We start from the raw sequence: 72089 nt of genomic DNA on the forward strand, positions 1-72089 counted from the left end.
AACAACGCATAAAATTGGATGATAAGGCTGTCAAATGCATTTTTGTTGGTTACAGTGCTGAAAGCAAGGGTTACAGATTGTATCATCCACAGTCAAAGCGTATCTTGATTAGTCGAGATGTTTTTGTGGAAGATGCTGTGCAGCCTTTGTTATCATGTACCAAAGAGACAGGTGTGAGCTCACGGAATGTATTTGATACATTGTTGCCTCTGTTTACATGTGGGAATTCAAATGTAAGTCCTAATGAGGCAAATATTCAGCCTATGCAAATTTTAAACAACATCATAGATCAGCCTGTTTCTGATGCAAATTTACAGGATGTAATTTCTGAGGATAGGGCTGAAAATGAGCAGGCTAGAAATATGCCTAAATGGCTGGTGCAAACCTTGCATGATAGTAAAATTGATGCACCTATATCTAGTCGTACTCGTTCAGGTTTTCAGCATGCCTCTTATGCATCAGATTGTTATGCTTTGGCTGTGTCTAGTATGTGTGAAGAGGAAGAACCTCTTTCATTTGATGAGGCACAAAAATCAAAAAATTGGTTGGCTGCAATGCAAAGTGAATATGATGCTATAATGAAGAATGGTACATGGTCTTTATGTCATTTGCCTATTGGTAAAAAGGCCATTGGATGTAAGTGGGTTTTTAAGTTGAAACGAAAGCCAAATGGCAGTGTTGATCGCTATAAGGCTAGACTTGTTGCAAAGGGTTATGCTCAAGAAAAGGGCATTGATTTTGATGAGACCTTTGCTCCCACTTGTCGTATGACTACCATTCGTAGCATGTGGCTTGAGGATTTCTATGTCTTTTTTCCTCTCTTGAGCGGAATGCGTGTTTGTTTTGATTTCGAAAACCAAAGAGGATTTGGAAGCTCTTGAAGCTTCTTGGAATCAATGTGATTAGGAGTTATGATTAGGAAGAAGTAAGAGAGATAAGAGTGGGTATGTAGCATTGCTATTAGTAATACCAAGTTCTACAGGAAGAGATAGGCATAGCTAGAAAGAACGCCTAGATTTAGTAATTCATGTTCAAAGAGCTGGGAGTCATAGTATAGGTCCATTGAGGAGCACCAAAATCCCAATCTGGATGTTGCCAAAATTGGTAAGTTTTCAAAAGAAGGAACAATGCAAAATGGAATAGGTATGGTGATGATTAAGGTATGCTGGAAAAAGGAAGAGCCAAATGTCAGACTTGCAATGCCAGTAATAGGGAAAGAAAGGGCCCCATGTAGAATTTATCGGATGGCAAGGAAGGAAATAGCAGTATTAAATGCTTATCCCTATCCACTCATTATTTCCATAACTTTTTGTGCTATTTATATAGACGAGAAAAGCAAAGATCGTGGGCTATCATAAAGATCTTGATGTTGAGAGTGTGTCCATGCATGGTCCAATGGTCAGCACCACCAAGGGACCTCTTAGTTTGGGTGAACAACCCCATCCCCCTTATTGTAACACTGTGCTTGCTCACTACCTCCACTCTCTTCAACCTTCATTCTCTATGCTTTCTAACTACCTCCACTCTCTACAACCTTGCCTACTACACACCTTGGTCACTTTCACCGCTCAACGCCCCATGTGCAATAACAACCGTGGAGTTCGAGCACCTCTGCCCAACCCTACCATAGGAAATAGAAAGGCACGAGAAGTGGTTGGAGAAAGTAGGCCTGAAGGAGTTCACAAAACTGGCATGGGGAGAGCTACAAATCAACCTCCATGTGGATGAATAGCAAGAGAGGCTATAGAAGAGGAAATTATCAAGCTACCATCCGTCCTGTTTACAACCATATATGTGGCTAAAGTATTCAAGTTGCTTATAAAAGGTATGACAGACATACCCTTAAAAGAGGTGTTATGGCTCACCAAACTCCCATCAAAACACATCCAACAAGAAGATTACCTGGAACAGCAACTATCGTAGTAGGGATCTTTTCAATGGCTGAGCTTGTAACCCTTGAGGTCTCCAACCTCCACAACCCCTTGAGAAGCAACTCTACCGTGCCTCCCGTGAGCGTTGTCACACTACCGTGTTGCACTAGGTGTACTCATCCCTCCTCTCACCTCACTTTACTCACACACACTCACTGGCATGGATTATGAGCCATACTCTATTGCACAATGGGAAAATTCTTTGTATTATGAGATATTTTTACTTATATACATGACCATAAGTGTTCACACTCACTTAAACTGTGGTGGCTGGCCAGACGCTTTAGGCTCATAAGAGGCCTAATGCTATTACAATGACTACTCTCATAAAATATCCATGAAGTACATCACTTGGGACTTCATCCTAACTTACTACCACATGCTCTTGAAGCAAAAATCACCATAATTATTCCATCGGACCATTATGGGCGCCCATCCAAGTTGTAGATTTGGACACCATTGCTTCATATCTTGAATGTATGATCTTTTGGTGTATCTACCTTGACTCCTTGATGTAAGATAATGGCAATAACTCTTGTTAACCCTAGAAATGGGTTAACATTCTTCCCTTCCTAATGCCAATTGTGTCCTCGTGATCGTGTTAAAGACCTTTATGTGGGGAGAATCGACAAGCTTTGTTCATGGCTTTTGATGTTGAGTAATGGGGTGGGGTGGTGGGGGTTTTTGCGAGTGACTACATATTTATATTTTTTGTGAGTGTTTTTTTGTGGGTTATATTTTTTGCTCACTTTGTTTTTAGCAATCACAACAAGCACAGCTATGTGTTATTGGAGTTAGTTAGGGAACCTAAGAGATGTTAATAATGGGGAAGAAGAGAAGGAGGGATCCGGAGGAACGTAGACAAAATCATCTAAACAAGATTGTGATTCTCGGTTCCTCATTTGATTCATTGAAATGACATTCATCACTTGAAGAATTTGTCCTTCGATGATGTCCCTTTGTGTGGCAGGATTCTTGTCAAATGTTGTTGAGTAGGACTTGTTCTTGCATGCTTCTTCCCATGTGCTTTCTTATGGTTTTATGTATATTTAAGTACTGTATGAAGCAGATAAACATGAAGTACATTAAATGAGTCAAAAAGACTCTTATTTAGCTGCTACTTGTTGAGGTAGCCACTTGTTGGTGAGGCATGAAAGAATTACGTCGACTTACAAGGCTAATATAGACATCTTCACTAAGGAATAGAGATCAATGTGTTGTGAAGACTCTAGCTTCGTTTGAAGATGTACCTGGAAAGTTGCTGATGGTGAGGCTCTGGTCGTGCAAATGTTCTCTAGTGTATGTGTATGGATATGTACTCATAGAGCAGCTACTACATTAACTTAGCCAAAAGAATAGTGAGCTATAGGCTTAACAAAAATGTAATGGCTATTAAAGATCATTGGGAATTTCTTATAATATTCTACCATTTTTAGGTAGGAGGTTTTTTTGACTCCCTTATGTTTTTCTCTTTTTCTTTTCTCTTTGGTTACCACCTTGGGAGCAACAGGTTCTTGTGGCTACTCTCCTTTTTGAGAGAATAGGTCCTTATGTCTGCCATATAGCTTCTGCACTCATGCTTCTCATCCAAAGGTGTTACATTCCCGTAACGCCGCTATGGGCATTCCACAAGAGGGGACGGCCTCTGGCTCACCACCCAGCCATAGAGGAAGAATGAGGATTGCCCCTCATCCCCCAAGCTATATAGTGTGTGACCTGCCGTCCACACTAGCCTGGCCGCCCATGACTCCGCACGGGCGTCCTCTCCCACTGAACCCCGGACATGGCCATCCGGTCTGCCGTCGGTCACAGGCATTACAGCCTACGTGACATTACCCCCCCCTTAAGAAGAGTTTTCGTCCTCGAAAACAAACTGGGGAAACCTTTTGGAAATTGCACTACGGCGTTCCCAGGTTGCTACTCCTCATCCCTATCTGTCTATTTAACAAGTACCTCCTGGTACACTTTATGTCGGGTTTGTCTGTCACGATACTATAGAATCTTTTCAGATTCATGTGGTATCTTTGGTGGCTCTATCAAGTCCACCAAAATCTCTGGAGAAACTGCATTCTCTAACCCGTGAACTGATATCTTCAGTTTACTGACATGGAAGACAGGATGAACTTGAGAACTCTCCGGTAACTCAAGTTTGTAGGCTACGTCCCCAATATCTTAAGGACCTTGAAAGGACCGCAATATCTAGGAGAAAGTTTATCACACTTTCCCGTTTTCATGGTTGCTGACTACGCAGGAACCTTTAAAAATACAAAGTCACCTTCTGCAAAGGTCACTTGTCTGCGTCCTTTATAGGCAAATGTTTTAGCGCGATCCTGTGCGCTACGAATGCTCTCGCGTACAGCTTTGAGCATATCATTCATATCTTCAAGGAAATCCTTGACAGATTGAATCTTCTCCTTTTCTAGGCCTACAGCCATTGGAGATCTCGGCTGGAATCCATACATTAACATGAATGGTGTAAATCCAGTCGTCGCTGAATGCTTGGAGTTGTTATAAGCAAACTCCAATATGGGCAAATATTCTTCCCAATTTGATTGCTTCTTACTTACATAAGAACGCAACATATCCTCGAGTATTTGGTTAACTTTTTCAGTTTGACCATCAGACTCCGGATGATCTACCATACTCATACTCAGAGTAGTATCCAATTTTTTGAAGACTTCCCTCCAAAAATGACTGTTGAACTTTCTATCTCTATCCGACACTATATCTGCGGGCAGGCCATATAGCTTGTAGAGATGTTCAATAAAGAGTTTTGCCAACTCTGGCGTTTTTACAGTTTTCTTCGTGGTAATAAACTTTGCCAGTTTAGTTGTCCACTACTACCCACACCGAGTCATTCCCTCGACTCGTCTTGGGTAAACCGGTAATGAAATCCATGGAAATGCTTTCCCATTTCCCTTGAGGAATCTCCAGCGGATGGAGTAGTCCTCCAACTTTAAGACGTTCATGTTTATTGACCTGGCACTTACTGCATTTCAGCACACAAGTTTGGACGTTCTCAAACAAACTAGGCCAATAAAATTGTCTTTTTACTAGTGCATAGGTATTCTGAATCCCAGGATGACCCGCACTTGGACTATTAAAACTATACCCCGAAGACTCGGCTAGCCTCTCCGGACTAACTCTCGCCTCGTTACCCGTCGCACCTACGGCCAGTCTCTCCGGACTAGCATTATGTGCCGGCGAGGAAGGTGGGCGAGGTTGTGACAAAGTGCGTACGCGTACAGCACGCCAGACCTCTGTAAAGACAGGATCATGCTCACACAAGCCGTGATATGGTATTTCAACCAAAACCCCAAGGCAAATTTCATGCCTTGATTTTGCATCATGTCATTAGCATAGAAGCTAATGTACTGGAGAGCACTCTAGTAGCGCAAGTTCTTAGACTATGCTACTAGATATTTGTAGACTACGCTACCATGTTGCATCACCAACTTTTTAAAACTTCTCCTTGGAAAGCTCTACGGCCAATCTAGTCATGCATCACAAGGATTAGTTCCAAAGTTGAGCGATACTTCTTCTCAGAGTAACATCTTTGCACAAGCATATGCTCTAGAATCTTGTTGAGTTTCTAACTACCATCAATCTACGGATGGTTAAACTCCACTCCAACTTAGAGTAAATGTAAGTTTTGAAAAAAATTTTCAAATATAACAATCAAACTTCCTATCTCTTATGCCATACTATATATGCGGGTAGACCGTATAGTATGTGGAGATGTTTGATAAAGATTCTTGCACCACTACGGGTGTCTGGAGTTACATCCAATCACTTACAACTCTGTGTTGCTATTACCAGACACATCCCTTCCAGTATTGTTTGGACTCACACAACTATTCCAGTTTATGTGATATTTGAGGATATCCCTCCTTTCCCTCAAGAAAGGTTTTTGTCCTCAAAAACTCTACTCTCAAGCGGACTACGTGCTAGTGTCATAGGTCCAAGAATAAATCTAGACCGTGTTTAATATCATATGTTATATTCTTGAGTCCTTCCAAGAAACTTTTAAACATCTTGCAACGAAGATGTGGTATAGTGTCTACGCACATATGGTGGTACTATTGATAAACTGCTTTGCAACAGATCAGTGGTTTCACACTTGTAACAAAGTGCTTCATTGTTGCATATTATTACCCTTCATAAGTGGTTACACACTTATGAATTACATGGGTGTGTTGTACCATCTATCAAGAAAAATTCCAAACTACTAATAACCACATTATCAATCCACAGATAATGACTGAGCTTGCTGCGAAGCCATAGGTTGCTAGATAATTGATGGTAATTACACAATTCAATGTCTCATTACATCATACATTCAATATAAATGCAAATATCACAGTACTTCGTGATGATAAACTTAGGAATTTCATCCTATCCCTGTTTGGTGTTGGTATGAAGTATAACTATGAGAACATTATTTGCTGCCTCCTCATCATAGCGGCAAAGCTACCTACCCATCACAGGTGGCAATCTCTACCAAGCTATAACCAATGACAAGCAAATAAACGAGTACTTTTGTAAGAACTTCATAACCATATGTCACACCAAACTCATAATCACTACGGATTAAATGCCAGGCTTGCAAAATTGAATGTTATCTGATAGGTAGAGGGGATCATCAAACTACGGATGACCTCGACAACTCACTAGGACTAGTGATGTGTAACTTTTAAGTTACTCCAGTCTCCTTGCTTATTCCATACCATCGAACAAATCGGTCCCTCGATTTGAGCAATGTCAACATATTTATGAGTACCTCGATACTCATGGATTGTGGTTCGGTAATTTAAAATGTTGATCTAGAGTATCTTTCACTCGAGGATCTTAATTTTATAGTAGTTATGTATTAGTAGTGAGTAACTACGTACCCACTATCATCACACTAGTAGCTCCATACTAGTCTGTGAGTAACTCCGTACCCAATGGTGTACCTCCCCCGAGTGGGAGTACCATATACAGCCATCTATAACAAGATGCTTAAGTCACTTGCTGCTAAGAAGTGACTACACAAATTGACCCCTCCATTGCACATTGCAGTACAATCTTTGGTATTACAACACGAATTTATGGAAGGTCAACTTAAAAACTAGTGCATAGGTCTTGTGGAGTCTCGGCTGACCTAACCACACCACTGGTGACTTCCTACAAAAAATGTGGCGCCAAAGTCACCACCTATGTACTTTAACTCCGTAAAGTACATGGTCTTCATCTATCATCTATGGAAAGTTGTAAAACATTCCAGCGAGATGGATTTTTATCACCCTAAAATTATTGTGCACTATTTTAGTGTGAAGAGCTTTTTTCCTGGGTACCATGGTTCACCCCAAGCTCATCTTTTGCTAAATTCTCCGATTTAACAAAAGATATGTCTGCCTCCGAACACTCCGGTTCAGCCCCAGACTTTGAGTTTACTTCTTAACACTCTGGTTAAGATAAAACTCACCAGATACAGTAGGATTTACCACTAAGCTCTCCGGCTTAGCCTCCTATCCTAACTCAGCCCGAGTTTATGTACACTTCATATGTCGGATCCGATACTAACAACAACCAGGCTCATCTGGAGTGAGATACTACTCACTATTGCCATGTAAAACCTTATTAAATCCTAGAAATGCTCCACTCATTTCTCAGGGGTCATACGACTTATAGGGTTTACACGCACATGAACTTGTAAGCAAAATAACCAGTCATGCAATATTACAATTGCTTATGTAGGAAAGTAATATATTTTCCAAATTCATATGGTAGCAACTAAAATGTGCTCACAATCGCACACTTATGTTGAACATAGGCAAGACTACACTTGCAAAATGCTATAGGGCGTCCCCCATGCATGAAATTGTCCAACCAACTAGTCTTACTGCTAACCTCTAGATTTAGATCACTCCGGAACTAAATCACTCTGTTAGCACTAGCACACCATCATGGTCTTGCTACCTAGAGCTTCTCCGAACTCTGTAAAACTGGGTTTTATCCCAACTTATGGCTATATTTGGTAATTGTCAAAGTTCAAATTTTATCTTGCACACTTTATCACTACGGACAAGTGTACATACAACCTGCCAAAGAGTCAAGTTACATGCACAAGCCTTGGCGTCCCATTCCACCAAGACTACAATCGATTCCGTGAGAATTTGATGTCCCATACCATCAAATTACCGCCAAACCAATTGATGTGACATAACAAAAGGCTCTTTCCCCCCTCGAAAGATCACCACAAACTCTCGAGCAGTGGGATGTCGACGCATGGCAATAAAAAGAAATGAAAACCATGCTTAGTAAGTTTAAGAACAGTTCTCTTCGATCAATTTTATAAGGGCATTGAGCATTACATCTCAAGATTATACCCCTTCAGATTTGTTTGTCACTACAAAACAAACACAAATTGAAATCTGGCAAGGCTACGCTCCCAGAGTCTAACACTAGTCATGTCTAGAGAGTACGTTGCTAATGGGGTCATGTGATCAAGGCTACTAGCAGGTAATCGACAAACGCGACCTCAATCCCAGCTATCTTAAATGCCATTGACCATGGCAAGACTGCGCTTGCAAAAGTGTCTCTACGGACTACATTTGTTCGTCACAATGGACCACATCCAAGTAGACATTTTTCATTGGGTCTAAGCACATTGGAGCCACGAACTTCTTCTTGTGGACTTTCAACAAGAACAATGTGTCTGATCTGCTCTCATATTACTTTGTGGTAAACCACATGGTTAAACCACTAACAGAGAGAATTTATATCATGTATTTATGTATTGTCAACGAATACTTCTCGAACTACGCGAGAACATTACCATCGATTTCCCTCTTGCCACCTTAAAAAAAATTCTAGTGCACTACGGCACAATGTGGGTATGAGTGCACTTACGACGTGACACCAACATGTGCACGCCATGACATGACGTGTGTGCAAGACTGTCAATGGTTCAGCAGACATTGGCATGCTACGGCACCCTTAGACGTACGTGCACCGCACGAGCAAGTGCGTTATGCCACAAATGGCCAGGGTGCACTACGGCACGACTGGGTTGGACTCTACCAATGCGTCCACAACTGGTACCAAACATTGGAGGATGCAGGCATTGCACATATTCTCGCGGGCTACGGTCATAGACGTGTTCACTAGGCACAACGGCCATAGAACGGCTTTGTCTCGAAGGACTCGATAAACGGCCGTGGGATTTCTCTCTCTTAGCACGCGACGCTACGGCCGTGTGCGGTGGGTCTCTCTCGTTGAAAACAGGCACTACGGCCACACGGCACGACGGCCGTGTGGGTTGGTTTCGTGGGGTGTGCCGTTGTTTTGGGTGTTATTTTTATTTTTTTAAAAATGAAAAAAATAAAATAAAAAATAATAAAAAATAACGGCCCGGGCCGGCCCTCGCCGCTTCGGGCGTGGCCGCCCGCCCGTGGGGAGTGTTCACAACATGCCCTATTCTGGCCGGTCGTCCGTGCCAACTCGCTGGGCATGCCCATATGTGGTATCAAGGGTTGGCCGCCTATATTTTCATTATTCATAAAAATGAATAATTAAAAATATATTTAAAAAAATAAATGGTTTTTTTTAACCCTTTTTTTTTCTTTTTTTCTGCTGCTGTCGCTGGTTTGCCGCTTGCTGGGCTGGCCGCCCGTTTCATTTTTAATTTAAAAAAAAATAAACAATTATTATATATATATATATATATATATATATATATATATATTCTCGTGCGCCGTTGGTGGCCGCCTGGCCGCCGCTGGCTGGGTGGCTGGCCGGCGTTGGCTGGCCGCCGCCGCCGCCGCCCCCCGCCGCTTGGTTGGCTGGCTGGTCGGCCTGGCAGCACAGGCAGAGGCGCCCACCCAAACGGCGCATTACAGCCGCCGTGGGACTTTTTCAGCCAGTTTGTTCACGCATTTCGCTGGTAGCGCAGGTCAACACTCCACTCAACGCAGCTTGTTTAACGTAAATCGTGAGGAGTCTGTTCGGCCATTCACCGCGCAGCTTGTGTTCGCTGGGCTGCTCTTCGCCCCTTCGCACTGGTCGTTCTACCCTCTACGCAAAGAGTTTTTACACAGCCGGGGGCGCACAATCGTGCTCTTCGCCCCACGTCTCCCACACCCCTCGTGTGTTTCAACCCATCGGGTCTGCGCCCCTGGACGTGACAATGGGGCTGGTTTCGCCCCCCACTCCCACACACGGTGTGGTCTACGCCATTGCTGACAACGGGGCTGGGTCTGCGCCCCCCCCTTCCACACAGCTTCAACGATTTCAATTCGCAAGCATTCACAGGAGACGTTTTCGCAGCATTCGTAGCCATTCAACGCGAAAACAAAAAGAAAGCAAACAAAAATTGAGCTTACCTGCGATGCTCCTTCGTGTGTGTGACGGGGAGAGAGAGAGAGAGAGAGTTCTTCCCCTCCATTCTTCCATGGCTGCCTCCTTCCACACCCTCCATTCGAGATAAGGATAAGGAGACGAATGGTCGAAAACCATCGAGTGGGCTCCGATCCCTCGGTCACGCGCGGGCTCTCACAATCCCATCGAACCACGCTCTGATACCAGTGTTACATTCCCGTAACGCCACTACGGGCATTCCACAAGAGGGGACGGCCTCTGGCTCACCACCCAGCCATAGAGGAAGAATGAGGATTGCCCCTCATCCCCCAAGCTATATAGTGTGTGACCTGCCGTCCACACTAGCCTGGCCGCCCATGACTCCGCACGGGCGTCCTCTCCCACTGAACCCCGGACATGGCCATCCGGTCTGCCGTCGGTCACAGGCATTACAGCCTACGTGACAAAAGGGGTGAAAAGAGCATTGTGAATTTATCCTTGATGTGCTCATAAGTCTCCATTTACACACCTGGGGATTGATTCTTGAATCTGTGGCTCAAGTGTTATCGAGGTGGTAGGTACAGCTTCTAGTTGGTTGCCATTGGTGTTAACTCAACATGCAAGCTCTTATGTATGTGTTATATGCATGAGAGAGGCTAAGTGGCTTGCTTGGTATTGCTTGGGCCTCCATTGTTGTCAAACTTTAGGTGTTCTTGGAATTGAAGTCGGTGGTAAGGCTTTCTTCACTTTGTTTGATCTTAGCAACCATATGATAGGATTTCCATCACAATATCCTTGTTCTTATAGCACATGCACAGGCACCCATCTTTGATGAACATTATGAATTGGTGTGGCTGATGCGCTTTTGGTATTGAGGTTTCTTTCTTTGTGTAGGCTTAGGTGACTTCTTGATGCGCTTGGGAATCCCCTTTGTAGTACCCTTGAGATTGCAATAATCTTTTTGGTACCCACACTGGAGTTCTTTAAGGAACTCCCATAGGCTTTTGTGGATGACATTGTGGAGTACTTTTATTCTTCCTTGGCCTTTTAGTTTTGCATTGAGGAAGAGGCTTTGATTTGGATTGGCACCTTCATACTAGCCTACAAGTAGCTGCTTTGTTATGACTCACCCAAACCCCCTTGAAACACATCCAATAAGAGATTACCTGGTGAACCGCAACTGTTGTAAGGATTTCCAATGGCCGCACTTGTAATCCTTGAGGTCTCCAAGCTCTACAACTCCTTGAGAAGCAATTCCTCCACACCTCCCACCGTGAACGATGTCGCATCGCTACGTTGCACTACATGTACTCGTCCCTCCTCTCACCTCACTTCACTCACACACACTCATTAGCATAAATTAGAGAGAGGTTAACAAGAGGATTAGCAAGAGCAAGACTCTATTGCACAATGGGATAGTTCTTTATATTATGAAAGATATTCACTTATATACATGACCATAAGTGTTCACACTCACTTAAACTGTACACTCATAAGAGACCTAATGCCATTACAATGACTACTCTCATAATATATACATGAAGTACATTACTTGGGACTTCATCCTAACTTACTACCACACACTCTTGAAGCAGGAATCACCATAAGTATTCCGTCAAACCATTACGAGTACCCGTCCAAGTTATAGATTTGGACACCATTGCTTCATATCTTGAATGTATGACCTTTTGGTGTATCTACCTTGACTTCTTAATATAAGATAATGGTACCAGCTCTTATTAACCCTAGGAATGGATTAGCATTCTCCCCTTCCTGATGTCGATCGTGTCTTTGTGATGATTACATTGAAGACCTTTGTGTAGAGAGACTTGGGAGGCTTTATTGATGTCTTTTGATGTTGAGTGACGTTCAATGGTCTTTGTTCCTCGGAAGGAATAAGAAAGGCTAGTTAGTAAATGAAAAGATTAGTTAGTGATTAGCGAGAATTCCTAACGGGTGGGAGTTTTTTACGAGTGATTGCATTTTTATACTTTGTAAGCATGTTTTTATGTGGGTTATATTTTTTGCCCACTTTGTTTTTGGCAATTTTTAAGCTTAAATCTAAACTATGAATTTAAATCATAATTTCAACCATAATCATACACTTAATTATGATTATCCTACTAGATTAAGCTAATTTCATTATTCCTCTTTTTCAAATTTGATACGGTAATCTATTTCTCATTGAGAATCAATTAAAGTAGCTTTTAACTACTTATAAATAATCTAAAAGAATTAATCATTATTTTATTAACACAAAATCATGAAAATATCATTTTTCTTAATCTCTAGCTTATCAAGCCTAGAGTTTGGTTTTGAATTAAGAAATTATCAAAAGAGAGAAGCATTCTTTTGTTAAAGAATTAGCCATAGAAATGACTATTCTTTTTGAGAGAGATATATACATAAGAAAGCATTTTAAGCAGCATAAAGATTAACTTTTTCTTGATTAGACATTAAGATTCTTAGGGAAAGCTTGATTTGAATTAAAACAACCATTTAGAAAACTTCTCAAGCTTGAGAGGAGTTGAGAAGAGAAGTCATTTGAGGGAATTAACAAAAAACCATAAAATTCATTCTTATCTCAAGGATTAGCTTGTTTCTTTTCCTAGAAGTGAATCCCCCAAGCAATCAATTGGTTTAGCAAGTGGAGAAGAGAGCTCCAAGAGTTGTTGAAGAGAGAGAGAAGCTCCAAGCTCCCCAAGTAGAGGAAAAATTAAGGGATAATAGAAAATATGATTATTTTAATGTAATACTAGCATGGTATAGCTCACATATGAGAATACAAAAGAATGAGAGTCTTTTTATAGCTAAGGGAGGCCATTGACTGAGTCCAACTGGGTTCTAAAATTTTTCAGCTTCAGCTTGACTCAATTTGGACAAGATTTAGATCAGTTTGGCTCCTCTTTTGATCTAGTTTGATCCAGGAGAGAGGAGATAAAAATATTACAATTTTTTTTTAATTAAAAAACCCTTCCACACATGTGAAAGAGGCGCCTACCTCAAAGATCCCCCTCTCCTACCAAGGTGTAAAAAATTCATGATTTTTCTAAAATATCTCATTTTTTTAGTAATATCTCTTATTTTGTACTCAGTCAACTCTTCATCTTATGTGAGAATTTACTCATTTTTGGGTATTTTCTTTATTTAAACAAGCCTTGCCTTGTAGTGGTTCAACACTACTACCATCAACTTTATCCTTAGGCTTATAAACCCACTTTGTAGTAATGGCCTTTTTACTATAGGGAAATTTGCCGAATACCAAGTGTTATTTTTCAGGATTGAGTCATATTGAGAGTCGTATTCATCCTGCATAGCTTGCCAATTCCTATGCTTTCTCAAGGGAAATAGGTTCCTCTCTCATTGCATTATATGTCATTCCAAAGATGATAAAAGCTAGAACTTTGCAGCAATCAACATTGGTCCAAGTACTCATTGAATCAAAATCCCTCAATAAGAGCATGATCCACAAAAAAATAAGATGCATGCAAAGAACTAGCTAATTTACTATCTTGTAATGCCTGCACTTTGGCATACACTTGGATACCTATATGGCTATCCTTTCCTCACCTCCACTGTATTGTTTATAATTGCATCATTAAATATTGGACACCTATATGGCTACCCTTTCCTCACCTCCACTATAGTGTTTATTATTAAATCTTGGACATCTATATGGCTGCCCTTTCCTCATCATTAAATCTTGGAAGCCTATATGGCTACCCTTCCTCGCCTCCACTACAGTGTTTATAATAGATTGATATGTGAGCTAAAATTCAAGTTGATTTTCAATTGGTATGGGCTGATTTGCAACATTTTTGTTAAGCATTCATTTGCTCCACATATGGGTGTTTGGTATTGTACGAAGGTAGGAGTATATTAAAGATGCAACCTATTTCATTGTTGCTCAGGCACAAGAAAGATACCCTCTTCTTTCTGAGTTGTATCGCACAAAATTGTATTTTATCACCTTGTCGTCCAACCTATTACATTGTTTCTCAGGCACAAGAGTGCAAGAAAGATAACCAAAAACATAAAAAATGAGCCATAGAGGGATTCCTACCATTCCAAGCTTTGTAAGGAGTAATTTTCTCTACATGCCTTGTTGGGGCATTTGTTTAGCACATAAGTGGCACACAAAACTGCCTTCAACTAAAAAACATGAGGCAAGGCAAATCCTAGCCTTTAACCATACAACATGCCATCTCCATGAAAGATATGTTCTTTATAACACCATATTGGGGAATATGGGAATTTCCCACAAGTTTGGGACACGTGGTCAAAAGTTTGGATTAACCATAACTTGAACACCACTAATCCAAAATGAGCGCTTTATAGCTCTTTAGATTCCATTTTTGAAGCGCTTTCCAACGATAGGTCATATGATAGGGTTTTGAGAAACTTACAAACATGTTATCCATGTCCCCTTTTTGAAGTATTCAAAAATGGGAATTGGAAAATTTCCAAATTTACTAATATGGTGTTTTATCTTAACCATACCATTTTGCTGAGGTGTGTAAGGCACTGCGCAATGATGGTATGCATTGATGTTTTATGCCTCTTTTAGCCATATATACATGAAACTCCTTTGACATGCACTCCCCCTCTCGATATGTACAAAGGGTGACAATTTTGTATGTAGAAACATTTTTAGCCATAGAAACAAAGTGTCTAAAGCATGTAAAGCCTATGACTTTGCTTTTAATAGATACACCCAAGTGTGCCTGGAGGAGCCATCAATAAAAGTCACAAAGTAGAGACATCCATCAATCATCAATGGTGTCCTACGCACATTTCTATGTATAAAGGTGCAATTTATGGGTAGCCCTTACTAGTTCACCATCTTTCAAGAATGATGCCCGTTGCATCTTTCCCAAAATGCACCCCTCGTATACATTTTTAGCAGAGGCCTCAAGCTTTGGTAACCTTGACAATATCTCTTACCTTTTAAGGTGCAACAAAATACCGAAATTCAAGTGACGAAAGCGGGCATGTCATATCTGTGTCACTTATAGCATGTGTGGTAGTAACTGAACAAGAATTATATGCAATATCCAACATGTAAATTTAGCCCCCCATGGCTTGGAGTAGCTAAATACCACAGTGATGTCTCTATCACTCCAGTCATGAATTGTACCTCTCATAAACAAATCTGGCCACTAGGCCTATCCTAGCAATGGTAGAGAAACTAACAACAAGTTCTTTTTAATGCATGGCACAAGACTTCCAAGAGAGTGCTTGTCCCACCATTTGTAGTAGTGTGAGTATAACCTTACCAACTCCTTTCACTCTATATGTTAACCACTCCGGTTAACATGACCTTTTGCATGGCTACACCCCTTGTACTTTATCTTTTTGTAACCGCGCAATGCGTTGATTGTATATAACACATGGGATGACCAAGCTTACGGCTTGTGTAACACCAGTCATGAGGAATAGATGTACATAGAGCTAGAGAACTAGGAAGAGTAGTTTTGGGCCCCCACTAGTAAATGGGCGGCTAGACAAATATATGAGCTCATGTATATAAGACATTTTATGGAATATGAAAAGGAACAATCCCATTGGACTTGAGCTTGCCTTCTCTCTCTCTTTCTCATTTGAGCTTGTGGTTGCATGTTAGCTTGTGTTCTTGCTTGCTTGCATGTTAGATTGTTGGTGTATGTAAGTAGGGATGGTAATGCTCTCCTTTCTCTTCTTTTCTACCTTCTTGCTTGCTTGCATGTTAGCTTGTGTTCTTGCTTGCATGTTAGATTGTTGGTGTATGTAAGTAGGGATGGTAATGCTCTCCTTTCTCTTCTTTTCTACCTTCTTGCTTGCATGTTAGCTTGTGTTCTTGCTTGCATGTTAGATTGTTGGTGTATGTAAGTAGGGATGGTAATGCTCTCCTTTCTCTTCTTTTCTACCTTCTCTTTGCTATCTACCATGTCCTTTTTGCATGCTAGTTACATGAAGTAGAGATTGAACTCTCCATAGCTCCCTCCTTCTTGCTCTCTACCTAGAATTTGGATCTCTTCTCGAGTGACACCGAAAGAGGTGGAGTGATCCCCTAGCGGCTTCACATCAAGGAGTTAACCCTCATAGGGTTGGCCAAATGCAACTCTCTAGACTCAACTCTTGTATGCATCTTTCTCTCTTGTGTGCAATCTAGCATGTTATCCTTAACAGTATATGAGGAGTTGTTTTCACATGTGATTATGCCTCCTTGAGGAGCAATGCAACTTACTTCTCCTTAGATTTCCTTTGGGCACTTAGCTCTTCAAGTTGCTTTTTGAAAGTTTCTTGTAGTTTACTTATCTTAGGAGTTAGCAAATGTTGATTTCTCTCCATTACTATGGCAGCTAAAGTTATGAGATCTACGATTATCTAGTATTGCAGCCAAAGTTGTGAGATCTTGAATTGCATCTTCTGTGCTCCCATTTGCTAAGTAGCTTTACAAACTCATGTATTTGTTAGAGATGTAGTTCTCCAATCCTTGCTTTAACCTTTTCATACTTTTTCTCTACATTACTGCATGTCATGGAACTAGTGGATGAGTGGTAGGTATGGTTCATTATCAAACTCCTATGTATTCTCCAAGCATGGACACTTAGGTAGGAGCTCCTCTGCCTCGTTTATCTCCATTATTTCATGCTTGTGATGAGAGGTTGTGGGTTGTCCCTTCATGGGCAGGGGCATGGTCAATTATTGTTGTGCTTATTGTTATACTTCCTCAATCAAGTGCATCGTCATCACATCACATGTTACTAGAGCTATTTGTACATTGAGATATGCTTTCATTACTAGCTCTCTAGTCTTGGAGAGATAGGAATTCCCCTTAACACATCCATCTCTTCTAGTGCTCATTGGATGCTAGGAGTGAATAAATTCCTATATATGCACTCTCCAATTGTAATTCTACTAAGGATGTTAAAGGCAGTAATAAGGTATCAAGGTAGCGTATAGGGTTTCATGTAGATATCTAAAGAAACACAAGTCAACTTTGAGAAAGAGACTAGAGATAGAGATTGAAAGTATTTTTTAATATATGTAGTAGAGAATATTATACTTTTATGTGGGCATCTAGACACGTACATGTCGCTTTTGTGGGTGTGTGTGTGTGTGTGTGTGTGTGTGTGAGAGAGAGAGAGAGAGAGAGAGAGAGAGAGAGAGAGAGAGAGGGAGAGAGAGATTTGGAGCATAAGTGAAACACAAGAGAAATCCTCCATAAGGAACAAAGACGGACTTTCACGAGTACAAATTAAAAGAATGAGTGTAGTAAAATATTTACCCAAACAAAATAAGTATTTAAATTTTATCTTAAGTGAAACACAAGAGAAATCCATAAGGAACAAAGACATACTTTCACGAGTGCAAACTAAAGAATAGAGTGTAGTTAAATAATTATCCAAAAAAGTAACTAAATTATAGCTTAAGTGAAACAGAAGAGAAATCCATAGGGCACAAAGACTTACTTTCATGAAAGCAAATTAAAGGATGGAGTGTAGTGTAATAATTGTCTTAAAAATAAGTATACAAAATTTTGCTTAAGTGAAACACGAAAGAAATCTATAAGGCACAAAGACGTGCTTTCTTGAGTGCAAATTAAAGGGTGGAGTATAGTTAGATACCTATCTCTAAAAAACAAGTATAGTTATACATTTATTTCTAAATAATAAGTATACAATTTTTTACTTAAGTGATGTTGGAAATTATTTCATCCCGAGATGGACTTTCCCATGCATATTCATGCTTGTATCTGGCTCCATATGAAGCCCTGCATTGGTATATCTTAGCAGAGATTATTCATCATTTTTTATACCATTTTTTGGTATTTTTGAGGCATTTTATAGCATTTTTTTTGCTACAATCATGCTGTCAGCCTGCTACTACAGCTGGCTGACCAGCATACTAAGGTAGTATGAAAGGGCTGGCACCCTTTTTCCCTCAGATCATCTCTCTTTTCAGCTTCTACAGTGATAGGCAACATCTACGGGACCTCGCTCATGCTGCTCCATGTGATGTACTACTTTTTTTGGTGATATTCAACAGTGATCTTCTTTTCTCCTTTATGCTTGCTATCCATATACAGTGTTGTACAGTTCTTGCAGCATTTCTTTATGGGTATCACAACATAGTGCCCATTCTTTCGTGTGTCAAAGGAAGATAGAAAGTGGTGGATGGCCAAGCACCTAAAGATAGAAAGTGGCAGATGGACAAGCACCTAAAGAAAGAAGCCAAGGGAGGACAATGTCCTTGATATCAATGTCCACCACTACTTGTACTCTTGTAGATCGTCTTTCTAAGTATTAATTTCATTGATTGTTGCCATGCACAAATAAGAAGGCTTTGGAAAATTCAATGCAATGACAAAGTGATATTTTCAGGGTGAATACCAAGCTGGGCAACGTGACATCCTAGAATGGAAGATGGACACAAATACTTTTAAGGAAAAATGATGAATAAAATTTTACGAGGTTGATCACAAAGAGGAGAACGAGAGCAAGAGGGTTGTGTGTGTGTGTGTGTGTGTGTGTGTGTGTGTGTGCGTGTGCGCAAAACCCTCTTTGAACAGATCTTTGAACAGACAGTGGAATCTCCCACGGATCTTATAATACCCTGGGCATCTATAAACGTAGAGAGAGAGAGAGAGAGAGAGAGAGAGAGAGAGAGAGAGAGAGAGAGAGAGAGAGAGAGAGAGAGAGAGAGAGAGAGAGAGAGAGAGAGAGATGATTGAAGGGTTGGGTGGCTCAGCGAGGGCTAGGACGGGATGGGTTGGGAGGAGGAGGGGAGGAGTGAGGAGAAGGAAAGAATAGTGAGAAGAAGTAGGAGGATATGGGTATAGAGAGAGAGTGGTTATCAAAATAAGCTCACTTCAAAAATCCCACTCCAAACACACACTCTTGGATGTAGTGCCATTTTGCGATGTGCCAACATATGCAGGAGGGGTGTGAAGGGAGCTCTCCATGAGGATTCAGCTCTTGAGCTCGAAGCTTGGTTGGACTAGCCAAGGCCCCCCATGCCATAAGTTCGAGTAGCAAGGAGGACGAAGGAGCTCTTAATGACATTGGGTCCTCGTTGCTTAGGCCATATGTCTTTTCATGATTCTTTCAATTTCTCAATATCATGACTTCATGATTGTTACAGTTTGTCAGTATCATGTTTTGGCCACATGACTTTCTTAGCTCACATGCATTGTTAACCTCAAACAATATTGCAATATCTACTCTCATCACTTGTAAAAGATGACCTATGTAACTCTCATATATTTGTTAGCCTCAAACAACATTGCTATATCTACTCTCATCACTTGTAAAAGATGGCCTACGTAACTTAAGTCAAATCTCTTTCTCCTTAAGTAGCTTGCATGAGTCTTATGAAATTCATCCCCATGGTGATTCTTCCTAACAATCTTGAACATATTTGGTCCTCCAATCATGAATAATTTTCATTCATTTAATTACTTAGTGGCCATTCCACCATCCTTACTGTATAATTTAGGTGTGTAACCAGGCGATGAGTGCTTGTGAATCCATGTATGTGTTTACCAAAATAGACAACAAATTTGCATAAACATCATCTTGATCCTCCACTAATGATCACCTTGATTTGTGGGTATAGTGTATATGACGTGTGGCGAAGGACACTTCATGGTGGCTATAAATGTTTTACACAAACTATAAAAATGATATTTTCAAATGCATCCTTTATCTTATAATTATTGAAATGAGTTAAGTCTAACTCTTTATGTGAACACATACTTCAATGTGTAAAAGAGTAAAAGAGATTTTCTTTTGTATAGATTTGCGCAAAGAGAAGTTTGTTCCTTTATGATCAGAAGTAAAGGAAATAAGAGAAAGGGAGGGTGAAAAAGAAGAAACTAGGTACAACATTAAGAGCAAGGAGGAAAAGAAGAAATTGATATTTCTTTATTGTATGGCCTTTTTGCTAGATATTTGATTACTTTCTCATGTTATGATGCATATAAGAAAAGAAATGGAAGGAAGGAAAAAGGAGCTATGAAAGAGAAAGGAAATAAACTAGATTGTTAAAAAATTCTTCTTTTTACAACAAAAATGAACTTGCCATTCAAAAGCAAAATTAGACACTCTACCAATGGTGGTAGTTTTCTATTCTCTTCAACATGAGTTTTGAATGCCTATCCAATAGTGAATCATGGATCTCATGGCCCTGATGATTTAGGTGGGGGTTTTTTTGTAAAGAACCTTTTTGTACACATTTAGTAGAAGCTCCAAAATACCAAAAGACAATGCAAGACAATGTAACTACCGCCCCAATCTTCTGTCATACTAATTGTTCAATGAACATGAATTTTGTCCCCAAGTTAGTAGCATATAAGGATTTCCCAAATTTCCAAAAGCGGTGTCTATGTATCTTGTTTTTTGCTCATCCTTTTGGTAGATCTAACATTCATTTAAAGCAAAACTCTATAAGAGACATGTAAAGCTTAAGAAGATGGCAATGCAAGAAGTTTTTACAAAAAACATGGAAGAACTTGGGAGCTTGTTTTAATAGGTGAAGTTGAGTTCTAAGGCCTAGGCAACAAAATTTACAATTCTATTATCAATAGAATACACATACCTCGTGAAATAGCTTTTAAATTTTTGCTTGAATGCCATTCTAGGGCTTAGGCAACAAAATTAAATTTCTACAGCTTTTTAGATTTTCACTTGAGTGCCATCACCACTTAACATTTGAAAAATTAAAAGTAGTAGCATTAAAAAACCACCACGATGTGTGATCTATTGACTTAGAGCTAACACATGGCACTAATAAGTACATACAATAAATTGGATCCACTTAGAGCTAACACGTGGCACTAATAAGTACATACAATAAATTGGATCCACTTAAAAATGAATAATACATTTGAAGCATTACTAAATTATATTTCCAAAAAATATGATAGTACATATAATAAGTTAGAAGTCTTTGAGTGGAAAACCAATAACAAAACTTTCCTACAGATAAACCTAGCATGTTAGAGGGTTGGGTGGGTGGACATTGGCTTTTTATTAGGGTTGTTTGCTATGTTGTTCTTAGTGTTGCTACTTAGAAGTTATCACAGCCTCTTATCGTTTTAAAGTAGGTTATTGATGGCAAGGAGCAAAGCAATCTCATCGGACATCTTCTACCATTTCATTATGCGTCTAGCTTAAGATGTTGGACACAAATAACCAACCCTTGTGTGAGTTGGCACCCCAACTCAACCCCTTCTATGCTTTGTTTAAATGGCCTCATGCACATGGTAGCACACCTGTACTTGGAACCTTTCATATGTGAGGGTGTGGACCTAACTTAAGAGCAAAAACCCATCTTGATACAGGTAAAGGCAGTCCATCTCACTCCTTAGTACCTTAGAGTTGAAGAGTGACCTTAAAATATTATTAGATTCCACTCTTCATATGAGAGGAAAGCATCCAACAACATGGCTATTCTTTATGTGCAGGTAAAGTATCTTTTCATGAAGGTCATCTTACTCTTTAACTTCCCCATACGTTCTATGTCTCACATTCATCATAAAGATTAAATATGATTTCTTTCAACACACATGATGTGTTCTACCTACTACCACATACGACTTTTTCGATGGCTTAAGTTGTCGAGGTTGTGTCCTTTGAGGGGATCGCTATACTATAGAGAGTTTTTGGATAGTGCTTGTACGAGGATTATAATGCCATAGAGAGCCTTTGATGGTGTTCTTAAGAGGGAGTGATGTAGGATGAAGGATGTAGCCACATCTAAGGATGTAGGATGTAGCCACATCTAAGGGGCCACATGCACAAAGTGAAATATAGCCTACCTATAAGGTAGCTCTCTCTTTATCATGGACTATGTGAAGGAAAAGCCAAAGGTTTATGTCGGTAATGATGTGTGGGGTCCAAATCTAGGCTAAGGTTCTTAATCCACTTAATATATATTTAGATTAGCAAGGGACGAAATATTAATTGACGATTAATTAATGAAAAAGAGGATGATGAGTCACTACTAAGAGAGACACGTGGCATGTGCAACAAGCCAATAATTGTGCCAGAATTCCACTTAGTAAAAGTTTCTTGGAAAAAATAAACTAAAAATAAAAAGAAGGGTCTTTTAAAAAGACACGTGGCAAAGGGCGGGAAAAGATGAGAAATAAAAGGAAATATATGGAAGGGAATTTCTGGCAATTTTTTTCCCGAGAAAGAAATGGGATTATTATTTTTGATATTTTCAAACCTGGGTTTTTTTTTGTTTTTATTAATTTTCAACCTTTGCTCCGTTTGAAAGCTAAACATCTGTGTGCTAAAAAGTCTTTGTTTTGGGAGGCCATTTTCTCCATCATCACCATCATCGGGTGTGTTCTTTGTTTTGTCTTTAGCTCGTCTTCTTCTCGTGGCTTCTCCTCCACCTTCATCTCTCTCTCTCTCTCTCTCTCTCTCTCTCTCTCTCTCTCTCTGTGTGTGCTTGCTTGTCTGCTTTCCCTCTCCCTGCCATCCCCTCCTCCATATCCGCGGTTTCCTCAGCTCAATCTTGCCCTCCCCCCCTTTAGTCGAAGCAATAATACGCACGGCGATATCGTTTATAGCTTCTTCTTCTTCTCCTGTCTTCACTCTGCTTCTGTCTATGGACCTCCCTCTCCACCCTCACTTCCATTCTCTCTTCCCCCCCCTCTCCTACCCTCACCGCAACAGTTAAAACGGCCGCAGTATCTCCCAACGGAAAGATCTGTTTTCTGCCCTTTCTGTGCAGATATCTCCCCACCATGTTCGATCTGAATGAAATCCCCGAGCAGCTGCAGGCCCAATTAGAAGCAGAAGATCGCGAAACGGCTCCTGCCTCCGTCGATGCGGTTACCAAGATTGAGATTTTTGGCAATGTTAGCCGTCCGTCCGCGGATGCTGACCACGTTAAGGGCCAAGCTTACGGCGGAGGGGAAGGAGTAGCAGCGACATCTCTGGAGTTGCTTGCTCCGAAACGCTCGTTGTCGTCGTCTCTAACCTTCGAACCGTTGGCGCCGAAATGTCAGAACGGCAGCGATTCCAGAGCTTCTGTTGTACGGCAGCTGTCTTCTTCTTACGGAGAAGATGAGGATGAACAAGAGGAAGCAGGGGCAGCGGGGGTTTTTACATCAAATTCGCTGCAGAGGCAGCAGCAGCAGCGGGTGCGTGCCTCCCCCTCTGATGGTATCCAAGAAACGGATCTGCTCAGCAGCACGCGTGCTTATCGGTTTATCGGCGGTAGTTCAGACGCGAGCACTTCACGCAAACATGAAGATTCGCTCGACGAACCTCCAGTTGATGACCAAGATGATCGTCGGACGCCGACAATTTTGTCGTTAACGAGAACGCCGGAACTGCGAATGCATCAGCTGAAGGATGCCGGAGGGCAAGCTTCTGCAGAAGGCTCTGCGTTTGGCTTGTCTTTGGGAGGCAGTTTTCACAGATCTCGGCCTCACCGAACGCACGATCTGAATCGTTGTAGCTCAAAGAGACCAGATTTGTTCGGCCTTGCCCTCGGTAGAGCTGAAGAAGGCCCCCTAGCCTCTAGAAAAAGCTCAGATCTGTCCCCCTTCTGGCGTGGCAAGTTGCGCACAGATGCTCCCCTCCTCACCCCCGTTGTCGCCTACTGCCTCGGCATCATGAAGCCTGACTCGAGGCTCAAGAAGCTGCCCACCATTTTGAGCTCGCAGAAATTCGTGAAGCTGGAGGAGTACGTTCCTTCCGGCCTTTGCTGTTGGAACTGACGTGTAGGGGAAAAAGTGCTTATCTTTCTTTGTGCTGCAAGTGCTTGATTTTAGTTGTACGCCTCTTGCATGTCGCAGGTTTCAGAAGATTTTGCGCAACGGAGTGGCCGAGCCGCTCACACAGTTCAAGCCCTCCTTGGAAGCTTCCATGGAGGAGGTCAAACGGTTTAACTTAATGGTAAACATATTACTATTTTTCACTATGTAATGTCATATTCAAGCGAGCAGAACAGAATGATCGTCATGACTGTGTGGAAGGGAGGGGGAAAGGACCTGAAACCAAGATATGTTACTCAGGAGTTTGATGTCTTAAATCTGTGCAAACATATAGGACATGACAAATCCAGTCTTGCCAACGCTGCATCAGTTTTTTCTCTCTACTGGATTGAAAGCTACAATTAAGATGCTTGCTTTGCTCTCTAGTTGGCTCCAATTTGGGTCTCTTGAGTTCTATGCAATGAGGGAGAGATGTATTGTTGTAGCCAAACTAACACAACATATATGATTGCCATGACTGTGGGGGATAGGACTTGTCTTAGGGGTTTGATGTCTAAAACATGTGCAAACATGTAGCACATGATAATTCCATTCTTACGAAGTGGTTGTGCTCCATTGGGGTTTTCAAATTCTGGTTGGCCTACCCCCATGTGTGTTCTGAGGTAGCATATCTACGAATGTTACTCTAGGTTGATGCTACATGGGAAGAAGCTGTGGACATGCTTTCTAGTACAATCTCTCTAATCAGGATACATGTAGCTCTTGTGAGGGTGGCCTATGATTTGCTACATTTAAAACATGTGCTGAAAATTCTCACCTACGTGGTGCTACACTGATTTCTCAACCAGGTCAATCTAGTAAACTGATATGTATTGCCACTACAGGAGAGCTGCCAAGTTCACTGCCGATTTTAGCTCCACAAGGGAGCACCCCGAAGCCCAAGGCTAGAACAAGATTGAGCAATGCTGTTTGCCCAAACTTTGATGTTTGTATCACCAAAGTACTGTATGGCTCAGGCCTGATTCAGGGCCTAGTCCCTTGGGAGTCAAGCCACGAAACCCCCAATATTTAGCTCGTAACTGTGACACACTACACTGTGTGGACAAGGCTGGGCACCAGCAGCCAGCGTGGCCAGTGTTGTGGGTGGGACTGGCTGGACAGGATGGGGCTGTTGGCTGACAAGGCAGGGGCAGACAGGCCGAACAGGGCTGGTTGGGTAGCCCATGAGGAGGGGGCAGCAAATTGTGGAGCTGCTGATCCAGAAAAGGGGGCATATAGTGCCCTATGAATAGCATTGCCCCCCTCCCTCATCAATCAATCAAACATTCAGATAGGGGAGATTGTGTTCAGGGACAAGCAGTGATTTCGATCAAACTGATTGTCGATATTTTTGTTACTTCCAGACAGCCATTTGTACTACTATCTCTTGTATATTTGGGCGTGGGCTCGCAGAGTTGATACAAGTTCGAGTCTTCCATTGTAACAGGCCACAGCAGCTGAATGGCCATAAGTTAGAATTGAAAGATCACACGGGATTCTGCCGTAGCCCCCAATTTTAAGAATCAATCAATCAATTTGATCTCGTTTTCATCAATTGAGCGGCCAGCCAGCGTTGGAAGTAGGAGACAACAGGTGCAGCTAGGGTTTGGGAAAAAGTAGGGATTCTGTCAACTTGGGCCACTTGTGTGATTGGTCATCTTCGGATGAACTAGCAATATATTTACAGACAGTTCTATGTAAGTCTATACATTCAGATATAATAAAGGTTAATTGTAGATTATTAGTATGCGCTTGTGTCTGTGATAATACTTCCGTTGCATTATCATCATTCTTGAAAGTCGAGGAATTTAAGTCCGCTGTTGTGAAGAGGGAAGAAAGGTTGGTTCAAAGCTCCCTCATAGTTTTTGATGTGAAAGTGCGGGCCTTCAAGGGCTTTACCAAACTAGTATCGTAGTTGCCTTCATACTAAGGGTCTCTCTCCTTTATATAGATGATGCTGTTTACAGTGAACATTATCAAACTCTCCTGGTAGTATATGCACAATTTTGCAAAGCTGCAGTCATAGCCTCAAGCAGTTTCTGCTTCTTCATAAGCACGTTTGAAAGTTTTATAATCTAGTTTTCTCAGGATTGGAGTTAATTTATTGCATAAGTTGGTAAGGAGATTTGCTTGAAGGTCTTGATGATCCTTGATTTGGCATGCCAATGAACCATTTTTTCCAAGAATTACTAGGGCATGAATTAAATAAACAAGATTTTTTTAAAAATTAATAAGAATTATAAAAGGCTGTAATTAACTTATTATCTTATAACATAGCATTGCCTTCATGTTTTTTGGCCTTCCTTTATGAAGATTGTTATCACGCAGCACATTCTGAGGTTCTTATGGGAGAAGAGAATTGTTGTCTCCAGTTTTCTTAAACAAGAGTAGTGTCAATTGTGCATGATTTGAGAAGTTATGATATCAACAGGCGGGTGCTTGTAATACTACTAGAAGTGTTGGCTTTGCAAGGAGGATTTACTAGTTCAAAGCAGTACATTTTCGAGGGCAATGGTTTTTCGGTATTCTATCGTGGCCCTGTTGCATTTTGTCAATGCTTCTGTATTTCTATTTCGTCAAAGTCACCTAAGACTTTGCACTCAGCCCCATTCATATTGCATATGGTTTGGTTTCAGCTGGGAGAAATAGGCAGCCATCTTTCTTGTTAGGCAAGGAGTTTTTGTTTCCCGAGGGTGCCGGTGTTGGGATTGAACTTGTGCCCTTGGGCTGCAAGCATCAGTGCCGTACTGCTAGACCACCTCACTGGGGTCAAAACAGTACTAAACTTAAAAGAAGAACTCGTTTATGATTAAGAGTTTCTAAATAGCTCACAAGTCAATTTGATGCTAAATCGTGTATGGATATTTGCATATAATTTTTGAAACTTGGGGCCCATTTTCATTTTTTAACGCTCATCATAAGCTTGACTTTGGACTCTTATTCTATTTGCATAAGGTAAGAGAACCCACCAACTTTCGGGGACCAATGGAGGAATACATACTTGCTAGGGATAACATGTCTTGTTCTCCCCTTTTAGAGGATCACTACCTTGGGTTAACTCTGAATCAGAGTCTTAATTTTAGCATCTAATTTTACTAGTATGCTCGCTGGTTTTTTCTAGATTGTATAATGTACTTGCAATAATTCTGCACGACTTATGCTTTACTACCAGTTGCTGGAGATCTGCAACTAATTGCTGGAGCTAGAGAATAAGCTTTACCCTGTGGTTACAGAAGTTATTAGGGTGCAAAACTCAAGGAAGAACATCTTCACTGTTGTTCCACGAAGCAATGATTTTCAAACCCAGAATTTCTCAACTTGGAAAATGCTAAAGGAGATTAGTTTCCATAAAAGTACAAGCTGCGAGTTGTTTGAAGCCATTTGTTGGGCCCTTTACTACTTCGCCCAAGTTTGTGTGAAAGGATAGTTAGCTGTAGTTATGGTCTCAGGGCTTGAATCGGGAAAGTAAGATTGTTGCTAATGTGATTCCCTCTCTGTGGTGGCAATGCGTGCCCTCCAGGGTCCTTTAATACATGAACAAATTCATTGGAATTTAGTTGGGCTACTTGCTTGTCGCGTGCATCCCGCACTTGGATGCCACGTAGACATTTTTGTACCGAAGGCGCCGGACCTGGGATGGTAACTTGGTCCCATGTGAGCCCAGCCTGGGACGAGTCAGCCAGGGATCCATCTCAGTCATACGAGGTCAAGTGTGCACTGTCCTGCACATGAAACAGTGCCAGTCCGCGTTGTGAGTCTCCCTCTAGAATGATGTTAGTGATTCTGTGTATCTGGTATGGTACCGGATGCCAGATCATTGAGTAGTTAGTGTTTATAACAAGGGGCCAGCCCATAGGGCTACCCCGGATCTTAGTGTGGGCATGGGAATGGTGTGGAACCACCCCCATGAGGGCCAGGAAGGCCCAGGCTGAACCCACCAGCCATGGAGGGGCTGTACGACAGCCGTAAGGCAAGAATAAGGCAGATTCCAGGAGTTTACAGCTTTTACATGGCTGTGGGGCAAGTATGGGGCAGCCCATACAGGCTGCCCAGCCCTTGGAATGTGGGCAAAGGCTGTGCCCAGCACTCTGGAAGTAGGCGCTTCACCTCCCAGCCAGTTAGGAATAAAACGCAGCATTTTATGGATTTAATTCAGCATTTATTGTTGTATTTTCAGCAGTTGTGGGACATTTAAGGCTGGCTGCTTGGGTTTATGCTGGCCGACTGCTCATGAGGAGTAGTATAAATAGCCTAGCCCACAATCCCTTTCATTCATCTCATTATTCACCAAGAGCTCAAGCAAAACAAGGGCTAGACAAGCCAAGGAAGTGGCTAAGCAAAGGGGTGGAGTACTGCAGGTCAAGGGCAGGGAATTCCCAGCCAAGAAAGGTCCAAGATTGTTGTATTTTCTTTCAGATTCACATCATTCTAATAAAGCAAATACACCATCTGTGGTGGGGGCCCTACAGAGGGTAATTGGGACCCAATACTGTGTCCTCTCTCTCTCTCTCTCTCTCTCTCTCTCTCTCTCTCTCTATTTTTTGCACATCTCCTTTCAGTTTGTGCGTTAATTTCCGTCGCGAAAAGAGTGCTGAATTTTGAGTATTGAAGTTATCGATTCTTCTCCGAAGCTTCCGCATATTACAGTGGTATCAGAGCCTACTTCAAGTACAAAGATTCAGCAAAGAAACCAGTGGGCTCATGCCCACACCAGAGTAGGTATGGCAGCTTATGTGTGGGACGAGTTTGTCCGCGACCTTAAGCAACTGTTTCTACCGCCCCACTACCTTGAGCGACTCGAAGACGAGTTCAGGGGAGCGCGTCAGAACGTGCAACCAGTCCTTCAGTTTGCCAATAGAATTTCGACTTTATGTTTGCAATTAGGCTTATCTGATACGGACAAGAAAGGGCAATTTTTGTATGGCCTTGATACGCAAATCCAATGGGAGGTGCGTATGTTTAGGCCAACCACTTTTGAAGACGCACTCTCGCTTGCGCAGAGTGCAGAAATGAAACACAATGGTGGCAAGCCCAAGACTTCCCAGCCGGCTTCTCCTAGGGCTACCGCCTGGGGGGGGCAAAAGCCAGAACCAGACGGGGTCTTCCCCATGTCAGAGCTCGGGAGCCTCTGGCTCCTAGAACTTGAACAATGCGTCTAAGCCTACTCTAGACCAGAAAGTGAAGGCAGGCAAGACAGGTGGCAAGTTGAGTGCTGAGGAGCTGTCTCAGTACAAGGAGGAGGGTAGATGTTTCTTTTGTCATACAAAAGGACATACTTCTCGGGATTGTCTGAAGAAGCCTCCAAAGCCCGCCGCCGCCGCCTCCACAGCTTCCCTAGTGAGCTCACCTCCCACACAGACCCCAGCGGCTACCCCTAGTTCTTCAAACCCCAGTGCTTCAGTTGGAGCAATTATTAATCGGGAGCTCGAAGATAAGCAGAAGGGTGCCCATGACCAGGAGTATGAGCGCAACGAATTGCTCAAGTCCTTTGGCTACATAGGTGGCCAGAGAGTCGTTGTCTTGTTTGACAGCGGCAGCACAGAGGATGTGGTCACGGAACAGGCCGCTAGGCGTGCCCGTTTCGATCTGACTTCGGTGGACAAACAGGTTGAGGGTTTTAGCATAGGCATGATAACGAGCGTCAAGTATGAAGCTCTAGGTGCTAAGTTAGTGATTCATGGCATAGAGTTTGTGCGTGATTTTATGGTTGCCTCTCTTGTAGAAGCAGACATAATTTTGGATATTCAGTGGTTTCACAAGTTCCTTCTTGATGTCAAGTGGGACAAGCACACGTTCCAGATCAATCGGAATGTGTCAAACGCCCCAGTGACCATGAAGTGTGAGCCAGGAATTTCGAACTTTCCGCTCATAAGCCACTTACAGGCTAAGCGAGTAGTCAGGAAAGGTGCACAGTGTGCGATGATTTACATCCAGACAGCCCAGACGGTGGCCAGTGCTTCCGAGAAGTACTCGGTTCTCCATGAAAAGTTCTAAAAGATTTTTATTCGGGACAACCTCCCTTCCCAGCTCTCCTCGTCCAGACCAGAGGACCACAAGATAGACCTCCTCCTAGGCTCGGAATCCCGAGCAAGTTTTCGTATTGCCTTTCCAAGGCAATGGAATCGAAGTTGGACCGCCAACTCCAAGAATTGTTGCAATCTGGCTTCATCCGCCCCAGCTTGTCGCCATTTGCAGCACCGATCTTATTTGTCAAGAAGAAAGATGGGTCTTCCCGTTTGTGTGTCGATTATCGTGCACTCAACAAGCTAACTATCAAGAGCAGATCCCCGATGCCTCGAATTGACTATATTCTCGAGAGCCTGAATGGAGCAAAGGTGTTCTCGAAACTTGATTTAAAGAGTGGGTACCACTAGGTGCGGATTGTGGAGGGGGACATCCCCAAGACAGTCTTCTGCACAGAATGGGTCCACTATGAATTTGTAGTCATGCCATTTGGCTTGATGAACGTCCCAGCTACATTTAACCGCATGATGATGCGTGTTTTCCGAGATTTGATTGGAAAGTGTGTTCATATTTATGGACGACATACTAGTATTTTCAACTACAGTTGAGCAGCATGACGTTGATGTCGAGAAAGTCCTTAAGTTGCTGGAAAGCAATGAGCTCTACGTCAATGAAAAGAAGTCGGAATTTTATCTGTTTTAGGTGCACTACTTGGGATATATAATTAGTGTTGAAGGCATTCGACTTGATTTGGCTAAAGTGGCCGAGATTGTCAACTGGGAAGTACCTCAGATAGCCTATGACATTAGATCTTTTGTGGGTATATGCCAGGCATACGCCACTCACATCGACAAGTTTTCTGATCTCTCGGTAGATCTCACCGATCTGCTAAAGGGAGTGAAGACAAGAAGGCAAAAGATTCGAATGACTCCACGAGCGTTGGAGGCATTCCAGAACCTCAAGGTGGCTTTGTCAGAAGCTCCTTGTTTAGCACTTGTCTCGTGGGACGACCCATTTCAGGTGATCACCGATGCGAGTAACATCGCTATTGGAGGTGTATTGCAACAGAATGGTCATCCAGTAGCTTACATGTCTCGTAAGTTACTGCCCGTCGCTCGCGAGAAGAACTACTCAGTCTATGATCGTGAACTCCTAGTAGTTATACAGGCCTTGAAACATTGGAAACATTTTTTGTATGGCTGTGACTTCGAGGTTCGCACTGACCATCAGGCATTACACTGGATTCAGACGATGCCAAGTGCACAGTGGAGTGATCGACAACACTGCTGGAGTCAGATATTCCAGCAATTCGGTGGTATGATTGAGTACCTTCCAGGAAAGGCCAATCCAGTGGCCGACGCTTTGAGCAGGAAGGGACAAGTCATAGTCAGAGGGGACGGAAGGGACGGACTGTTGGAACGGAGGGACGCCGAGTCGGGACGGTTCAGGAACGGGGACGGCAGGGGACGGTCGGACGTCCCCCTGGAGGCGTCTCTCACAAGGGACGGTGAAGGGGACGGCAATAGGAACGGGGACGACTGTGGGAGACGGCAGTAGGAATGGGGACGGTAGGGAGCCATTCTAGTCATGGGCCTTTAGCCTTGGCCCATAGGCCTTGAGCCTTTGAGGCTTTGGGCCTTGGCCTCTCTCTTGCCTCCCTGAGCCCTTCCTATAAGAAGACACACACACACACTCCCTCTCACACTTCAAGCTTTATCTTCACACACACACACACACACTCTCTCTCCCTCAAGCGGCAAGCCTCAAGGGCCAAGGTCTCAAGTTTCAAGCTCTCACACAAGCAAGCTGTAGTCTCTCAAGACACACACTCTCCCTCACACACACTCTCTCTCAAGCTTCACACACACACACACACACACACACACACGCACGCACACAGTGCACACACCCCCACCCATCCTCACACTCAAGTTCTCCCTCAACTTTCAAGGCTCAAGCCTCACTCACTCTCTCCCTCTCTGTCTCTCTCTCAAGCTATCAAGTGACAAGGAGGCATCCATCATCCATGGCATCCTCCTCGTGGCAGTGGCTCTTCAAGTTACAACTACGAGTAGAAGGACGACGGGATGGACATGGTGGGATGAGGTCAATCACACCCCATCCCCTCATGGAGGTGGTACACAGCCATGGACATGCAAGCTTTGTCCGTATAGGCGAGTGGGTGATACTGACAAAGTAATTTTTAAGTGCCGTTCCTACTCCCGTTCCCATTCCCTACATATGGCCGTCCCCCGTCCTGTCCTCGTCCCCGTTCCCCGTTACCGTCCCCCGTCCCTTGTGACTATGGGACAAGTGTCTATGATTCAGACCACTAGATTTGACCTTGTTGGTACAGGACTAGAGGACATGAAGCACACGTACGCGGATTCCGAGGAATTCGGAACTCAGTGGGAACAGGCATTGGATGCCACAGGACCATGCCACTTTCTAATACGCGATGGTTGGCTTTGCTACAAAGGCCGTCTATGTGTCATGAAGTCGTTCAGGGCAGCTCTTCTCCATGATGCCCATGACGCCATTACAGGTGGTTATAGGGGCATGAATTCGACTATGGAGAAATTAGAACGGCAATACTATTGGCCAAATATGAGGCGCGATGTGTTTACATATGTACAACGCTGTGATCTTTGTCAAAAGGTGAAAGCGCCTCGTGGAAAGAAGATAGGGTTGTTACAGTCCTTGCCAATTCTTGAGGGTCCTTTCAGGACATTTCGATGGACTTTGTCACAAATCTGCCTCCCAGTCCGAGTAAGCGTAATACGCAGTGCTTAACTATTGTTGATAGGTTTAGCAAATTTGTTATGCTTATTCCTTGCAGGGCCAATGTGACCGCCGAGGATATTGCCCAGTTGTTCATTCGACATTGGTACCCGATTGGCGGGATTCCTAGAACCATAGAGTCAGACCGAGATGCCAAGTTTACTGCATTGTTTGAAAATTTTGATACTAAGTTGAATTTTTCTAGTGCATTCCACCCACAGACAGACGGCTAGACAGAGATATACAACCAGTTGGCCTTTGATGTGTTGAAGTTTTGTGTCCACGATCAGCAAGGTAAGTGGGAATCATATTTGCCTTTAGTTCAAGCTGTTTTGAATGATTCCTTTTCTTCAGCTATTGGCAGGACTCCATATGAGGCAGCGTTTGGAAGACCTTTCCAGTAGTTGTTGACCAGGACTTCGTCTTCAGTACCGGAGGCGAACAGAGTGACGGAGTCTTACCAGGAGATTTTAGAGTCAGTAAAAGACAAATATGAGGGCCAGGAAGGCCTAGGCTGAACCCACCAGCCATGGACGGGTTGTAGGACAGCCCTAGGGCAAGAATAAGGTAGATTGCAGGAGTTTACAGTTTTTACATGGTTGTAGGGTAAGTATGGGGCAGCCCATACAGGCTGCCCAGCCCTTGGAATGTGGGCAAAGGCTGTGCCTAGCACTTTGGAAGTAGGCGCTTCACCTCCCAGCCAGTTAGGAATAAAACGCAGCATTTTATGGATTTAATTCAGCATTTATTGCTGTATTTTCAGCAGTCGTGGGACATTTAAGGCTGGCCGCCTGGGTTTATGCTGGCCGACTGCTCATGAGGAGTAGTATAAATAGCCTAGCCCACAATCCCTTTCATTCATCTCATTATTCACCAAGAGCTCAAGCAAAACAAGGGCTAGACAAGCCAAGGAAGTTGCTAAGCAAAGGGGTGGAGTACTGCAGGTCAAGGGCAGGGAATTCCCAGCCAAGAAAGGTCCAAGCTTGCTGTATTTTCTTTCAGATTCACATCATTCTAATAAAGCAAATACACCATCCGTGGTGGGGGCCCTACAGAGGGTAATTGGGACCCAATACTGTGTCCTCTCCATCTCTCCCTCTCTCCCTCTCTATTTTCTGCACATCTCCTTTCAGTTTGTGCGTTAATTTCCGTCGCGAAAAGAGTGCTGAATTTTGAGTATTGAAGTTACCGATTGTTCTCCGAAGCTTCCGCGTATTACATTGCTCACAATACTGTTTTTTTTTTTCTACTAGGGAGTGAGTGAAAATTAGTGGAGTGTGCTTTCCCATCCGTATCAAGATTGTGAGACGTCCTTTCTAATCTCTCTCCAAAGCACTTTTTTACGGAGCAACAAACTTACTTTTAAGTCTATATTTCCAGGCTGTTGGAAGAGCATCCTGGATTTTGAAGCTACCTGTGCTTAAAAAAGCTTTCATAGGACGTAAAAGCTCTTTCAGCTGTGATTTCCAGCAAGACTAATCTCATATTGTCCTACTCTTGCTGTAATGAGCTCCCTATACACCTCTTATAAGCAGTTTCTACACCTCTTTTTTCTTTTAGAGATCCGTGGTTATCGGTCATGGTTGGGAGGTGAGCTAGCCTGCTACTCTCATGATTTGGTTTCAGGCTACTCTCATGATTTGGTTTAGTATTAACCAGTGTTTAGGGCAGTTAATTTTCGGATGCTGACGCTATAGCATTTGGGTCATGGGAGCCAGTTGTTGCACCCAAAAAAAAAACAGTTTGGGGTCCAGTAGCAAGGCAGGTGCTAGAAACCTTGCCGTAGTCCTCCCCCTTTTGAGCACGGCACAGCTTCAACGGTATTCCTCCTCAGTTTTGGTAATTGTCCGAATTGGGCAACACGTGGAATCAAGTTTTGCTTGGAATGTGAGGTGAATTTTGGAAACTTCTTACCTAGAAAGGCATTTTTCCAGTTGGCTATCCTTCTTTTGTATGTGTGTGCATGTGTGCAAGCAAAATGTAGGTTTATGCTGAATGAGGAAAAATGAATCAGAGAAAATTTGAAGACAGGTGGAATATATTCATGCATAAACCAGTGCCGAACGGCGATGTGATAACATGTAGTAGTTTATTTGTGTGATAAGTTGATGGTTTGAAGCTTTGCATGGAGACGATACATTTTGCTGCAACAATGTAAGACATAGTTTACAACAGCACTCTCTTTGGTCGGTGAGAACAGATACTCATGTCATCTTTTGGCCATTGTCCACAGGGGTCTAAGAACAGTTATACTTTTTCTACTTATAACCGTTTGGTTCTGCAAAGGGCCTAACTGACCAGTAATGTGGAAGTGATATCCATTGTTCTGTTCACTAATCCTAGAGCTGTGGCATACTGAGTTCCTTGTGCAGCCAGGTGCTCCTGGTTACGAAACTTTAGGACAGGTCTTAACCATTCTTGAGTTCTCGTTGATCTACGCTATGCTTATCTCTGCCTTCTAGATTTGCAAACCTGGAAACAAATAGTGTGTTGTGTCTTGGTGATAAACTTTAATTTCATTTAAGAGTAAATGAGCTGACTTGTTTGTCAGTTCTTCAATGAGCAAGAAGCAGGTGTGCTATAGAATGAGGGGTTTGTGCCTCATTCCACAGAAAGTACGGGCCCAAACTATAGTTTTTTGCGAGGGTTCCCAGATAGTTTACTTTGAAGTTTGGAGTCTAGTTTTTTGTTGCACGTATCATACTTTTGTTGGGCTATGTGTAATTCTAGCTGGAAGTAGTGCACTTCAGGAATCAGCATATCTCAGAAGTTTTCATTGCGTTGAGACCTTCTGATGTGTATTGTGGAACAATCTTGTATTGGAAAGTAGTAGCACATCATTGATAAAATGTCAATTTGTTTGACTTGATTTATGAATTTGGCAGGTTGAAGCATTATCACATGGGTCAGGGCTGATGCAGTCTCCCTCTATGCTAGGCCTAGAACTGGGTCATCAAAGTCTGTCCGCTGATGCCACATTTCCATATTCTGCAGCTTTGATTTCATGGGAAGAAGATGGAGATTACAGCTTAGATGCAAAGCTATATTTAATTTCTTCCCCAAGCTTCCAAATAGTGCTCAAAAACTGTCAGTCAAATATGTTCCTTGGTGCTTTAGAGGAGATGGATGTGCTTGATCCTGAATCACTTTATGGGATCTTCTGTCGCAGCTCTTCCAGTACTGTGACTGACAATCTGGATCCTTTCCAGACAGGTGATCAGGATGCAGGGAGAAGCATAGCTGTGTCTACTAATGAAGGGTCTGACACAAGTCCTAGCGCGACTGCTGCTCTTCCTGAAAGAAGAAAAGACACAGGGGCAACTAATAGTACTGCAGTGCCCATGGCAAGCCCTTCTTGCAGCAAGCATCATGTAGCCCGCTCAGAAGTTTTGACCAAAAGTGTATCTATGGAACCAATTCGGGTTTCCAGTAGAGATGCTAACTTTAGGTTTGACTTCGAAGAAGCGGGGAGAGGGTCAAAGAAACGCTACCAGAGACAGTTATCCTCTATTGACACGATACACGAAGGAGGTGTTAAGCACCACTCCAGATCTAATAGTGGCACCAATGATCTGTATGAGGAGGGAATTGGAATGCTTAGTTATCAACAAGTACAATCCAAGCAGAGAGAGAAGTTCAACTGGAATTATGGAAGGCATTCTCAAAGGCAAGAGTGGCGCAGTGACAGATCGAAGGACACAACTCGGTGGAGCAAGGAGGACAGAGATTCAGGCAAGAATAGAGTTAAAGAGCATCAAAGGCATTCCCATCACGAAGGTGAGAGGGGATGGAAGTCAAAGGCAATGGAAGGAGAACTACACCGGAATCAGGACAAGGCCTGGCACAAGGAGAAGGAGAAATCTTCAAAAGAAAACATTTTAGAAGATTCGAAAGTCAAGTCTGTCTTAGAAAAAAGCTTAGCTGGCTCCAAAAATAATTTGTCTTTCTTGCACAGGGCCAGTCCTGACCATGAAGCTGGAAATGTACACAAAAAGAGAGACAGAGAAGATGAGAAGGAACACATTGTCCATATGAAACGCTTGCGAGAGTCGGAAGTTACTGCTTTACTGGAGTCTGATCAGCTTGTGAGAGACACAAGTTATGATTTAAAGTGTAAGTCAGAAGTTGAACAAGTGAATGAGGACTGTCCACCACAGAAAGAGCCTGGACCGCTTGAAAAACCAGCTTTTACTGAACCAAGCATAGAATCTCATCACTTGGATGAGGGAATGGCCAAGCCGCTGTCAAGTCATGGGAGGTTTGATGGCATATCGGGAGTAAAAGAGATAGAATCTCATCAAATGGATGAGGAAATAGCCAAGCCTCTGCTAAGTCATGGGAGTTTTGATGGCGTTTTGGGAGTAAAAAACGAAGCCCACGGAGCCTCTGTCTCTGAAACAGGAGGTGTAACTGAGATGGACACAGGCTTTAATCTGCTGATGAAGATGTCAGCAGAGGGAATGGGGATGGTGGAAGATGGGGTTCCTTCAAAATGGGATGAGACATTGGGTGATTCCGTATTGGGTAAAGTCGAAAAAGAAGAAGAGAAAGAGGAAACGAGCTTGGAGTTTCCTTTGGATGTGTTTGACAAGGAAACTCGGACTTGGCTTGTGTCAAAGCAGAATGCTCTTTATCTGCAAGAAGAATATGGTGGGTAAAATTAAGCACTTCTAAGCATTTTTCATCAATTTTTCCTTGTTTGCAGCAGTAGTAGTTGACTAGTCCAGCCAGTCTGTAAAATTGTCGCGCTTTTTCTTTTTTGACAGGTGTTAGTGCCACCATAAATCCAGATTTTTCTAACTTAAACTCTGGTTCAAAGACAGATACACAGAACGGTGAGGTCCTATCATACACAGTACCAGTAATTCATCGATACCTTTAAGGTGCTTTGCTTTACCTATGTTTTCCTTTCCTGTTTGCAGGTCCTCTGCATGTGAAGATTTCTATGGCAATATCGGAGTCTTGTGATGCAGCAGAAGCCAAATGGTTTGTTGATCAAGCTGCTGGCATGGTAAAATCTATCGCTTTACGGGGAGTATTTATCAAATGTCTGTGGTACGAGGGCCCAGTTCAGATACATCCAGGAGATGGGGCACCTTCTGTTCCTCATATTGTCAAGAAAATCAAGGGTGAGGATGGGAAAAACCTAGAGAGAATGCAGGATGTGACTGGTGTCATGATTGGTGTTGTCTTGCGGAAGGGTGGCGTTGCAGCTCCGCATGAGGCTGAGCCTATGTCTCGGCCTCGTTTTATAGGCTTGCGCTTGAAGTGCATGAGGAGAAAGGGCTTGCTGGAGGCATCCAAGAAGGCAGAGGCTCTTCTTGAATGTGTTGCAAAACACTTCTCCAAAGAACTGGAAACCCACTTTGCACCCCACATTGTGGACTTGCAGGAATCAGCATTGCATCATAGTGAATCAGTTTCAAACCAGGACTCTCCTTCAAACCATGCAATATCTACAAAAGAACTTCTTCCAAACTCACCAGTCAAGGCTGAGGGTCAAATGGATCATGATTCTCCAGGTTCTCCCAAGCTAGATGAGGCTGCATTTGCTGCTTCTTTGGATGAAGCTAATGCCAAAGTGTCCAACAAACCTGCCCTTTCCAAAGAAGAGCCCGAGGTCAGTCTGCCCTCAGAGTCGAAGGAGGTAGCCTCTAGACCATTGTATGTGAGCAATTTACCAGAACACATCACGCCAATCAAGATTCGAAATATTTTTGAGAATGTTTTAAAAGAGAAGCTTGAGCCTTCTGGTGGAGTTGAAAGTGTCTCTGAGTTGGTGGCGGATGTGAGGTACATACCAGATAAATTTTGTGCTTTCGTTGAGTTGGCAAATGATGAACTTCTCAATGCCTCACTGAAACTGTATGCAGAAGATAAAACCGTGTTTCAGGGCTTAAGTGTTGAGCTAGGCCTCTCAGCAAACACTAAAACAGAGAGGCAAAGCTCTTTTTCCAGGGGTGCAGCTAGAAACAGGGGCTCCAGCAGTGGAGAGCATGCAAGAACTTCATTCTTGGCTAGAAATAAGGGAGATAATTATGGAAGAAGACAGTATGGAGCAATTGACAATGAAAGTGATTCTGATTATTCACATGATCTGTGGTATGCTGAGAATGTGGCCACTAGAACTGACCATTTTCTTGACAAACCCAGGCCTCTTTTTCTGAGTGAGTTAATGAGGAATGCATCTGCTCAAACTATCAAGCAGCTTTTTGAGGATATAATCACAACCTACATAGGCCCGTCTTTGGTGAGTTCAAGTGGAAGACAGCTGGTTTTGGATGTGAGATACGTTCCATCCAGAGGCTGTGCATTTGTCGATCTAGCTACTCCTGAGCTGGTTGAGTTCATGCTTGATTTGCATTCTCGAAGACCAGATGTTTTCTTAAACATGAAGATGGAGCTTGGAAGGAGACCAGTTCCCTACTCAGTAGAAGACGAAGCAGATAGGAGGTTAAACATGCGTAGTCGTGATGCAATGCATGGGAAATCTCAGTATGGCTCTCAATCATATGGATACCGCCTCACCTCCTCAGCCTCTCGAAAGAAGACAGAAAAGCGATCCAATGGGAGCTACAATGACTACCCAGAGGATTCTGACAAGGGTGATGATTTCTCAAGGCAAAGTGCACGGATGAAAAAGCAGCGGTCAGATCCTGAGAAGACGATCTATGCTGACAGGCTGCCGGAGAGTGCTTCGGAGGGCATGATAAGGAAGATTTTTGAGCGTGTCCTTTTGCAGAATCTGACTCGAGAAGAATTGGATGTGTTTGGTGAGCACATGATAACCGAAGTGAGGCATGTTCCCACAAAATATTGCGCCTTTGTTGTGTTTGCTACTGAAGATCTCACCAGAATGGTGCTACATCTGTATAATCAGGATGAAGATGCTTTTAATTGCATGCGTCTGAAACCTCACTTCCACTCACGGATGGAGGACCTCTACAAAGAGGATCTACAAGATATAGATGAGATGGTTCATCCCTCTGTTTCCTTCAGAGAAAGGGTGGCGAACCTTGACATTGATGAGTTTGTAAGGCCCCCACGGCAAATTGAGCTCTATGATTCCCGTAGCAGATCAGCAGCTCAGCGTGCTGTTACTGCCTCTGCATTTAAAGAGGTGGACAGGAGGAGGTCCGTTTATGTTGACAGAATTCCTGAGGATCTCTCTGAATTCACAATGACAGAGATGTTCGAGAAGGTCTTCCGGCAGAAAAAGCATGGCTTTGATCACATGGTTTCACAAGTAGCTTACTTCAGGGACAAGTTTGATCCCAGTAAGCTTTGTGCTTTTGTGGAAGTCAAGACTGAAGATGGTACACAAGACCTGGTCGATTTCTACAATGCTAATCAAGATGCATTTCAGGGGATGCGTGTCAGGCCTGGTTTCAAATACAGCAACTGAATGCAAAGTCTTCCGTGTCTGGTGTCTGCATGCAATATCATGTCAGCTCCACTTTAAGTGCGGAGATTTTTTGCTTGAGTCTTGTCATGGTTCAACTGTGCATATCTATGTTGAGATTCCCTCTTGAAGTCCCTAAGGTGCATGTAGATGCACCTTTTATAATCCTAAATAGCTGCTTTCCAGGACTCTGGAACGCATGTCAGGTTGTTACTCAGCTTTTTACTGATTTGTAATCAATATGTTGGTGTTAGAAACCTGTTAAATTTAAGTTTGATCCAAACATTCTGTTGTATAATTGTAAGAAGGCAAACGATCTCTTAATTGAATGCTTTGCTAACATGCAGTATAACTACGCTCTGTTTTCAGCGCTTAAGCAGATGCACATGCTGATGCTAACATTACCTCTTCTAGGTGTTGAGTTTTTCAAAGTTTTAAGAAGACACACAAGGCGCGTGCTAAGTAGATTAACGTATGAAGGGCTTTTCGTAGAAGGCCGGATGGCCCAAGTGTAAAGGGACGAACTTCGTTACTTGTGGAGGGAGGGGTTGGTGGTGATCGATGCAAGGAAGAAGAGCTTGTAAAAGCAAAAGGAGCTGATAAGGCTTGCTTGCACTGGGAGGCTGGGAGGGCAGGTCACTCAAGCGAATGGATAGATCCTAGTTGATTGGACAGTGGACTTGATCATGAAGCCTACGAGCTCAACAAAGAGCTTGGACGTTGGGTTAGGCCTGGTGAAGGGGAGGATGCCAAAGCCGGCTAGAGGGATCAATAAGGTGAGGATTGATGCGATGCGCACATGCAGTTGGATAGAGCTCTTCGGTGAAGATTCCTCTGCTCTCCGTAGGTTTCGGTTGGATCTTCACCAGATCCACCGGCTGGCTGGACTGGAACGCTTCCGCCAGTTCACATCTTATGGGTCGGCAGATTGGGCCAGTGGCGAATCAAATTTTTTGTTTCCCTTGCTCGTGTGAGCAGAATACTCTCAAAATCTTACTTGCCCGCACAGCTCCTGGCGGGAAGCAAACTTGTCGGAACTATTCCAGTTGCATTTGCGGATGGAGTAGGGAAAGGCCATTGAGCCTGGTCGCATGGGACTGCGAACCAGTTACACAGTCGGGCAGGGTGGGCAAGGAAAAAAGCAAGGCTGAGTGCTGGTGGTTGCATGGACAACGCTTTTTAAAAAAATAAATAATGAATAAAAAAACGAAAGAGAGAGCCAAAAACAGACACACTCTGCACCTGCTTCTTGACAGAGTCCACAACCCATTAAATTTGTAACGTTTTGATTGGCTATTTCCTTAAAACAGGTTCTTGCTCTTTTCATAAGCATCCATTTCACTTTCATCACAAAGGCAGGAGCCTGCCTCGAAAAGCAAGATGGGGATGCAGAATGCGACCTGCTGCCTACCTGCCTTTTAACGGCACTCTGCTCTCAAGGCTGGTTTGCTGTTCCCATGCGACCAGGCTCATTGAGAGGTCTTTCCCAGCCCGTCATGGTCATGGGAGTGGAATATTTTACAAAGATGTTGACAGGGAGACCATTGAGAGGTCTTTCCCAGTCGTCATGGTCATGGGAGTGGAATATTTTACAAAGATGTTGACAGGGAGACCAATGGAATTATTCCCCATTGACAGGCTGGAAATCATTCTGCATAGATGTTGACAGCCAAGCAAAATGACGGCTATGGGAGTGGAATATTTTACAAAGATGTTGACGGCCAGACCGATGGAATTATCCCCCATCAACATCATTCTGCATAGATATTGCCAAGCAAATCATGTTATTCCACATCAGCAAGGAATATTTTACAAAGATGTTGACAGCCAGACCGATGGAATTATCCCCCATCAACAGGCTGGAAATCATTCTGCATAGATGTTGCTAAGCAAATCATTGTATTCCACATCAGCAAGCTTTGATGTTGACAGTTAAGTGTAAGAGATTTGGATTCCTGTCCTGATTTAGTGCTCCTTTTCGACCAGAAGGGTCGCGGGTACCGATCGTCCAGTTTGCCACTGTCAGGTATATGCGTTCTACATGAGGGGGTTTGGTCACGCAGCCAGTGAAGTTGCAACAGGCATGCACCAAAGAGCCCAAAGAGGCCAACACGTGCGAGTTGAAAATGGATAGGCTGACACGCGTGGGTTGTCTCATTTTAGGCAGTGCCACTTTTCAACGGGTTGCAATGTTTTTTTTAGTGGAACTAATTTTGTTCTGGCAAAAAAAACACCATCTTTCCAGTTTTCCGTTTTCCGTTTTCGCAGTTGTTGATGTGCTGTCTGACGTTCTCTGCGTTTCGTCTGAAGCAGCTTCCATACCGTGCTGATCACCATTAGACAGAAGGACCCGGCTCATCCCTTCCGCTTGCTTTCTTGCTCTGTGGTGCTCGGTGGAACCAGACCCTCACCCGACGATCACTTCTCTGTTTCGTGGCCTGTGGGGACTGCAGCACTTCTCCACATCTTTGCCGGCTGAGCCAAGCGCCAGAACCTCGAAAAGAAAAGCTCAAGGAAGAAGCTGATGCAGCTGGCTGTGGGGAATACCCTTCCTCTCTTCCCGCTTTCTCTAGAGGATCTTTTTTCTGCCGTCTTCCCCCTGCGGAGGCAGCAATTTGTCGCGAGAACTGCTCATCTCTTTGTTAGACAGATGTCTGCCTGTATTGAAGAATCAAGTTATTCCTGGCGACATGTCCACCTGAGAAATCAATCTTCAGCGTCTTCTTCGTTCCCTTGATCTTTTAAGGTCGGGTGTGCTGTTACATACCTGATGCTAACCATAGGGTTAGTTGGTCCAATATGGGGTTATCCCATAAGTTGCTTTTATGGGGGATTGCTATATAAGGGGGATGAGTGGATCTATTGTGGATATGTTATTGTCTTGAGAACAAGATGTGTGGATCTATTGTGTATATGTTATTGTCTTCAGAACAAGATGTGTCTTTACCTAGACCTGAGGATTGATCCATTCATGGATCTGTCCATGCAGATAGCTTGCCAAGGGCCTTGGCTAGGCAAGCCTTGGTGGTATGGGACTCCAGGGTTGACACACATGGATCCGTGATGATGGACAAGAACCTTAACCCTATTCTTGGGGGGTGATCCTATTGGCGGGATCTATGGTTGGGTGGTGAGCTTGAGCCTCCTGGTTACAGTTGGTATCAAAGCACACCCTAAACTGGCGGCTGGCACAAAGGTGAAGCAATGAGCAAGATTTCTGTAAGGTTCTTCATCGCTTTTATTCGGGTTTTGTGTGAAAAGCAGCTATGGGTGAACTAGGCTTGCTTTTCGCGTTTGGATGTGAGGGTATCAACACATGTGCCTGTGTGAATGATGTTGGCTGCACAACTCTCTCATCATTAGATGTACAGATTTTGTACGGATGTATGACAATGGTCGTACAGGTTTCGAGACCCTAGGTCGAGTTTGTCCAGCCAGAAGATGAGTTTGACGTCATTGCCAACTTCACATAATTAGAGATGAAGAACATGACAAATGACCCTATGTGGAAAAATTTAGAACTAGATGCAGATGCTTGTGCCACACACATGGATTTTCACACTTTGTGTGTGTTTTTTGTGTGAGGCTTGGGTCTAGATTAAAAAATGGAAGTTAGGCAGAATCATCGCAAGACCTTGGAGAAAGCTATCCAATTTGCATATTTATTCGATGACATGATGATCAGTTCCAATCTGAGCAATTTGAAGAGCACCACTACCAGAACCCAAAGACCGATCCGTCGAAGCCTCTGCCAAAGGAATTGAAGAACATTTGTGAGGGCATGTGCTTCAATTGTAATCAGAAGGGTATCTTGGAAAGTTTTGTTCTCAGAAAGGTCTGATGAGACGGAGGGTAAAGTCACATGCGTGATAGAAACTACTAGTTAATTTGTTTCCTAATCTTAGTTTTATCTTTCTTAGGGTTTTTTGATTGTCACCTAGATCATCTTTGGCCCATGATCTTATCTTTGTTGGAGATGGATCATGGAGAAGATTTACATGTTCTCATTGATATATTGCATATTTTTTCTTTTTCCCAAGGTGTGTATTATTGGCATTCTTGAATGTGATTTCCTCTTTTTTGTTGGATTGATAATAACTTGTTACATGAAAGCAGAGCTTAATCTCCTTGGGATGCAATATGTTGCTTTATGGTAAGGTTACTATAGGATTGAGGTTGGGATTTACTATTCCTTTGTGGGAATTACTAAGACACTATTCTTGTGTTTTTTGGGACATCAAACGTGGATTGTTGGTACGTGTGATTGATGCGAAGCTCACCTAAAAGGTTGGACCAAGTTATCTAAGAACAAAGTGGGTGTTGGATCAAGATCGGGTCATGAGGGGGGATTGGACATTTTGCCTCTAACACCAAATCTAAAGGATGTTCTATATGGAGCATATCTTGGTGGTATGGAACAATAGGATCTAGGATTCTCGATATATCTATTTTTTGACTTTAGGTCCTAGGATAATCTTATAAAATATCTTGAAACATTTTTTGGTGTGATGAAACACAATTTGGGCATTTTCTTGTTTTGAATAGCTTTAAACTGCAAGAAGGCAAGGATAACCTTGATTTCTTTGTGTAGAGGTTTCATTACGCAAGGAGAAAGTAAGAAAAAAGCAAGGGCAAAAGCTTTAAATTGACATCATTTATGGGGACTTAATGCTTTTATGGGAAATTACTATATAAGTGGGATAAGTGGATATGTTGTGTATATGTTATCGCCTTGAGGACAAGATGGGTGTGTACCTAGACCCGAGGATTGATCTACTCATGAATCTTTCCATCCAAGATGCATATAGCTTGTCGAGGACCTTGGCTAGGCAAACCTTGGTGGTATGAGACACCAGGGTTGATAGGCGTGGATATGTGATGGATGGGAGCCTTAGCCCTATGCTCAGGGCCACATGGCTAGCAACATTATGGGTAAACTCAACCATTGGGATATACCTCTCTTGTTTGATGGTCTCTTGGAGACTTATGTATGAAGTATATCCTCCAAAACTTGAGATTCACCCTCTCCGTTTGCCCATTGGACTGAGGATGATTAGAGAAACTCAAACTTAGCTTGGTCTCAGACTAGCGTCAAAAGTGTCCAGTAAACTTAGAGTGCCTATCACTTACTATGTCAAGAGGTAAAGTTTAAACCATATAACCTGAAAAGCTCCTCAACAAACTGTTGTGCCAATTTAGGAGTTGTTATTGTTTTCCTTATGGGTAAAAGTCTTGCCATCTTTGTCAATATGTCTACCACCACCCAAATGGCATCATGCGCTTTGTGAGGACGTGGTAAACTAGTGATAACATCTCCCATTTACTATAAGGGATCTTCAGAGGATATAAAAATCCCCTAGCCCCAAGGAACTCAGTCTTATTCACTTGACATTGATGACAACAATTTATCACATAGTCTTGGACTTCCGCCCTCATCTTGGGACATTAAAACATTCATTTTACCAAATCATAGGTTCCTCGTATCCCATATGACTTGCTTTAGAAGCATCGCGTGACAGTTATAAAGGATCCTCTTAATCTCAGTGCTATACGGCATGCAAACCTTATCATTTCGGAACAACAATCCGTTCTGAATAAGAGACTGACCTCTAGTCACCTTGACAGGTGGAATGATCCGTGAGCTCTGGTTTGTAATTATGGAGCTATCTGCTTGGATGTGTAGCCAAAGTCGACCAAAATATCCGTGAGCTCTGGTTTGTAATTATGGAGCTATTTGCTTGGATGTGTAGCCAAAGTCGACCAAAATATCCATTGGTCTCAGGTAGCCCTCTCAAGGAACCATAAAGGTCTACTTGGATCTTGGTGAAAACCCAAAAGATTCACTTTCCCAATCTGACTTAATGTATCTACAACCCTATTCAAGCTACCCTTTTGATATCGAATATCCATGTCAAAATACCGCATCAACTCTGCCCACCACGCCTTCTTCTCCCTTAACTTAGGTCTATCATAAAAATACTTGATTAACTCATGGTCGGTTAAAAACAACAAATTTGGATCCATTCAAGTAGTGTCTCCAAATTTTCAATGCGTGAATAATCACCATTGTTAATCCCATTTTGGGTTAACAAAGACGCTCCTCCATTTGAGGACATTAATAAGTGTTATGTAACGACACTATAAAGGTTGTACATTATGAGATATTGGCCAGGCAAGACTTTAGTTAGTAAGTTTTGGGCGCCCAAGTCTAAATAAGGGCTAGTTGTATATAAAGCAATTTCTCATGATGGAAAGACACAATTTCCCTTTTTGCTATAAGAGCTCTTGTCTTGCCTTGTATGTGTGTGTGTGTGTGTGTGTGAGAGAGAGAGAGAGAGAGAGAGAGAGAGAGAGAGTGTGTACTCTAGTGCATGCGTCTCTTCTATGCTTTGGGCAGGGAAATCAAACTCCAAATCACTAAAAAAATCATTCTGTTGACTCGACTGACAAATGCGTGAGTGCATGAAGCATTTCATGACGTGAAACGCATCTGCATTTCACGGCGTGAGATCCTACCCACCTTAGTGCCGGAAATCTCGGGATTGTCTTACTAAAGTTAGTGTATCTTATTCTGATACGATTCACACAAGGAAAGTGAAAAAATCTTATCTCGTGAAATGGGTACATTTCACGAAGTGAAACGCATTTGCATTTCACGACGTGAAAGAGGTTGAGTTCAAGGATTGAAGGATTGTCAGATCAGAGGCAAGAGAGAGAGTCATAAGTGCACTATAGTAATCTCCCCGACTTAGGTTAATGCAAATCTAGCATGAAATTGCAAGGCATGAAACACAAGCTATTCACAACGTGAAATACATCTCACAACACGAGAACCAATTCATGGCGTGAAACCCATTACATGACTCGAAATGTCGGTCTGACAGACAACCGAGCATAAAAGTTGGAGTAGTGAGTTGGCCTGCTGAACTGTTTTCTCGTGCACTTGAGATCATGAAAACTTATAGGAGACAACACTACCCTTGATGACAATGCATCTAATTACCCACAGGATCTTCCTACCAGAAAAGTGTTGGTTCAGGTCACTCAGCGAGCACTCAATTGAGTGTTGCAGCTTGGAGAAATCTGACCACTGTAGAAACCAATAGCGAAGAATCCATGGAGGAAGGACTAAGGTTCTCCAAACTTGGAGAGGAAGGGAAACCGCTTCTCTTGCGAAATCCAGTGGAATATTTGATATAGCCAAGGGATTCTTTGATCTCCAAGCCGGCACAGAAGATGAAGTCCAATTTACGGACAAGGGCCTGTCAATGAGCACGGGACACGGTCCAAAACCAGACTTAACAACACCTACGACCCTAACGTATGGCCCTAGCAACACTAACACCTTGAGACTTAGTAGAATTACTTCTAGGGTTATGCGAGACAAGGAGAACGCTGTCAAGACAAGTTAAATCTTCTTCCCCACATCTGAAGGAAGTGTAGGTTGACATTAAGATGGTTGAAGCAGAGCATCAATTCGACTTCTGAGCTTAAAAAGGCAAGAGCTCGATACACGTAGAATGGCGGCGTGGCAAGGAAGCATAAACATCTAGGGATTCCACGCATAACATGGGGATGGGAATGACAGAAGGAGGGATACTAGCCCTAGAACCCATAAATGAGGAACCTAAGGCTGAGGAAGACCTTGAAATACAAGAAGTAGACGATTAAACAAGGGCATCTACAGGAGAAGAGGATCGATTCTACACATGGGAGGAGATAATGAAGAGGATCAATTCTACACATGGGAGGAGATAAATGAAATGATCAATAATCCCACATTCTTGCAGAGCATGGAACTCTTAATTCAAGAAAGGCAGGCTGAGGCTGCTAATGATGAGCTAGATGATGAGGAATTGCTTGGACCCCAACCGTAGACTCGGATTGGATAGAAGGACCTATGCAGGCACAGGATGAGGTCTAGATAGGGGGGGGGATAGCTCCTCGGAGGGCAATAGTGGATCCCCACTCAGATCTAAATACGGCACGAGGGCAGATTTGTTGAATATGGTTGCGGGGAAATGGGCGGAGGCATGGTTAGGGAACTGGGCACTGCCCTTGAGTCCAAACTGTCTCCGATGAAGCCACACATCATTTCAAAACTCATGTAAAAGTTCTCAGGAGATGGGGACCCAATCCAACACCTAGAGATCTTTGAGTCATGCGAAACCTGTTGGCCAGTGAACGATGTGACCATGATACACGCCTTTCCCCTAACTCTAGAAGGGAAGGCCCACTAGTGGTATCGAACCTTAAAGCCTTAGGACAAAGTCAATTTCACTCGGCTTAAGAATGTGTTCATACCAAGATTCACTCGAAGTGGTGATAATGGAGTCCCGTGGCTCAGCTCCATAACATCAAGCAGAAAGAAAATGAATCCATGAGGGATTATGTTTCTCGACTCAAGCACCTTAACTCAAGATGCAAATTGAGGGAAAGGCTAATTGATTATGTGTAGGCTAACATTAATATGGCTAAAGCAGAGCGCCAATTCGACTTTTGAGCTTAAAAAGGCAAGAGCTCGATACGCATAGAATGGTGGTGGAATGGAGAGAAATTGATAATTTACTTCTGTTATGTGGCAAGGAAGCAAAAACATCTAGGGATGCCAAGGATAACATGGGGGGGGGGGGGGGGGGGGGGGGAAGGGGGGGGGAGAGGGGGGAATGACAGAAGTAGGGATACTAGCCCTAGAACCCATAAATGAGAACCCAAGGTTGAGGAAGACCTCGAAATACAAGAAGAAATAGACGATCAACCTAGGGCATCTGCAAGAGAAGAGGATCGACTCTACACACGGGAGGAGATAAATGAAACGATTAATAATCCCACATTCTTGCAGAGCATGGAACTCTTAATTCAACAAAGGTGGGATGAGGCCGCTAATTGATGATCCAGGTGATGAGGAATGGCCTGGATCCAGCCATAGACCCGAATTGGATAGAAGGACCTATGCAGGTAGAGGACGAGGTATAGATAGGGGGGATAGCTCCTCGGAGGCCAATAGTGGATCCCCACTCACATCTAAATACGACCACAAGGGAAGATTTGTTGAATATGGCCACAAAAATGGGCAGAGGCATGGTTAGGGAACTGGGCACTGCCCTTGAGTCCAAACCGTCTTCGATGAAGTAGCACATCATTTCGAAACTCATTCAAAAGTTCAAGAGATGGGGACCCAATCTAACACCTAGAGATCTTTGAGTCAACATGTGAAACCTGTGGGCCAGTGAATGATGTGACCATGATACACGCCTTTTTCCTAACTCTAGAAGGGAAGCCCCACCAGTGGTATCGAACCTTAAAGCCTTAGGACAAAGTCAATTCACTCGGCTCATACCAAGCTTCACTCGAAGTGGTGATAGATGGAGTCCCGTGGCTCGGCTCCATAACATCAAGCAGAATGAAAATGAATCCATGAGGGATTATGTTTCTCGACTCAAGCACCTTAACTCAAGATGCAAATTGAGGGAAAGGCTAACTGATCAGTTATTGCCCTGTTTTCAAAGAGGAGTACGAGATCATAAGATGCATGATTATTTGGTGTTAGCCAGACTGACTACTTTGGATACATGCTGTGTAAGTTGACTATCGAGTATGAAGATAACATGCTTGAGTTGCCGCAACCAGAATATGCCAAGGTAGCTTCGGTAGTAGCAACATCACAAGTCATCAAGATGTAGGATCTCAAAACAAGCAAGTTGGCAACATGATAGTTGAAGAACTCAGTGTACTGCCATCTTGGAGGGACGGGAGGGAAGCATCAGCGAATGCCCATCTCTACCCCCGGAGAGAGTTAATTTGATACTCAATCTGTAGACAAAATCATACGAGCACTGAATGTCCTCACCTAAGACCAAGACAGTTACTCTATTGTGCTCATTGTCAAATACTAGGGAACCACAATACTGCCATGTGCAGATACCCGAGGATCCAACCCTTAGCACAATTGCCAACACCTAGAGCGCCACTAGCTTTACCAGCACCACCAATGCAACCCAACATGACTGGAGAGAAACCAAATGTGTCCTATTTACCGAGAGGAATGTTCAAGATGAACGAGATGACACCATTACTGCCATTTGTTCTACCACCACAGCCACCATAGGACAAGATCAACTAGGTGTTGTTTGAAGAACCCTTGGAACCCTTGGAAGCTGGGGAAGCGATGCGCGAAGTAGAAGTGAATAATGACTACTAAGAGGAACCACCTGAGATAACACCAGAGTATTATGTCCTACCAATAGCATGCCAGTACCAGTGTTTCAAATCATGGTATAGTGGAAGGGAAAAGACATAAACTTGACTATGAGAAGGGGACCCATATAGTGTTTTCATTGTAATGGACCTCATCGAGTAGCGAAGTGTCCTTTGAAAAATGTAGCTAATATTGGTCAATCTCAGCCGATAGCAGCACAGACCCACACCATGCTAACTCTTTCTTGTGTCAAGTATGGAGTTGATTGTTTGATCAAGGACTCTTCTTATTGCACCAGTGGTAACAATTCTACATCTAACCATGCCACCATTAGGACTATAAGTGTACAGCAGCCTAGAAATATCACACCAGTAAATGTCTTGACACGCACAGAAGCCAAATAGGTGGAAAAAAGAAAAAACCCAGAAGGTATTACAACTTCTAAGGCTGGGAGAAGGAGAAGAGCAAAAAGGTGGGCAAGGGTGACACCTTGGTCGTAATTTAGGATGGATCCGAGAGGAAGATAAAAGTAACACGATCTATTACCGAGATCGGATGACTAGGCATAGGGAACCACAAAAGAGAGACCAACAACCCCCAAAGGTGTTGGAGAATATCCAAAGGCGGAGGAGGAAATAAGAAGAAAGCTCGAAGAAGATAAGGCCCTTGTAGAGAAGTGTCAACACAACCATGAAGCCAAATTGAGGGCTAACAAGGCTAGGGATATATTATATCCACAGAATGAGTTGCTAAGAGAAAGGAAGTTAGATGTGCCAACAATTCTGGAAGAGACTGAGGAAGGGACTAGTGATCTGATGGGGCAGGGATGTTTGCAGAGGTAGATCAAGAACTGTCGAACCATTCATTCCCTAGGATTGAGTATGAGACAAATACGTGGAAGGAGACTTCACTTGCCAGAGAACCCAGAGATATAGGCAGTCTCTCAGTAGTATTGTCCATAACTATCAAAATGTCGCTTGGACCATTGCTACGCAACACGCCAGCATTATGGGCAGATGGCAAGGATTAGGTAGAAGGAAGAATGAACCCAATGACCACTACAGAGGAGAGCCAGACAACTCTGGCTGAGAAAAACCTGATCTCCATTCGTGGAAGGCACACTCCATGGAAGGACAATTGTTTGGAGATAATTTGGTCACAAGAGAATGAACCACATCCTTACAAGTCTGTTAACCAGTTCAAGAATACTCATGTGTAGAGGAAGAGAACGAGATGTACGTGTCGCTTCCACCTCCGAACTTTAGTGAAAACTTGATGCATATACTTGTCACCATAGATGTGTTGCCTCCCAGAGGAACAAAGTATGTTGAATCAGGAACCATTCCCACTATCTTAGTACGCATGGTGAATGTGCAACTCATGGAAGAGGAAACAAAGGATGACGCCTCAAGCACAGAAGTGCCTAGGCCGCAAGGTTGCAATAGCACTAAACACCTCAAGAAGTGGCGGAAACAAAAGAGGAATATTGCTTGACGTAATGCCCTATTGCTGCGAAGTAAACCCATGGATGCCCAATGGCTAAGATATCTCGAGGTCACTAAGGTTCACGATGAGTTCTCTAAGAATTGGGGTGAGGAGTTGAGTAAGATCACCTTGGAAGAGAAATCTACTCTTCAAGAGCCTGATCTTCCTAAACTTACTAAGGCTAGAAGAAGGAAACGAAATAAGGCTCTGGCTGAAGCCAAGTGAGAGGCGAGGAAGGCAATGGCTTAGAAAGAGAATGATGATGACGACCAGCCAACCTGTGCTAGAACATTTCAAAATTTACACCATTGAAGAGCGAAAAGTAGTCCAACTGACGGTCAAAAAGTGAAGGAGAATGGCCATTTCATGTCTTATGATGGACCAGCAGAAGTTAAAGAAGTAGACATTACATGTTATGAGAATATATTTTAAGTCCTCTTTAAGAATATTATTTTTCCCTCTTGAGTAATTTGGGGACGCCTAGGTTACTCTTGCGTCATGCCGGCTAGGTTAATATCGTGGGGTGACACCACTAAAAATATTAATACGTGCGGTATATGACGTATGCTTGGGGCCGTCTATGATTATTTAAGTTAGGTTTGTATTGGCAGGGTGATGGAAGTACTTACGCTTGGTAGTCATGAGTTGGTTATGGTTTGTGCCTGTTTAATATTTATGGGATTAATTTAATTATTAATTGGGCTTATATTTTTAGGTGAAGAAGATTACGAGGATTGATAAATAATGTTGAGGAGAATGTTTCTTATGTGTATCCCATTTATTTTTACAAGCATAGCTTGTAACCTTAGTAGTTGATTTTTCCATTTTGATACATTGAGAAAAATACATTCATAGTGTTGAATTTATTAAAGCCCAAAGGCTTTACCCTAGCCCCAATTTTTAGGACACTCTATTTTTGTTGTGGAAGAGTGTCGTGCTCTCTAAAAGCACACTTTGTATATTTTTGGGGGCTATGGTCTATTTTTGCAAGAAAGCTAATAAAAATACTCTTGTGTGGGGGAAGGCCACACACAAGGGGGGGGAAGATTGCACCCAGCATGGTGATGTTTTTCTTGATGGTGATGTTTTTCTTTCTCTTGCCTTATGTTTTGTTATATGCTTTAATGTTCAATTTAATTCAAGTAGTTGTTTTAATATTTGATATATTTTATGAGTTTTTGATTATTCTCTTCAAGAAGATTAAAGGATCCCGTTTCAGTGGTATCAGAGCTTTGCTTTGGTGTAATTCAAGAAAAAGAGCTTTGGTGTAATTTAATTTTCTTGAAGGCGGTCAAAAGAGGTGAAAGAGACAAAAACAGAGGTGATTTTGGTAATTTTCTTGAATTTAAATGAAAGAAGAACACGTTTAGGGATTTTTGTTTATGTATGGATGAAATAAAGCTTGTTTTTAACCATTGGGTAATCAATCTCCATCAATCTATTGTCCAAAGGGTAAAACTAGGTGGAAAACCATTAGTGGGTTTTCCAAAACCATAAAACCACCTTTCTCTTCACTAATCCTCTTTTTAATCTGTCCGTACGGATTTAAAGAGCAAGCAGAGGAGCATGGAGAACCACAATCAGAATTGCTAAACCTTCCCTTTGCTCAGTTTCTATAATCAAGGGTGAGAGATGATGGATTTTTCTTAATTTCTCTCAATTAGTAAAAGCGCATCTCTCTCTCTCTTTCTGTGAGAAATGAGTAAAAGCCATCTCTCTCTCTCTCTCTCTCTCTCTCTCTCTCTCTCTATATATATATATATATATATATATATATATATAAAATTTCCAATCTCTCTCTCTCTCTCTCCCTCCTTCATACCCGGCGGCTACAGTTGCGAATTCAGGGAGGGGAGGAATTTTCAGGCTGCGCAAAAACTGGTTGAGTTTTTTTTTTCTCTTCTCTCCATCCTGTGGTGGCGGACGACGCCGAGCGCTGCGAAATTCAGAGGGGTGAAGTAATTTTCAGACCCTGATTTAATTATCTGCGCTAATAAGTAATTTTCAGACCCTGATTTAATTATCTGCGCTTATTTGCGCTTATTGAGCCTTAAAATCTTTGATTATTACAAAGCTTATATTTAAAAGCTTTATAAGCTTCAAATGTTTATTTTTATTTTTATATTAGATGCGTTGAATTTTACTCTTGCGTTGAATTTTGACTACGTGCTGCTCTGTGTGAATAGCCATGATGGGAGAAAAAAGAAATCGTAAAGCTTATAAAAGCTTTAATAAGCTTAATTAAAAGTTTATTAACCAGCATAAAAGCTTTATATATATATAAGCTTTTGCCTAAGCTTTAAAAGCTTTTAAATAAGCTTAAATGAGATCAATAAAATGTTTTACAAAGAAAATATTTTTTGACTATTCCCATTATATTTTATGGAAAAGGATTTCATGTAAATATAGTTAGTTTGGATTTTTTCTACAGATTTTTAGAATTTACCTCAAGAGAAATTTTTAGACTTTAGTCAAATTCTTGTGAATAATGTTGTTTTCTAAATCCTCATGAAGTATGAATAATATAAACAGCTTGTTAGTGAAGATATCATTAAAATATTGCTTTAACCTACGGCTAGTTTTCTAATTTTAAAGAGTACATGGATTATTTCTTGAAAAATTATACATTTGTGTATTGAGCTAACTTGGCAGGATTCACATCTAGTTCGACATTCCATATGAGATAAGAAATCATATCTTTTCTCTTGTTTTAATTTTTCCTATTCCTTTTAATTGTCAGGAAATGGGTGAATATCCGCAGCACCATCGTACTATTCAGGAACAGCTTGATTCTCTTTATATTCTTTTTTCCTTCGTTCTTTTCAAACCCAGCAAACCTGCAATTGAGGACAATTGCAAACTCAAGCAAGAGGGATGTTATGAGAATATATTTTAAGTCCTCTTTAAGAATATTATTTTTCCCTCTTGAGTAATTTGGGGACGCCTAGGTTACTCTTGCGTCATGCCGGCTAGGTTAATATCGTGGGTGACACCACTAAAAATATTAATACGTGCGGTATATGACGTATGCTTGGGGCCGTCTATGATTATTTCAGTTAGGTTTGTATTGGCAAGGTGATCCCTGAAAGTACTTACGCCTAGTAGTCTTGAGTTGGTTATGGTTTGTGCCTGTTTAATATTTATGGGATTAATTTAATTATTAATTGGGCTTATATTTTCAGGTGAAGAAGATTACGAGGATTGATAAATAATGTTGAGGAGAATGTTTCTTATGTGCATCCCATTTATTTTTACAAGCATAGCTTGTAACCTTAGTAGTTGATTTTTCCATTTTGATACATTGAGAAAAATACATTCATAGTGTTGAATTTATTAAAACCCAAAGGCTTTACCCTAGCCCCAATTTTTAGGACACTCTATTTTTGTTGTGGAAGAGTGTCGTGCTCTCTAATAGCACACTTTGTATATTTTTGGGGGCTATGGCCTATTTTTGCAAGAAAGCTAATAAAAATACTCGTGTGGGGGAAGGCCACACACAAGGGGGGGGGGAAGATTGCACCCAGTATGGTGTTGATGGTGATGTTTTTCTTTCTCTTGCCTTATGTTTTGTTATATGCTTTAATGTTCAATTTAATTCAAGTAGTTGTTTTAATATTTGATATATTTTATGAGTTTTTGATTATTCCCTTCAAGAAGATTAAAGGATCCCTTTAATGTTCAATTTAATTCAAGTAGTTGTTTTAATATTTGATATATTTTATGAGTTTTTGATTATTCCCTTCAAGAAGATTAAAGGGATCCTTTAATCTTCTTGAAGGGAATAATCAAAAACTCATAAAATATATCAAATATTAAAACAACTACTTGAATTAAATTGAACATTAAAGCATATAACAAAACATAAGGCAAGAGGAAGAAAAACATCACCATCAACACCATGGGTGCAATCTTCCCCCCCCACAAGAGTATTTTTATTAGCTTTCTTGCAAAAATAGGCCATAGCCCCCAAAAATATACAAAGTGTGCTTTTAGAGAGCACGACACTCTTCCACAATAAAAATAGAGTGTCCTAAAAATTGGGGCTAGGGTAAAGCCTTTGGGCTTTAATAAATTCAACACTATGAATGCATTTTTCTCGATGTATCAAAATGGAAAAATCAACTACTAAGGTTACAAGCTATGCTTGTAAAAATAAATGGGATGCACATAAGAAACATTCTCCTCAACATTATTTATCAATCCTCGTAATCTTCTTCACTTGAAAATATAAGCTCAATTAATAATTAAATTAATCTCATAAATATTAAATAGGCACAAACAATAACCAACTCATGACTACCAGGCGTAAGTACTTCCAGGGATCACCCTACCAATACAAACCTAACTGAAATAATCATAGACGGCCCCAAGCATACGTCATATACCGCACGTATTAATATTTTTAGTGGTGGTCACCCACGATATTAACCTAGCCGGCATGACGCAAGAGTAACCTAGGCGTCCCCAAATTACTCAAGAGGGAAAAATAACATTCTTAAAGAGGACTTAAAATATATTCTCATAATATTACGGATCTAGGGGGGAATCCCAAACCTATCTACATTGCTAATGACTTGACTGCTATTGAAGAAAAGGAGCTCATTGCTCTCTTGAAAGAGTTCAAGTATTGTTTTGCTTGGAAGTATACTGAAATGAAGGGTGCACCACCCAAGGTGGTTCAACACACTATTTCGATCATGGAGGGATCGAGACCATCCAGGCAAAAACCTTACGAGATAAATCCTAAATACACAGCTATTGTAAAGGAAGAAATTGATAAGCTCATATCTGCAGATTTCATCTATGAGATTGAGCACACATATTTGCTATCACCAATCGTGATCGTGTGCCAAAGAAGAACGGGAAGCTTAGAGTGTGTGTTGATCTCAAAAAGATCAACTCAGCTACCAAGAAATACTACTACCTATTACCAAGCATGTATTAGAACGGGTAGCAGGTGAAGAAGCCTACAGCTTCTTAGATGGTTTTTCAAGATATAATTAGGTGTCCATTGCACCAGAGGACCAACACAACACGACAATATGGGAAACCTATGCTTATAAGGTTATGCCTTTTGGTCTCACTAATACCCCTGCTACATTCCAATGATTGATGGGCACGGCTTTCAAGGACTACTTGCAAAAGTGGCTTGAGGTATTCATTGATGATCTTTGTGCACATTCATGATGAACTGAACATCTGGCTTGCTTAAAGAAGGTGTTTGAGAGATGTTGAACGCCCCCCCGCCGGTGCGTGCCGTGACGCCCCGCAGCCCCCCCGGGTGCGGTGCCGTGACGCCCCCGAGCCCCCCCCCCCCCCCCCCCCCCCCCCCCCCCCCGGCGCGGTGCCGTGATGCCCCCGCACCCCCCCGGCGCCGTGCCGTGACGCCCCCCCGCACCCCCCCCGGCGCGGCGCCGTGCCGTGACGCCCCCGCAGCCCGCAGCCCCCCCCGACGCCGTGCCGTGACGCCCCCCCGGTGCGTGCCGTGACGCCCCCGCAGCCCCCCCGGGTGTGGTGCCGTGACGCCCCCACACCCCCCCGGCGCCGTGCCGTGACGCCCCCCCGCACCCCCCCGATCGCATATCCTTAAACTTTTTACAATGCCAATTTTGGGTCAAGCATGGTGTTATATTAGGACACATTGTGTCTAAGAATGGTATTTCCACCGATGAAGGCAAGGTAAAGGTGATACTAGAATTACCCCCACCAAAAAACTAAAAGGGTGTACAACATTTATGGAGCATGTTGGGTACTATTGAAGATTCATCATATTCTATGCTGAAATGGCCAAACCATTGTATAAACTGCTCATAGTCTTTGAATGGACTGAAGAATGCCAACTAGCATATGATCAGTTGAAAAAGGCACTGGCTAGTACGCCAATTTTGAGACCACCGAACTGGGACCTTGTATTCCATGTGCACATCGATGCATCAAATTTTGCTATAGGATGCGTATTGGCGCAACCTAGGGAATTCAAATTGGATTACCTGGTTTGCTTTGCGATAGTCGACAATTAATTGATACAGAAATCAACTATACCGTAGCTAAACGTGAAGGGTTGGCCATGGTATATGCTATTAAGAAATACGGACATTACTTTTTGTGGCCAATAAATTTGTATTCTTTGTGGATCATTAAACCTTATTGTATCTAGTAAACAAGCCATGCACCACGGGAAGGATCACACGTTGGTTACTCTCACTCTTGGAATTCGGCTTTATGGTCATGGTAAGGAAAGGATCATAACATGTTTTAGCAGACCATATGTCAAGAATTCCAAACAGAGAACCTGCAAGTGGTGTGGATAATGACCTTCCAAATGCATGTCTATTCAAGATCGATATGGTACCTGAGTGAAGTGAGGAAATATTGAGTACCTAGCTTATGGCTTTCCACAGGATCGGCCCTTGAACAAGGACAAGATGCGTCGACTTATTAAGCTGGCCACACCATATCAATTAATTGCAGGAGAACTATATAAGCTAGGTAAGGATGATATCCTCAGAAGATGTGTGCGAGAAGATGAATTCGTTATAGTTTTGGAAGAAACTCACTCGAGAATAGCCGAGGAACATTTTGCTAGAGAAGTCACAACTCGTAAGGTTCTTCAAGCAGGACTATGGTGTCCTACATTCTTAAGTGACGCCATAGAATTTGTAAAGAGATGTGAAGAATGTCAACGATTTTCCATTCCGCATACAACAAAAAGACAGGATGCCACTTACCCCTGTAATTGTGAGACAACCTTTTGAAAAATGGGGCATTGATTTTGTTGGACCCATTAGTCCGGTAGCGCATCCATCACTAGCTCGATATGTGATCGTGTGGCCACAGATTATTTCACCGAGTGGGCAGACGCAAAAGCCTCTAAAAAAGCTGATGCTTGAACTACGGCTAAGTTCTTGTATGAACAAATTATTTCCAGATTTGGCTGCCCACTAGAACTAGTTCAGTGGACCAGGGTTCACATTTCATCAATGAGGTGATTGAACATTTACTCATGGGATTCCTTGTGGTACATCGTAAATCATCACCTTAGTATCCACATGAAAACGGCCAAGCTAAGAGCACCAACAAGATTCTATGTGCTATCTTGACCAAGACCTTAGATGCTTGTCGAACAATTGGGAGCACAAGTTGACTGCGCAGCACAATGGGCCTATCGTACGTCGTATAAGGTAGCAACAGCATATACTCCCTTTCGTCTAACTTATGGCATCGATGCAATAATGCCTATGGAGTTCTTAGTTCCAAGCCTACGTATTGCAGTACAAGAAAGGCCTCGGAGAATGCGTCAGCCCAGAGATTGATTGACTTGGAGAAACTTGATGAAACACGGCTAATTGCATCGCACGGGCTTACGGTCGAGAAATTACGAAGAAAGCATTGGTTTAACCATAACCCAAAATACGAAGAACTTGAAAAATCATGGTACCTTGTCCTCATATATGGTGTTGGAAGCGCCAGGAAAAAGAAATTGAAATATTGAGGGTTAGGACCCTTTAGAGTGTCCAAAATCACCTCGCAAAGGTCAGTTGGAATCAAGATTATCGATGGGATAGAAATGGAGGGCTATATCAAACGGAAGCAAGCTGAAAAAGTATTACGGACCCCTGACCCAAACAATGCTCACACAAGAGCATCTTTTGAAACAAAAGAAACAGCTAGAAAAGAAAAAATTAGACAAGCTCAAGTGGAAGCCAAGGCAAGGGAAGCCAAAATAAAACAGAGACTCTAGGGAAGAACGGTACATGTATACATGGCTTCGCTCACATTAATCAAAGATGATGACCTAGATATTGAACTTGCACGCATAGGTGTACACATCTCTACAAAGGGTAGGAAAACAAAGAGCATTGCATTGATTGATACGGGATCAACTCACAACTTGATTTCCTATGAAACTTGGGTAGCACTGGACAAACCCCACCTAGAGGCAACTAACACCCATGTTCGTAGCGTGCATCTGTTTAGTTATGCAAACCATGGGGTTTTTAAATGTTAACATCTCCATCAGAAATAATCCCTCGATTGGGAAGGTGTTTGTTGTGCCTGCAAGTATAATGGAAGAGGAGATGATACTAGGAAGGTGTCCTGGATTTGTGCCACCAACTATATCATCCAATGGGAGGAAAGGAACGTGCAACTCCACCATGACAATGAACCCCTGACCTTGAATAAAGGAAAGCAATCAATTGAATGCAACATGTGTATGCCAGTATAACAAGCAAATCAGGAGAATCCATGGAAAAGGCATTGACCTCTAACAGACCTCATCACTCAAGAGGACCGCTGCAAAAGCACTATATGTATCCAACAAGGCAACAGTGGATTCCCAAGTCCCAGCTCAAAGCCCAAGGCTATTACGATAATGTCAAACTCTCATGGGTGCTAAGGCAGCACAAAAGGGATACATGTAAGAGCCAAGGGAAACAGATCTAGACAAGCAACCTAGACAAGCAACCTAGACAAGCCTGAGCAGTAACCGAGCACTGTTAAGCATTCAAAAGAGGTGGGTAAGAAAAGACTTACTAGCAACCCATCGATACTATCAAGGAGCCGTGCAAGTATGGGTACCAAGGGACAACCAAAAATCCAGTGCGGGGTTTACTTCCAAAAGAAAAGAAGAGAGACATAGGCATAAGCATAATCAGGACCCAGCTATATCATGTGTCAAGGCAGCAACAATGAAATTGTTTTGGAGGAAGAAAACCATTCACCCAAGTAAACAAGAGAGTGCAACACCACCAATGTCACCCACCAAAGAGATCAAGTGGAGCCAAGTTCTAGACAAAGGTAACGTAGAAGTGGACCCACATGCATGTTGGAATTAGGGTTGCAGGAATGCACACACAACTTCAAGAAGATGAGGAAGCTTGAGCACAACACAGTAGTGTATTATGAGTGCCAAAAATGAAAGATAACAAGCCCTAGAAGATAATGGGCGTATATACAATGCACGGGGGAAAAAACCTCCTAGTGAGGGAAAAAGTGCCCCGGCGGTCCTAAGTGTGTTCACACACATCACTACTATAATATGGTAACAAATCCCCCCTGGAGTGATGCGGTGAACAAGAGCTAGCACTCATGTATAGGGAAGTGTCTAGCTATGTGGACGAATCCACAAAAGGGAGTAAGCCCAAAGCTTTGTGAAAAGCTTCGAACTTCTCACGAGGCAGAGCCTTTGTGAAAAGGTCTGCAAGGTTATCCTGTGTTGGCACATAAGCCAAACTGATCTCTCCTGCAGAGAGTCTCTCCCTGACATAATGGTAGTGCACCTCAATGTGCTTCGTACGAGCATGGAACACTGGGTTCCGCGCAACTGCCAATGCGCTCTGACTGTCAGTGAAGATGGTGGTGGCAGATGGCTGCCCAACACCCAAATCAGCCATAAGGCGTCTGAGCCACACACACTCAACCGTAGCTGTGAAAGCTGCCCTGTACTCAGCTTCACAACTAGAAGTGGCCACAGTAGGCTGCTTCTTGCTCAACCATGATATGCATGAGCTTCCAAGCATGAAGCAAAAACCACTCGTGGACACGCGTGTGTCATAACAACCAGCCCAGTCAGAATCTGAAAAAACATGTAAATCTGGCGGCAATGATCCCCCCTTGGGATAAAACAACCCAAGATGCCGAGTACCACTCAAATAGCGAAAGATACGCTTCACTGCCTGCCAATGCTTAATGCCTGGGCTATGCATAAATCTGCTCACCTGTGAGACTGCAAACTGAATGTCTGGCCTCGTAATGCATACATAAATGAGGCAACCAACAGCTGTCTGATAGAGTGTGACATCAAAGTGATCTCCAGCATCATGAAGACTCAACTTCAAACCTGTCTCCATTGGAGTAGCAATAGGCTTGCAGTCTTCAAGGCCAAATCTCCGCAACAATGTTTCAATATACTTTGTCTGACACAAAGCAATACCTCCATCACACTGCTTAAATTGTATCCCCAAATAATGATGCAAATGCCCCAAATCTGACATCTCAAAAGAGGCATTCAAATCAGCCTTAAAATCAGCAATATGACTCTCATTTGGTCCTGTGAGCAGCATGTCATCGACATAGAGAGCAATGATTAGATGTACACCATCCACACGTTTAACATACAAAGTGCTTTCTGTTGGACTATTCTGAAACCCATGTGCAGTCAAATATGCATGTATTTTTTCATACCAAGCTCGTGGAGCTTGCTTTAAACCATATAAAGCCTTTTTTAACCTGCACACTTTGTTTTCCTGCCCTCTTTGAACAAAACCACGAGGCTGCGATACATACACCTCCTCATGCAAATCTCCATTTAAGAACGCAGTCTTTATGTCCAGCTGATGTACATTCCAACCATTATGAGCTGCTAATGCACAGATGCTACGAACAGTGGTCATACGACATGTGGGAGCAAAAGTCTCATCAAAATCAATGCCCTTCTCTTGAGCATAACCTTTTGCAACAAGCCTAGCCTTATGGCGATCCACTGTGCCATCAGGCTTACGCTTCAATTTGTATACCCACTTAGTGCCAATGGCCTTCTTGCCAGGGGGCAAGTCACATAAAGACCATGTACTATTCTTCATAATAGCATTGTATTCTGCTTGCATAGCAGCCATCCAATTTTCTGAACTTTGTGCCTCATCAAATGAAACAGGCTCACTTTCATCGCACATACTAGAAACAGCCAATGCATAACAATCTGACGCATAAGAGGCACCATGAGAGCCAGAACGAGTGCGACTAGACAAAGGGGCATCCAACTTGCTGTCACGCAAAGTCTGCACCAGCCATCTAGGCATGTTCCTAGAGCCCTCAATCTCTTGTCTCTCATCCTCAAGTGCATCATGCACATCTGCATCAGATATAGGCTGATCTGTGCCATCATTTAAAACCTGCATAGGCTGAAAAACTGCCTCATGAGGTATTGCACTTGACTGTGCACCACTGAAAAGAGGCAACAATGTATCATAGACATCACGTGAGCTGATATCTGTCTCCTTAGTACATGAAACCAAGGGCTGAACTGCATCTTCCACAAATACAACATCACGGCTAACCAAAATGCGCTTTGTCTGTGGATGATACAAACGATAGCCTTTGCTCTCAGCACTATATCCAACAAAAATACATTTGACAGCTTTGTCATCCAATTTTCTGCGATGTTGCACAGGCACTAATGCATATGCCAGGCAACCAAAAACACGTAAATGGCCAACAGATGGCTTGCGGCTATGCCAAGCCTCATATGGAGTGACAACCTGTAATGCTTTGGTGGGACACCTGTTTAGTACATAAGTGGCACACATGACAGCCTCAAGCCAAAAACCATGTGGTAGACTTTGACTCTTAACCATACATCTTGCCATTTCCATGAGAGACCTGTTTTTTCTCTCAGCCACACCATTTTGCTGTGGTGTATACGGCACTGTACATTGGTGTTTTATCCCACGCTCAGCCAGAAATGCATTAAATTCTGAAGACATATACTCCCCCCCTCGATCTGAACGGAGGGTGCCCATCTTACTTTCTGACACATTTTCAGCCATAACCAAAAACTGTTTGAAGCACAAAAACACTTCGGACTTTGCCTTCAAAGGATATACCCATGCATGCCTGGTAAAATCATCAATGAAAGTCACGAAGTAAAGGTAGTTTCCAAATGATGGAGTTTGCATGGGACCACAAACATCACTGTGAACAAGCTGCAATCTGCGTTCAGCTCTCACTGATCCATCTTTGGGAAAGGAAGCACGCTGCATTTTACCCAATATGCAGCCCTCACAAACATGCTTGACAGGTGCCTCAAGCTTAGGCAAAGAAGACACCATTTCAGATTTCTGCAGGCGCAGCAAACTTGCAAAATTCAGATGACCAAAACGTGCATGCCACAGTTTTGCATTTGAAATAGCCTGCGTATCCATAATAGCACATGCTGAATTCTCTACACATTTGCCATCCATATTGAGCTTATACAGCCCTCGACATAGTGAACCAGATGCTACAATGATGTCACCACAAGAGAGATCATGAACAGTACATCTGTCATCCACAAATTTTACAACCAAACCTGTTTTGGCAAATGCGGAGACTGACAGCAGATTCTTTTTGATCCCTGGCACATACAATGCATCAAAAAGTGTAAAGGTGTTGCAATTTGCAACATTCAGCACAATCTGTCCAACTCCTTTAACGGGATAAGAGGAGTTATTGGCACAAGTGACAGTATTCCCTGTGGGAGCAGACTCAAGGAAAGTGAATAAACTGCGCTGCGAGGTGATATGCTTAGTGGCACCACTGTCAAAGTACCATACATTTGAATCTACTGCAGACATACATGTGTCATGCAAAGATGGGTCATAACTGCACTGCGCATTGAATGCCCATTCTGTATCTTGAACAACATTAGCAGATTCATTGTTAGAAGGAGAGGCATCTGCAACAGCCATACCAGCCTCTTTCTTCTTAGCCTCTTTCGCAGCCAGCTTAGGACACGCTTTGATGACATGATCATTTCCCTTACAGTACTTGCAAAATGTCTTCTGTTTGTCACCCTTCTTCTCATCTTTGTCTTCCTTCTTTGGTTGCGCAGCATTTGCAGATTTCTGCTTACTAGAAGAAAAGCCAGCTTTACCTTTCCCGCTTCTCTGACTAGCAACGAAAGCTTGATCTGCGACACGCATAATATTCCTGTTTTGCCTTGACTGGTCTTCTTGCAGCAAAACAGAAACTAACTCCTCAAATGATAAGGCATTGGGATTGCCTTTCATCATCAAGCGAAGAGTGGAAGCAAAACCCTGATAAGAATCTGGTTGACCATTCAAAACAGTCTGCACAAGTGAACTGTCTGACAGGATTTCATCTGCAGAAATGAGCTGCTCTTTGAAATCCTTGATCTTTGTCAAAAAGCTATCCATAGAATCACCTTCGTTCATATGCTCACTCTCCAACTGTTTTCGGAGGTAAGCAACACGAGCCTCATTTCTTGCCTGATACAATGTGGCAAGTACATCCCAAGCATCCTTAGAAGTCCTGCAGGAGCGAATATGTGGGATAATGGTACGTTTGACAGACAGCGCAATCAAGGCATGAGCCTGCGCATCTCTACCATCCCAACGAATCTGCTCTGCTGAAAGTGGTGGTTCTCGAACAGCTGCTACAGCACTTGTGCCTGCACCATCATCAACAGTACCTGTTTCTGATGTGTTTGCAGCATTCCCAGCCACAATAGGACGTGCATCAATACCCTGCACAATGTTCCATAACCCCTTTGCTACCAATACATGTCGCATCATATATGCCCACAATGGATAGTTGGTGCCATCCAACTTATCCTCAGCAGCCAACATGCGGAATACATCATTGTTGTCAGCCATGGCCAATGACTGTACTACTAGATGTAAATGCTGTCTGTAAGAGGTAAACCTGTATAAAATCGACCTGTGCTATGTAGCACAGCCCAAAACAGACGAATGGGCACCTGTCCTGCAGATTTTAATCTTGACAGAAAATCTGCACAGTAGGATGATTTTGCCTGCGCACTACTTGGAATGCAAAAACGGAGGGCGAAATGACTTCAGATCAAAATTCTGAAACGAACAAGCCATTTGGGCTCTCCCACGACATATACTAACCTGCAGACGCTCGTGAAACCTCGTCGCAATCGGAGGAGATGAAGCGGCAGGTGCCGGTGATGCTGCCCGGGAGGAGGAAGCCTGCTCTGATACCAATTGTTGGAATTAGGGTTGCAGGAATGCACACACAACTTCAAGAAGATGAGGAAGCTTGAGCACAACACAGTAGTGTATTATGAGTGCCAAAAATGAAAGATAACAAGCCCTAGAAGATAATGGGTGTATATACAATGCACGGGGGAAAAAACCTCCTAGTGAGGGAAAAAGTGCCCCGGCGGTCCTAAGTGTGTTCACACACATCACTACTATAATATGGTAACAATGCACAGAAAAAACCATAGGTTCATGAAGATTCCGTTGATGTTCTCCTCCAGTGGATGGGAGGAAAACTAAGGAGTTCTCATTCCGAACTAAGGCGTCTACAACAACAAATACCAAAAAGCTCCAAATTTCCAACTTGGTTCTCCTCAAAATAAGGCAAGGGGAAGATGATGAAAGATGAGTACCTAGCTACCAAGGCAATGACTTCATTTTTCAATGGGTACAAGAAGGTAAAGGGTTAAGCATTTCACGTCGTGAAATGTCTAACCCATTTCACATCATGAAACAGGTTCATAGGTTTCACGAGCTTCATTTATATTCCTCTACATACATATTTTTTGGACTTGGACTGAATGAGCATATAGGATCATCTTGGGTATCACCAATTGCATGAATAAGGGAAAGCGACCATTTCATGACATGAAAACCTCCGCATGGTAGCACTTCACACCATGAAAAGCTGTAAACCATTTCACATTGTGAAAGATCTAGGAGTTTTCATGTCGTGAAATGGCCAACAAGATCTAGCAGATCACATTTTGCCATGTGGCATCCCCCAATTAAGATGGCTGGCCATGCCGGACGACTGGACCATAAAAACGATTACCTTTCCCTTTTCATGCACTTTGCTCCTATTGATCTTCAAAAATCTACATCTCAACGCTGTCAATTTTGTCCATCACATCAGCCTAGCACTTCGCCACTTCCACTCCGGAGCTCATAGATGCTCACATGTTAATGCTTCAATTGATTGTCATCATGTTTCTCGCATGTTAAAGATTCATCAATCACGCTTGCAAACCTACTAAATCATTTATTGATTCTCTTCCTACTTGCAATTGATTCTCCTCCTTTTTGTTTCATCGATTGTCCTCTTTTTCATCCTATAATGTCATGCACTCAATTGCTTAAGATCACAATCACTAATGACAAATAAATCTCAAGTCATGAAATAGTAGTCTGCGATTTCACGGCGTGAGATCTAAAACCTGCTATTTCATGGCCAAGCACCATTTCACATTACATGTCTCTATCTAATGTTAGCCCTTGCTCTAATATATGTTCTAGATCCAAGATAATAGCTAACAAAAATCACAACTGACCGCCTAACCATTTCACGCCATGAAATCCTAACTCTGTTGTTTTACGGTCAAGCACCATTTCATGTCGTGAAATCCTACACTCTGCTATTTCATAGTCATGCACGATTTCACAGCATGAAATCCTAACTATGCTTTTTCACGGTCAAGTACCATTTCACGTCGTGAAATGCTAACTCTGCTATTTCACAGTGAAGTACCATTTCACGTCGTGACATATTTATGCTAAATCACGACTCCACTACACTTCTGTTGCTACTCACCATACTAACCCTCTTTCATCATACATACACCTCTTAGAGGATGACTTACATGTTCACATCTTAAAAAAAACTGCCTGAACCAGGTCACATTTCACGTCGTGAAATGCCCTAAAGAACCGTAAAACACCTAGCCAAATGTGAACTTATAACTTTTAGATGCTAGTTTCAAGCTTTTGCCCTCCCCACGGCATAACAACCATGTACTAAGCGATATTGAACTCCTACCAGCAACAGAGGCTGACACTCTCTTGATTTTGTTCTAGATGGCTTCCACAGAACTCCGATCTGGAGTATGAGGAAACCCCTATGGTCACCCAAGCAAGCACCATAGGATCTCTTGCGGTGAAAAAGAAGAGGAAGACATAACAAGATCCTGCGCTGGAATCACCGGACGGAAAGAAGAGGGGGCATCGAGGTGTAAAACTTACTTATTTTGGCCCCTATGCCAGGGGACGATGATCTAGTAGTAGGACATTCATGTCATAGAAAACATCATAAGAGAGGCCCTTCTCTTGCCACCTCTAGTCAAAACACATCTCCATCACATTGATGAAATGCCTGTGGAGGATATGTTGAAGAAGCTCTCCTACAATTCTAACAAGGCAAAGTACGACAACGTCAAGGAAGAAGTGGATGAGAGAGCCTACCACAACGAGTCAGGTATCCACCAAGTTCCACCAAGGATGACATCATAGTCAAGGGAATCTAGGGTAACATGTTTTTACATCCATTTGATGTAAAGACCAACCCTTCGCTATAGCCTTAGCAATGACAGCTCTCATGGTTGCCATTCTTGCAACCGGGCTGAATGTCTCCTCATAGTCTTGCCATTCTTGCAACTGGGCTGAATGTCTCCTCATAGTCTATGCCATAAGTCTGCGCATAGCCATTGGAAACCAATCTTGCCTTGTACCTGCTCACTGAACCATCAGCATTGCGCTTGACTTTATACACCCACTTACATCCAATTGTTTCTTTTCCTTAGGCAAAGGCACTAACTCCCATGTTGCATTTGCATCCAATGCTGCCATCTCCTCATCCATGGGATATTCCCATTTCTTATTTCCAATTGCCTGCTCAAAGCAAGTGGGCTCAACCTCTTATATTTCTTTTACAATGTAAGCATAATGATGGGATGTATATCCATCATATCTCAACCTGTCAACAGGGTATCTAACCCTTGTAGACTGCGTACACTTGGATCACTGCCAGGTGTCCTCAAAATAGCCCTGGTTCTCCTTACACCAGGAGTAACCACAGACGAAATACCAAGCTCCTCATCAAGGCTCTGCTCAGAGCCACTAGAGTCACCATCCACATATGAGTGACCTGTTGACAGATCAAGCACAAAAGGTTGATCTACCTTTTCCTTTCCTTTTCATGATACATGTGTACCTGCATCATTCCTCAACCTGCCTAACCATGGGCTAACATTGGATCCATTGCTCGAGGAATCCCCAGGTCCACTCAGCACCTGTGATTGCTACTCTACATGTGGTGCAACATCAACACTTCTTACATCTGCATCTTTTGTTGCCTTCTACTGGTACACAGCTACTCATCTCATCGGAAGACAACACCTTTGCTTACTCGCATCTCACGAGTGGTAGGGTTATAGCATCTATAACCTTTTTGCTCCATAGCATAACCAATGAAGATATATTTCTCTACCTTTGGATCCAACTTTGTTCTCACTTCATCAGGAACATGTACATATGCAATACATCCAAACACTTTCAAGTGAGACACATCCGGTCTTATGCCTGTAAACTTCTGTTCATGAGTCATACCATGAACAGCTGCAGTGGGTGTTCATAATGTACACTCTGTAACACCATTTTGTTGCGGAGTGTACCTGCACATAAATTGCCTCTTGATTTCCTGATTTCTCAGGAAATTGTCTCGCTGAACTCATTGGAGAAATATTCTCCCCCACCATCTGATCTTAGGTATTTTATTTGCATGCCTTTTTCCTTCTTGACCAAGGCTTTAAATCTACACCTCACTTTTCTCCTTCATGAAATAAACCCACACTTTCCTAGTGTGGTCATCAATGAATGTAACACAGTACCTGCAACCTGCAATTGTTACAGTCTTGGTCGGCGGTCCCTATATATCTGAATGTATGACATACAATGGCCTTTCATTGACATGCTTTTCATGTGGGAAAGCATGTTTGGCCTGCTCACCAAGTTGGCATGCTTCACATACCTTATGCATACCATCAACCTTAAACTTTGGCAAATCTGTAACAATTTTTTGGGCCTGCATAGACTTCAGTCGTTGCGCCGTACATTCACATGACCAATGTTATGTCAATATCTGCAATGACACATGTTCCATGTGCAAACATGGCTGTTTTTATCTCAGGCATGTTCACATCCAAAGTAAACATCCTGTCATTTCTGTTACCCTTTGCAACCAAGCGACACTTATTTTTGAAGTCTTCCACAAAACATCCTTGAGGATTAAACCTCACTTATAGACCCTGCTCAATCATCTGCCCAACAGAAACCAGGTTCTTTGTAATATTCAGAACATGAAGTACGTCAGCCAAGTACTTCATTTTTCCATCCTGCATAGACAATGGCACTTTACCAACATGCGCAATGGGATGCGTAGTATCATCACCTGTTTCTACATAACATGGTTTTTCCATTTTTTGCATATCTCTAAGCCACTCAGCATGACTGGTCATGTGGTTAGAGGCACCAGAAAAACATACCATATATCTTGAGATCCTAACACATCCCCTATTTTATGGAACTAAGCATGTGCTGCATCACAAACAACTGCCGTCTCATTACCTCCATGTTTTCTAGATGATGCACAGTTGCCTTGCTGCAACTTCCCACTTTTAATGTCATTCTGCTTTTTGTAGCAGTCCTTTGCCATGTGTCTTGGTTTGCCACAGTAATAGCACTCTATGCTATTTGCATTTTGATTTCTTTGCCAACCACCTTGGCCTGTTTGGCTCCCCCTGCCTCTAGACTGGTCTCTTTCACCTGTGTATGATTGCTGCTGTGAATCATTGGACTGTTGTTGTACAAATTGTTGTACAAAATTCTGATTTCCTTTTTGGCCACCACCTTGGCCTCGACCACGGCCTCTACTTGCATTAGAGTAGAAGGCCTGTTCCGATGTGTTCTTGCTTTGTGAAGAAGAATCCTCACCTAAAGCCTTTTCTTCTATGATCAGCATAGATATCAAGTCCCGAAAGTTGGGAATATTCTCCCTAACTGCAATGGAGTTCTTGAATGGCTTGTACTCTTTACCAAGCCCATTCAGACAGACACTCACCAAATCATCATCCTCCACTAATACTTTGATAGAGCCAAGGGATTCAACAATGCCCTTGATCTTTAAGGCATATTCATTGATGGACATGCTTTTCTTTTCCATAGTATGCAACTCTTGCTTTAACTACAACTTCCTTGCCTTTCTGTTATTCTAGAACATTTGAACCAGATTCTACCATGCAATTGCTGGAGTGTTTGCATTCTATATGTGTCCTATCATAGTGTTTGTGACACTAATTGAAAGCCAGTACATGACTTTTCTTGCACCCTGATTCCAATCCTTGAATGCCTTTATATATGTAGGAGTGGCATTCTCCTCAGATAACTCTGGAGGCTCCTCATTGTCTCCTTCCACATAATCCCAAAATCCTTTACCCATTAGGAAATTGGTCATTCTGAACTTCCATGCATGGAATTTATTCTTATCTAGCTTCTCACTAACAATATGATTAATTCTGTTAGACATGTTTTCCTGCAGCAATCAAATAACCTGCAAATAGACAACTTCTGTATGCAACCTGTAATACAGCAATATCTCCTATAACTGCTGCACAACAGCAGTACTTTAGCACAACCTATATCACCAAATGTGGCCAGAGTACATGTACATACACCCAGTATCAACAACAATACATGTGCAAACCTTGTCTGCGCTTCTAAAATGCATTTCTGTACACTGCAATAACCAGATTTCGTGCAGAAATAGTTCTCTACCAAGAACTTCTAGAAAACTATAAAAAAATCTTGCAATGATGAAACGGGGCCTATAACGCACCCGAAACGTAAATCTGGCTGAAAAAACGTCCAATAGAACAATATACTTGCCATGTAGCTCTGCTCCCGTGAGAAGACAGCTCCTCGATCGGAGATGCGTAGCTCCCAGAGCTACTGAGGGGATGTTGTACCTAAACCAAGAAGGGGAAAGAGATGATGGTACTCTTATCCGTGTAGTACCACTTCCTTCCTTGCTTGTTCTTGCCTCTTGCTTGCCTCCTTAGCTCTCACACAAACTAGGCTCTAATACCATAAAGAGAACATGGGGGAGAGGGAGAGCTTCAAACCCTAGGAAGCAAACACACACACACACAAGAGAGAGATGGATAGCTGAATTTTCTTCTATCTTCTTCTTCTCTACTCAACCAACATAACATAAAGATAAGAGTACACACTATATGGGTTAGTACTCAACTACTACAACATACAAGGGTCGGTCCATAATGTGAACCTGACTAAATGAGTTGACGCTATAACTATGCCAGTCTCTAGCAATCATAAATGGTTGTCACACAGCCTGTCATCCCATTGGCCACATATCACCCATAATCTCACCAACCATGCCAGTGGTGTAGATGCGGAAGCTATCACCCAGGCAGGTCATCAATGTCCATCGTAGCACTAGTTGAGCTTGATATCTCAACACATAATTTGTGCAATTTGTCACTAATGACTCTTTTGTAGAGAGTATGTCGTCCTCTTTTAAAAGGGGAAGCGGTACTCCTCTGGGTTTTTTATTTTGGTTGCTTTTTTAGGATTGGCAGTATTAGGTTCAATCACAACCGGTGATCTTGTAAGACACTCAAACATGCTAAGCATGCTCTCGTGAGCTTGCTTTTTG

The 72089-nt window shown here is 42.6% G+C and overlaps 1 protein-coding gene across 1 annotated transcript; it reads left to right on the forward strand.

Annotated features, from left to right (window-relative positions):
* The first annotated feature begins 22571 nt into the window (after positions 1–22571).
* LOC147615742 (uncharacterized) lies at positions 22572–40470 on the forward strand. The gene is made up of 5 exons (XM_086778328.1): positions 22572–23960; positions 24073–24172; positions 35661–37425; positions 37542–37610; positions 37698–40470. Exons 1-5 carry the CDS (start codon positions 23014–23016, stop codon positions 40178–40180), a joined length of 5364 nt encoding a protein of 1787 aa, XP_086634454.1. The 5' UTR covers positions 22572–23013; the 3' UTR covers positions 40181–40470.
* Positions 40471–72089: the final 31619 nt, after the last annotated feature.

The sequence above is a fragment of the Cibotium barometz genome, chromosome 39, assembly GCF_041138505.1.
Source record: "Cibotium barometz isolate CiBa-2024 chromosome 39, ASM4113850v1, whole genome shotgun sequence".
NCBI classification, from domain to species: domain Eukaryota; kingdom Viridiplantae; phylum Streptophyta; class Polypodiopsida; order Cyatheales; family Cibotiaceae; genus Cibotium; species Cibotium barometz.

Bases quoted from the DNA above. Each gene is read 5' to 3' on its own strand.
- LOC147615742 (XM_086778328.1), top strand. From the start codon at position 23,014: ATGTTCGATCTGAATGAAATCCCCGAGCAGCTGCAGGCCCAATTAGAA. The intron at 23,961-24,072 runs GTACGTTCCTTC...TGCATGTCGCAG, and splicing joins AAATTCGTGAAGCTGGAGGA to GTTTCAGAAGATTTTGCGCA. The intron at 24,173-35,660 runs GTAAACATATTA...TGAATTTGGCAG, and splicing joins TCAAACGGTTTAACTTAATG to GTTGAAGCATTATCACATGG.